The sequence below is a fragment of the Rhipicephalus microplus genome, chromosome 2, assembly GCF_043290135.1.
Source record: "Rhipicephalus microplus isolate Deutch F79 chromosome 2, USDA_Rmic, whole genome shotgun sequence".
NCBI lineage: Eukaryota > Metazoa > Arthropoda > Arachnida > Ixodida > Ixodidae > Rhipicephalus > Rhipicephalus microplus.
The window spans coordinates 159,920,852-159,992,940 of NC_134701.1; the positions used below are offsets into that span (position 1 = coordinate 159,920,852).

At 45.8% G+C, this 72,089-nt stretch overlaps 1 protein-coding gene and 1 non-coding gene across 2 annotated transcripts; one reads left to right on the forward strand and one right to left on the reverse strand.

Moving 5' to 3' along the window:
• Nucleotides 1–16,881: 16,881 nt before the first annotated feature.
• Nucleotides 16,882–46,574, reverse strand: LOC119170641 (exosome complex component MTR3). Its single transcript, XM_037421864.2, has 9 exons — nt 46,423–46,574; nt 46,212–46,269; nt 46,041–46,119; nt 44,816–44,990; nt 41,908–41,968; nt 41,584–41,669; nt 33,454–33,513; nt 25,916–26,029; nt 16,882–17,451 (listed from the first exon to the last, which is right to left on the reverse strand). The coding sequence occupies exons 1-9, from the start codon at nt 46,501–46,503 to the stop codon at nt 17,311–17,313; spliced, it is 855 nt and encodes a 284-aa protein (XP_037277761.1). The 5' UTR covers nt 46,504–46,574; the 3' UTR covers nt 16,882–17,310.
• A 1,326-nt stretch (nt 46,575–47,900) lies between these two features.
• On the forward strand, nt 47,901–47,972 carry TRNAP-CGG (transfer RNA proline (anticodon CGG)). The gene has a single exon. It is a non-coding gene; the product is annotated as a tRNA-Pro (tRNA).
• Nucleotides 47,973–72,089: the final 24,117 nt, after the last annotated feature.

The window sequence follows — 72,089 nt, forward strand, 5'->3', positions numbered from 1 at the left end:
ATAGAGGACTTGATACGTGAACGTGGCTTGTGCTGGTCGCAACCCAACCTCGTCAGATCGCACTCATCGGACTCGTCCAAGACCTTACAAAACAGTTCCGCACAGAGACCTTCCTTAACAAGAGAAAATTAAATAAATTCATCTAGAACGTATACATCAAGTGTAGCATCTTGATGCTGGGGAGCCTAAGGCTGCCTTCCTTGAAGCTCCGGTATGTAGCTAAGTATGCATGAGAGCCAATGACAAGAGCTTCTGAACTGACGTCCTGTAGACACAAGTCGCACTCTTTACGCTTGGTCATTTTGCGTACAACATATCTAGCTGAATAGTACACAACGCTGTAGTCTGGTGAACCTCTGTTGTAGCTGTGCTCATCACTCATTTGGTAAGGAGTAATACATATGACAATGACCTCATTTCCAGTAGCCTATGCTTCAATCTCAGTGCGCAAACTACCTCTTTTTTACTTCTGAGCTTCTTTGACGGTCTTCTATGTGTCTTCCACCGAAACGGGCCCAGAATTTGGTTCCCCGAAGGCAGAACCGAATCGTACTCGCTATTACATTCGGGCACGAAACAACGAGGCATGGTTCATACACTTGCCAGCACGTCCACAAACGGCTGTGGTTTTTCGCGCAAACGTTACCGAGCACAGAACAGCGGGCTGTTCACAACGGTCGTCCGGCCGGCCGTGTCTGTCGCGGCTTTCCGCAACTTGCCGGGCAAACTTAGAGTGCCTCGATGCGCGCGCCCCCGCTTAGAGTGGTGTCAGCTTTTGCAAGGGCAGATGCCGCCGCCTCGGCTTCGGCGCCAGCGCGACCGCCATTTTGGCGCCTCCGGCCGGTAGTTCGTGCTTGGCGTGTGAGGTGTTGTTGGGCAGTGTTCATTCCCTTACAGTTTTATGCACCCATCTCCGCATCACCATGCCCGGCTGCTGCGTGCCGCAGTGCTCGAATCACTCTAGAAACGGATGGAAGTTGTACCGGTTTCCAAGAGACCCAAAAAGAAGGCTTCTTTGGACCGTTAAAATCAAACGAAACAAGTGGCAACCGACTAATACGTCGCACGTATGCAGCGTAAGTAAACATTTTTTTTTTAGTGCGTCGTATTCTGACTGGTCAGCATTACTTAGGGCGCCGTTGTTTTTTATTTAGGTGCGCAATGTAAACGCAGGACAGCCAAACGTCGTGCAGGGTACTGTGCGGCGTGCTCGTGTTAAAAGATCACGCTTTAAGAAAATGCGTCAAGTACGGGGGCTTCGGAAGCCCCCGTGTCGATAACATTTCATGCTGGTTCAAGGGCCTCGAGTGTGCTACTACATTCATAGGAATTGCGACTAGTTTCAGTGCCCTTGCACGGGAAAGTGTTGCCTTGGCAGCAGCGTTGTGAAATCCTTCCCACCCCCTACCCGAGGCTGTTAATTTCGTGCACTGCGCTTCGCAGCTATTTTGCTCGCGAGACCGGCTGCCGCGGTCGTGACCGTCCGCCTCGCAGCCCGAAGACAGACTTCGTGAAATTGCCGTACTCGCTCGCCAACTCGCCCCGACAGCGTACGCGTCGACCGGGTGCTGGCGGAGTTGAGCTGAACGAAAAGTAGGCAAGAGATGGGGACGCAGGAGGTGTAGTTAAACAGATGAGAATTTAGAAAGTGGAGGAGGGAGAAAATTATATGCAAGGGCAGAAAACGGGGAGTGAGTTCAGGCCGCGTGCCGGCGAGCGAGTACGGAAATCTGACGGCGCCTGACTGCTGCCGAACTTTAAGAGTACGGCACGTAGAGTTCACGTAATTCACATAAGAGGAAATTGGACGTGAAATGCGCGCATATGGCCTCGCAGGGAATTAACATAGGCTCGGGTGCGTGGTAGGGGGATTTCACAACGCTTACGAGGCCTGCCCATGTTTATTCGTGCACGCGTTGGCACTGATCGGTCGAAATTTGAACGCCTCTTGTGAAATCAAGCCGTTTGAACATAAACATGCTGTTCCTGCGAAAAACTCGTAATATTACGAGGCCGGACTTCTGCCCGTCTTGTGTGTATCGTCGTATGTATACTTGGGAATCAGGAACACTTCAGTGACGAACAAAACAAGCGCTGTTACGGAGTGTTGTCATTTTTACCTGACAAATAAATTCGATTGCATTGGGAACTTGGAGGCTTGGGTACAAAGCTTTCGATAGAACGAAATCTGTAACGCTCGCTATAAAATCAGACCTGGTCCTTTGTCGGCACAATAGACTAATATTTTATTCACATGAATTCAGGAATCCTTACAGATTTTCAGTGCGAAAATTGAAAGGGTTATTATAACAGCAGGCTGGGTCTATGATCGCGCTCACTGAAGTGGCTTACGTGAAAGCGCGCGTGAGCTCAATTAGTTTCCTTCTTTTTGTGCTTCAAAGTTGCTGCTAGTTCCTGCTGCGAATCATACTGAATGCATACATGAAATCTTGTTTATTGACAGTGACAGACATTCGTTTTTCTTCTGCCAGTGTGTTAATTTCCAATTCTGGTTTTATTTGCAGGCTCACTTTGAAGAGAACAACTATGAGCAACATCGTGCGGATGGCTGGAAGAAGTTGAAACCAAATGCCGTCCCAACTTTGTTCACATTCAAACGTAAGATTGAACTTTTTTCTTGCATTACATAAAGCAGCACCAGTTGCAAGTACTCTATGTACCTGGGATTTCTACGAAGCTAACACCAAATAGGTCCTCATATGCTGCGTCCACATTAGTGCATAAATTCTGGAAATGCAGTCACGGACAAAGCTAGGAAATGCGAACACAAAAATGTGAACCAGACCACGCAAAATCGAAAAATACTGCTAATATTAGACGGTCAAATAATGGCACGCTATTAGTGCGTTTGGAAAGCTACATTTCCCAACTTTGTTTTTGTGATTACGTTGCATCACTTTGACTTGCATGTAAAAAAAATTGCGATACTTGAGTGTTGTGGTTTATATTTCTTGTTTGCATTTTTTGGTCTTGACTGTATATACGTCTGGATTTCAGTGTTTACAGACATGACCCACTGCACAACAGTTTTCCGCTACTTAGCACACGGTCGTGTACTGCTAGGATGTCAGGTGCAGTGGCTATGTTATTTACAAAGGGGGAAAACGGAAACCATTATGTATACGAGATCCACGATGCACGAGCCCCCACTACAGTGCGCCTCATTACCTGCGTTGCGTTGGCGTGTTAAGCCCTACAATCAAATAATCAATAAACTGCATAGGGAGCGAATGTCAGTTGAGCCCTCCACAATGGCGCACACGTGTAGCTCTGGCATATGAAGCTCCAATTTGAATCAGAGCCATTTATTGTGGGGAGAAATTTTGAGCACAATTTAATTATGGTATTTTAAGACCCTATCCCTTGTGGAAAGGGCGGGGGAAGGACAGGTGTCTTCCTCACGTCAATAACTAAGCCGGTATCTGCTGCATGTGTTACATTTGTAAAATTAACAAGCTAGACATGAACTGGCATTGCTTGAATATGTTCATGAATACATACATTTCTGCTTGCAGCACTGCCTAAGGAACGAAAGCCACCAAAAGAAAGAACTGTGCCTGCACCCTCCAGCAACGAGACCAACAAATCTCCTCCTGGTCTGCGTCAATATCCAGCTGCAGTTAAAACTACCCTAGAGACCCCACAAAACCACGCCGTTCCTGAATCTACATGGCAAGGAACATCGTGTTATGGGCACGACACCATGGAAGTTGACGACGCCGTTGTTGAACTGTCAGCGAACACTAGTGATGCAGATTCAAGAGAAGTTAATGCAGCGGCTGGTGAGACATCAAATTCTACTGCAGAATCAGCAGAACTGAAGAAGAAGCTTGCTGACCTTACAAGAAAGTACTCTGAACTTCAGCAACATCATGACACAGCCAAGAACACCATTAGTGGTCTCAAGAAAAAAGTGCAAAAACTCGAGACTGAGGCAACAAATATTTCGCAAAATATGAAATTTCTCAACGACGATCAAGTACGCGCTCTCTCAAGGAGCAGCAGCTTGGGGAACTCTTGGTCTCCGCACACTGTCAAGCAAGGCCTTCAAATTAAGTTTGCTTGTGGAACAACCGGATATGAAACTTTGAGAAAAATGGGATATCCTCTCCCATCCAAAAGAACGCTCGCACGGAGGATTCAAAATTTGAAGTTTCTCCCAGGCGTTCTTCACGAAGTGATAGACGTTATGAAATGCAAAGCCGAGACCATGGAGGATGTAGAAAAGGACTGCGTCCTTTTTTTTGGATGAAATGGAGATAGTGCCGGGGTTTGAGCTAGATCGGGCTGAAGACGCACTTCTCGGAGGAATAACTCTTCCTCCGAAGCCTGAAGAGCCTGCGGTTCATGCTCTTGTATTTATGTTGGGCGGACTTAACCAGCGATGGAAGCAGGTGATTGCATATGAATTTACCGGAAGAAACATCGATGGCGGCTTGCTGAAAAACTATGTGTTGGAACTAGTACAGCTGTGCAGTCAAATATATCTGAGAGTTCACGCAATCACATGTGACATGGGCTCGGCAAACCGCGCAATGTGGAGGGAATTCGCCTTTTCCAGTCACAGAGATTCTTCCACGGTGTGCTCCATACCTCATCCGTGCATGGACGGGAAGGAACTTTTTTTCATTGCTGATCCGGCTCACGTCTTGAAGAACCTCAGAGGCCAGCTCTTGAGCTCAGAAGTTTTCACGTTGAGTGAGGCCACAGTTGCCAAACATGGCCTGCCTTCTTCACAAGTCAACTTGGAATATGTTCAGGCTGTGCTCGAAGAAGATTCTAAAAGAGAACTGAAGGTAGCCCCAAACTTATCCGAAATGCACACCAGCGCAGGCCACTTCACCAAAATGAAGGTTGGTGTCGCTGTACAACTTTTTCGGGAAGCTCCCCCAGCTATCAGATTCCTTATAAAGGAAGGAGTTCTTAAACAGAAAGCAGAAACAACAGCTTGGTTTATGGAGCTGATTTCAAAATGGTATGCACTGATGTCTTCGCGGCATCCAACACTGGCCCTGAGTCGGAGAAGTAGGGCTAAGTACTCCGAAGCCCTAGATACATTACACACAGCAATAGAAACCATCAGAACTATGAAAATGGGTGCCACATCCCATTGGAAACCATCGCAAGCAGGTGTACTCATATCAACTACAGTTGTACTTCGCCTCCAAGACGTTCTTTTAGGAGACGAAGGCTATGAGTTTTTTCTTACGAGCAGGCTCCTGCAGGACTGCTTAGAGAACCTCTTTTCTGTGGTGCGGCTTATGAAGCCGGTTCCCAATGCCTACGATCTCAAGTGCGCTCTGAGACTGGTGAGCGTAAGCCAATTTTTGCATACACCGAGGACGACCAGCTACGAGCTTGATGACAGGGAGTACCTGGTGGACCTGCTATCCCAGGGGAAGGAAGCCTGCGTCGAGAAGGAAGCTCAAGAAATCGATGATTCAGAGATTTTGTTCATCGAAGGATTGTCGTTCACAGAATGCAGTATTCTCTTTTACCTAGGAGGATTTATTTTGAAGGGAATTTTGACATCTGTGAAGTGCGCAAAATGCAAAGATGCTCTCCTTGGAACTGCCAACGACGAGCATGCTTCGCTGACAGCACTGAAAGAGTACGTTTCAGATGGAGGCAACCTCATCTACCCCAGCAAGGGAGTTATGAAAGCCTTGATAGACTATGAGGAGCATTTTGCTGCTATAAACTCTTGGTGCACGGACAAAGTAGTCACGATGAAGTCGCCGCTTCGTTCACTCACCGCATACCTAAACAAGGTGCACCGCCGCAGCTTGTGTGTATGCGCGGAGCACGAGGACAGTATATACCGACTGCTCACAGAGAGGTACGCAAGAATAAGGCTGCGCATTCACCTTCGGCAGGTTCCAGTCGGGAGTTGCAATGGACATGCAAGCAAAACATGTGCCGGCGTCAACCTCTCATGAGAAATGGACACGCCAAGATAAGCTGTATGCTTAAAAGGTTTCGGCTCACGTGGGCACGCTTTTGACTCTTGGATTTTTTTATTTTTAAACATTTCATTTCGTACTGCATTTGGTTTGTCTTGTATCTGACTTTGATTTTCACTAGTGGGACAACGCAGCATTAAGGCGCACAAATAAATGGCCTGTTCACTGAAATCGTGGGTGTCGTTTCATAAAGGTACACTGGTAAAGCATGTTACTCTCGGGTATGCTGCCTGCACAGTGCATGAAATGGTGAGGCAGGGGAAGGTGGTACCGAATGTCAGATAATGTGTGTGTGTGTGCGTGTGCGTGTGTGTGTGTGTGTGTTATATATACACACACACGCAAGTATATAAAGTACAGCGATTCCTGCCTTTGCTATTCGGCTGATTCACAAAGACCCAAATATTGCATTCCTTTCAGCAAGCGTAGTAATAAAAGTTCATGCGCCCCTCCGTCTTAACGACAACGGTTTAACGCGAATCTTTCTGGTGTGGGAGTTCGTGGCTCATTTCATTCAGTCTATGTCAGCCCCTGGCGCATTGTACAAGCACAGGCCACCAGTTTGTATGACGTGCGTTGTTCCATTTAACAATTAGGCAACAACAGCACTAAGAGGTGTCCAAGTTGCACCAAAAAAAAAAGCTCGCCAACGAGTACTTCTTTCCTACCATACGCGAGCACCGCAAGCGGTAATGCGCTTCGCATGCTGCCCCACTACGGCAGGAGCCGTAATGGCGGCCGTCGTAGCAGACGACGCGGCTGTCCTCACCCTCAGCGGAGCGCGCGGGCATCAAGGCACCCTAGGCAAACTCCGTCACGCGCGCCCCCACGCGGAGCGCAGCGGAACAGCATCAGGCGGAGCTCTGCAGTTTGAGAACTGGCAGGATCTAGTAACGTTGGTGAGGACACCCCGCGTTGGAGACGCGAGAGTTGAAGATGCCGGGTGAAAAAAACGTGCGCCTTACAACTCAGCGGCCAAGAACTACAACTTTGTTTCGCAATTCGGTAAAGGAAAAAAAAATTACAGCTTATCTACGGAGTCAATGACGATGAGTGGGGCGAAGCTTCGGAGGGTTTTATCGGTCAACCGCGAATCCTCCGTCCATCCATCCTCCGTCGATCCATCCGCCCGTCCATCTATTCGTCCGTCCGTCCGTCCATCTGTCTGTCCATCTGCCTGCCTGCCTGCCTGCCTGCCTGCCTGCCTGCCTGCCTGTCTGTCTGTCTGTCTGTCTGTCTGTCTGTCTGTCTGTCTGTCTGTCTGTCTGTCTGTCTGTCTGTCTGTCTGTCCGCAACTGCTGAGTGAGTACCAAGAGCGACATGCATGTACTTACGGCTTAAGGTGCTTCGCCCCTGATAAACGCTTGGATTATATATGTGCCAAAACACCGGTATGATTACGAGGCTCGTTTAAGGGGGGAACACCGGATTAACTTTAAATACATGGATTTCTTCAAGATGCAGCTGAATCAAGGTACACAGGTACTCTTACTTATACATTTTGTTCCCGTTGAAACACCCACGCTGTGGCTAGTGATAACCGTCCGTATATTTGTATGGGCGCGCAATATATGCATATACAAAATGAATAAAAACTTCGTAATGACTTAGTTTGGCTATGCCAGACTATAGGTAGCGTGAGTTACGGGTGGATGGATAGACGGACGGGTGACTAGAGAGCGAGCTCCCGCAAGTTAAGCGCCAGCCCACTTGTGACACGTCACTCCACGAGCTTCCAGACCTTCTAGGGTGCGCCAGCTGTGCGCAGTGTGACGTCACTGCTCCTCGGGCATGCGCAGCATGGCTCTAGATAAGCCACGCGAAACTGCTTAATCTTGGCCACTGTAGCCTACATTACAAAGCATCGGAATGATGGCTGATACTCCCAAACCCGCACCATGGCCAAGCTAATGTTGCTGTCATCCGTTTAGCAGGGTTATTTCAATGTGCATATGACATAACATATAAATGACATGGTATGACATAGCTTGTAGAAACTTATCCAGATGTGAAGAAGGTTGAATGCACAAAAAGGCAACTCGCCGCCGGTATCTGCAACCACCGGATGACGTGCTCAGTGCTCTTAATTACCAGATGAGCTACGGCAGCGGTCGTCCATGGACATGAAAAACTGGGAATGGTAGTGGCGGTGGTAGTGGTTAGAAGATGAGAAAAGGTACCTAATTTCTGCAACCTGGTCGGGAGCACGGCGCAGTGCCTGAATGGTAGTCAGCGTCGCCCTCAGCCACGTCGTCGAGTGTAGAATGTCCTTTCTTTTTGCCAGATGGCGTCACTAAGCACACGAACAATGAATCACGTGCACCGGCTATCCAGATGTATAGCGCCACGTGTTGCGCAGTAGTAGTGCGCGTGGCCCACCTGCGCTCTTTGAAAAGGTCATCCTGCGTGCTACCCAGGAGAGATGTGACCTGGCTACCAGAAAGTACGGATGCTGTCACCCCAGCTGGCTGATTGCGGTTGCCCGAGAATCAAGGTCACGGCGTATACAGCTGTCTCGTGTCCCTGGGCCGACCCTGGCGTATGCCGTGTTTATTTTATTAAATTGGTGTTTACTTTGATTTGAAGCTTCGGTCGTCCTAGCTTTAACTACGGACGGGACGCAGTAAGGCTGATAGCCACAACCTTTAGCGAGCGTACAGTTTACCGACAAGCCCTCGGATAACCGAAGGCATCACGTACGCCATCACGGCGCACCTGGAGGCTTGAATACTCGTAACGTTTAGTTCCTTGTCGAACCGCGAGATATATATGGCCGGTTCCTTGTTGACTGTTTTACATGGAATCAATGCCAACAATGCATGATATCGGCCAAATTTTCGTTCAATCATTCCTTGACCCACATCATCGTTGTACACTATATACACAGTGCGGAAGCCACGATGCAGTACCTCTGTAACAACGGACTGAACACGTACCTCGTCAAGTGCGCTGCTGTGCTTCGGGGTTGTTATTAATCGTATTCCCATATCACGATCATAATTATCCCCCAATCATCTTTCGTTTCCCTTTTCTCTGCCAATTTCGTTAGCCAATCTTGCAATGAAAACAAAGCGATATCCGTTAGAAGAGCAGCCAAAAACAATAGGAATGCCGAAACACCTGACAAACAACGACGTGAGACGTTTTTCACGCAGCATGCAACCGAGACCCAAAAGGAATGCAAGAACGAAAGCAACCCTTGCCACTGCTCGAACGGATCAAGTGCATTCTACTTTCTGAATGCAACATTCTAAGCGAGACCTTCGCATAAAACCCTAGGTCACACTGCGAAGGGCAAGCAATCGTGTCGTTGCTCGCTGCTAAGCCCTTACAACTGAAATAGGATTACGGGAACTAAGCCAATGAGTCAGCATAATAATAACAGTGTAACCTTTTTCACTTAGAAAACAAAACCAGCCCTGTCGTGCGCGTCCCACTTTTTTTTGCGCAATTTCAAAATGAACGCTCACGAACTCGGCTAGAGCCATTATACGTCGCTATTTTAATTTGACGCACCGCCTAATGTTGCGTCCACGTACCCCGCCCCAAAAGCGTTTTCGCAGTGCCGGGGCTTCCAGAGGAGTTCGCTAATCCTCCGCCACAGCCATCGAACCGTGTCGGCGAGACCGTGTAGTATATACATCGTGTATAGCTATGCTGCCGACACGGGGTCGGCAAGCTCGCCTCGGCACCGTCTACTAATCAAGCGTATCGCGTTTCGCCCTTGTTGCCGGAATCGGGCAGCCCGGTGCCTCACTTGACGCCCATGTAAAACAAGCAGCCCGTGTCGAGCTCTTAGCACTGCGGATGCCAGCGCTCTTCTCCGTGCATCGCTACGCGGAGGCAAAGCGGCTGTGTCGAAGCGATACGAGCGCCGCGTATAGTCTTGGCGAAGAAAGTTACGTAAGCGAGAGAGGACGAGTTTTCGGACAAAAGTGATAGGTCGAAGGCACTGAAACTTCTCGCAACTAACCACCACTCCACTTCAGTGCGCTGTCACTTTTTACGCGCGATGGCTTTTCTTCAGTTAGCGAACGGAAGTCCACCTCGCACACCAGCGGTGCCATTCTGCAGAGGTGGCGTGACAGTGACGTCACGAAAACGTCATCGGTACAGGCATAGGCTTAGTGTACTGACGAGCTGGTATACGTATTTCGTACATTTATGAGCGCAGCATTCATAATCTCCTCTGTTGTTCGTTGGTTCACGGTAGAAAGACGCGGGACCATTCGCAAACAATACGATAGCAAAAAAACACGAATTAGATAATTTATTTATTTACTTATTTGTTTAATCACTTATTAACTTTAAGTGTACACATAAGGGCACCGAAGAAAACAGGTGGATAGCAGGGTACTGCCACCTAAAAGGGCACAATGCCTGCAAACTCTTTCTGAAGGAAGGAAGAGGTAGACTAAGTGAATACAGGAGGAAAGAAAGAGGAACGAAAATAAAAGTATACAAATAAGGAGGATAGAAATAAGCATTAACATGGCAAAAAGAATGTCTATAAACACGAAGAAAGAATGGCTTCGTTCATGGAATGTTTGCACAGAGCTCGATGGGCCTGGTCACAGATACAGTTTTTATAGCAGCTACCAACGTGAGTAAGTGTGTTTGCGCGCCTTAAGTCTGAACAGATAGCAGCGGAAATTACATCGACAAAGTAGGGGCACTATTTTATTAGGCGCTCGAAGAATTGGAGTTCGTTGCTATCACGTATACGCCAGCTGATCCACGTTGCACAAAAACAACAACGCAACAAAAAAGCAACTACTCCCTTCACGAATGTCATTGTCCCATATAAGACTAAGTGGCCTTTTACTGCTCATGTCGAAAGCCATGTACGCCTGCCTCTAAGAACTATAGCTTCAACAAAATTTCACCGATACACGGACGATGTGCTTAGTCACGCGCGCAGCTGTGGAAGTTCTGCAGCAGCGCGGAAACATCGGCATCGGGAAAGCACGGCACGCCGGCTTTCTTGCTGTTATGCCGAGCAGCATCTCCCGACGACGCACTAACGTTTGCCATTGAGTTCGTCACTCAGTACAGATATTTTCATATTGTTTAAGTACTGCACCGTATAATACGATTTTTGGATTATGCGTTTCACTTCCTGGCTCTTGTGGAGATTGCGCAAACGAAATTGTACTATGCATGTATAGTTAAGCTTCATTAACTCGAAACGAAACTTAGCTATACTTGCATTCGCCAGACTTAACGTCGTGCATTTGCCAGAGAAGGCAAATGCACGAAAGGGAGACAGAAAGTTAGGTGGGCCGATGAAATTAAAAAGTTCGCATGTATAACGTGGCGTCGGAAAGCACAAGACCGGCTTGACTGGCGGATCTTGGGAGAAGCCTTTGCCCGCCAGTGGACGTAATCAGGCTGATGATAGTGAAATCAAAATCTGGTATTTCGAACTGTCGGATAAATCGAAGTTTTGCTCTGACACGGTGTTGACCCCATGGGTTTTTCATATATGTCTTGAAACTAGTGGTTCAGAACTATCGATTGTACTATCGGTACTATTGCCACGAGTGTTACTTTGATGTGCTCACTTTAAATCCACAAAGGCTGCAAGCAATAACCGGCGCGGATGACGCCTCAGTGTTCGTGAACACTCAAGTTCATAGTAGATCATTTTGTTAAGATTGCGCACAAGACGCGAACACTCGAGATTATTCCAGAGCTTCCGCGACCATCGATGATAAGCCTGGAAAGTTCAACGCGTGATGTATAAAAGACGGCGCGTCCCAATCATGATCGACGGCCGACGCTCCGTTCGCTGCCATCAGCGCCATGGAGTGTGCATCGCTATAGCTTGAGCTCCCGTTTACCAGCCGCAAGTTCGGCGAAATAAACAGTTTCATAGTGTCTGCTCCCTTCGTGCACGTCACGATCGCGTGGCACTATCGATGGTCGAGTCACTTTCGAACTATCGATGGTGGAAGAAATAATCGATAGTTCATAGTACTATCGATAATATAAACATAATCACACGAGCTCACTGCAGCATAAACTGCACTGTGTGTCGTAGTATACGGTGCAGCGTAGAAGCAGGCAGGAGGGCACGAAAGTTCACATCCTTGCGTTCCTTCAGCTGAATGATTGGTTGACACATGAATATTGAGCTTAGGTGTTCAGCTTTAGGAAGGCGGTACGTGTGGCGACTTGAAACTTATATCGTATTTTGTAATTCCAGAATAAAAGTATAAAATGCTGAGTTTTTAATACTAAGGTGCGACAGGTTACTTTTGAATGTGAATTAATTTATGAGCATACTTTGGTCTTTCGATTGCGGCCGTAATTTATTTATTTCACCAGAAGATTGCTTATGAATTAAGTGAGTTTAGTCCTCCTGATAGTAGGCTATCGCAAATGATTCGGCAATATTGTCGCCCAAGAAGGGAATAATTATTCAGATGGCTATTCATAATGCCATCGGCAGCAGTACTCCTGTTGGTACTATTTACTGCGCTATCGATAATATCGATACTTCATTGATATCAACACTATCGATAGTTAAAAATAAATCTAGTGATACTATTGATGGTCTTTTTATTCCTTGTTCGGCATCCCTACTTGAAACACCACTGTGTCGAACTCCGAATACATTGAAACCTAGGCTGAAAAAATGATGAAAAAAGAGACAGTGCCGACTCGTCTCAGATGTATCCGTGACTGGGGAAATGATTCATGCCGATATTGCGGTAACTGCAGTGAGCAGCGATGTCCGACATGTTAGCCGAGACAGGGAATTTGTTGCGACTGTTGCGGCGACAAATTCCACTTACAATCGCAAGAAACGAAGAAAGGAGCCTCGAGAAACGATGGCGACTACTGAAGGACTCTCTGAAGCCTCGCTGAGTGATGTCAAGTCGTCCTCCTCAGCGAGGCTCCCGAAGATCAGGAGTGGGCCATCTAGCGGGCTATATATGGTCGTCGCTGAGGACCTCGGAAGATGTTGCTCGAGTGGTGGATCTCTAGCAGCCTAGCCGCATGCACAGCAACAACCGTTGGGGGCAAATAAAGTTTGTTCAACTCAGCAACAATTATAAACATCCTAGAATCACCATCATCAACAACAACCATTTCAATGTCACTTCCGGCCCTCCACTCCGCTCGAGGAAAGCCTGGATCCGCGCCTGAAAGCTTTAGCGACAGTGTACGGATCTCGCAGCTGTAAGAGAGGCACAAAACGCGGCGATCTCTGGCGCAGAAGGACGAAAAAAATACACACAAGAAAATATGCCTACCGCCCGTTGTGTGAGCCACGAAAAGAAAGAACTGGAGCAAGTTCGGCCACTCCGACGATAAACGTGTACGGCCTATAGGCCAGCCAGCGTATGGGTGCGTTCGGGCACGCTCGCTGCTGCTGCAAGTGCTGCCCAGAGCCCTGGGCTTGCTCAAGCGTGGCTAGGAGCGGTCACGCTTCATTCTTACACGGCCGTTTTCTTCCATCCTCCTCCCCTCCGCGTTCTCAAGGGAAATCACTACACTGCACGCCAGACGCTTTCGAAGAGAAGCGCGCATCCGCGCTTAAACCAAACCACTATTCGCAGCGAAGGGAGGAGGCTCGGGTGCCCGAACGTCCGGAAACACCATGAATACTAAAGCCGCTAAAAGTAATAATAAGAACTGAAGAACCGAATAATAGTAAGAATAGTAAAGCGAGCAATGCAGCGTCGGAGGAAATTGTGCGGGACTCCTATACCACTCTGGAAGGTCAGCGAAGCATCGCTTCCTAAAACATCTCAGTGCAGAGGAAAAAAAAAAAATCACTGCTTAACTTAATGAGGAAAGGGCGAAACAGGCTCGAAGCCGGCGTTCAGTTAACTGTACTGTATCTGGTGTAGTGAACGTCAAGGAGAGAGGGGAAAGGGGTAGGGAATGCGTTAACTATACTCTAAACCACGCTGCACAACAGCGCTGCTGAAAACACGGAAAAGGCAATTCATTCTTCATTTTTCTTTCACAGAATCTTCCAAGCGTTTACATTTTCTCCTTCTTCCCTCCTCCGCCACTACAGCTATCGCCACCCACGCTGCCACGGCGAAATTGTCGAATTTTCCGGTCCACAGCTCACGCGCAGAAAAAGGTCGTCTTCCTTGCTCTTGTGGAATGGCGACCATGACTTAGAAAAAGGAAGGAAAAAAAAAAAAGGAGAAGTGCTAAACAACGGAAAGCCAGCAACAGCAGAAATTATAATGATCGACAAGTTTTTACGCAGTTCTCGAGCGCTTAGGCCAGTACGCAGGCCAAATGCGCAGGCTCAATAGAGCCAATGTCGATGGAAGGCATATGTATGAGACGAGTGGGCTATACAGTAGAAAACCACGTGCGCGTCTATGTCAACATGTTTATTTAGGCCACACCGTACATCGTAGAGGGAACCGGGCTTCCGAGACGCGCGAATGTGTGACGAAGCGGCGGATATATGCAAAGAATCGGCAGCATGCTCAGCTGGTGCCAGGAAAGCTCAGGCAGCAGGAACGGCCATGGCACACATGGCGTGCGCGCCCCTCATGGCTTGTGCGTAGAAAATGACGCTACAGGTGCCACTACGAATTCCCCAAAACGTGGACGTTTGACTACCTCGGGAAACGCCATGTCTGCGAGCAACTCGCATGCCGATAACTTCGTCGATATGCAAGTCAGCCCGAGTCCTTAGAACTCGTGACGACTTGCATGACGCTACGCGCGAGCTGGCAATGAAATGGTCTTTAGACTCGTGCCTTCTAAAGTCACGCGTATAAAGTACTATTGTCATACAGTCACGGGTCTTTAGAAGCACTATAGGCCTATTAATAAATCGCCGCGAAGCGGACTCTTGAAAAGCGCGTCCATCGAGGGCTGAATTTCGAGCGGAGATGACGATGATGAGGTCTCTACCATTGCTCCTACTCATCCAGGGGGATCGGCCAAGAATTGGTCATATGAATTCCTTAGAGCTTTCAAGCATTAAATATTTATAGCAACAAGAAGAAGCACGGGCGCTCATTTCTCTTTCTAGGGCGACAGTGCTGCTCTTGCCCTCGACCCATTACACGTCCGTGGCAACAGCGTATAGAAGAATATCAGTGTGTCTGCACATGTACGTTGCATGCTGACCTTCATGTTTGCGCACGTACGAAAAATTACTAGACAAAACGAATACGAACTCTGACACACCCATTTGCCGGTTAGAGCAGGCTAAATCCAAACCTCGGCTCGTTACGATTCATTTAAACATTTGTTCTTTTGATAATGAAAACGCGAGGGCCACCACGGTATCGGCTGTAACGAAGGAATATTCGCACAGGGCCCGAAATTCGAAAGGGAGAATAAAAAGTAAAATAAATATTGAGAGATGCAACGATATATCAGAGGTGGTTGTGACACTACGAATGTTATTGAGCATCTTCTCAAAAGTTGCGGGCATTTCACTCCTCCGGCACACCACCTAAAACGTGTACAAACAGAACGGGAAAAACTTTGCAAGGCCACGTGACGAGAAAAGGTGGCGCCGCCTGTCCAGCATTGAAGGAAGGCAAGCAAAGCAACGCTCTAATTTCGCTAACCTTTCTGCTATCTGGCCGCCGATCTTTATCACTACTGATAAAACAAATATCGGATATAACAAACTAATTTGTGGTACCAATGCTGCTTCGTTGTACCGAGCTTCAGCTGCACGTGTACAGTCACGTTCAATATACGTAGCAACATGCTGGCTGTGGTTGAGGTGACCCCAGGACTGAACAATCACACCAACGAACAATAAATTGGTTGAGAAAGTACAACTAATTAAGAGACTTTAAATCACATTTTTTTTATGCAGGTGCCACTTTGTAGTGCTGGGGCCATTTTGAGGACACACAGCGTGCTTCAATTCATATTGAGCACGACTACCCATTCATCCTCCTCCACGTTTGCGGTTCGAGACAGCGAGCAAAGCAAGAATGCACAAGTTGCTGAGGAAGGTAGCCGCTGCCCCGACGAAGAAACGTCCATTTGTTACAACACTAGCTTCAGCGACATTCTCCGTCCATTGCAAGTCTCTCATCTAATGCACGAAGGGTCGTTCACCAAATAGCCAGCAACAAGCCTGAAATTTTTTCGAAGAGGGACAGTGTGACTTACCTTCATGTATGCTTGGGCGTGTGTTTGTATGTCTGGATCAATACATAAAAAAAAATGTAAAAATATCAAAGAGGTTGAAACCCTCACCCCGTCCCTGGTTATGCCAAATAAACTAGTGCATGCAGTGCACCAGCTCCCCTGAAATAAATTCGGCATGGTATTTTGCTTTCTTTGGCCGTTGATGTGTGATAATCATTCCTGGTCAATCACTCGTCTCTTTGGTGCGATTTCCCTGATAGAATGGGTGATCTTTCATCCACGTCAGCTATGGGTTTGATTGCCATACCGACCTAAGTTTATCCAATTTTCTTTTCAACTTAATTATCCAACTTGACTCACAAAGGCCGCCATAACCTACCCATGATTTCGAGCATTCTTTGACCCACTTCAGATTCTCTATGCTTACATTCATGGCGCTGACTTTTTGCTCAAAAAACGGCACTGACAATGCCAACTCCCAAATTTCTGCAACATGGGGCCCTCAACACTTGTATTATAATGGCACAGGATTCGAACTCGGCATATTTATTATTAGATTACTTAAAGTAACTATTCACATCTAGTAAAAACATGAATTTAGGTCTTCCAGTAATATTTATTTCAATATGACTACATTAAACTCATTTAGACCTGGGCTGTTTTCACGTGACCTAGAGAAACCGATCTAACCATCTCATGCTTAAGCAACCTCTTTTTTTTTTCATACTCGAACCAAAATCATGTTACTGCTAGAAACAATAAAAGCAATAATGAAAACAAAAACATATTACAATAAGTTTTAACATGCTTGCACTTTATTTGTTCATGACAGTACATCAAAAACCCATATAATGACCCCATTCAAGTACCAACCGCCGTCACAACATTTCTAGGTAAAAAAAATAATAGTTCAATTAGCTGGAAAATTGAAGTTCTCATTTGATTAAAATATCAGATAATTCAAAATTGCTCGTGAAAAACTGTACAAGAACTCCACAACCAGCGTTCCTCATAATATGTCCCTGCAAAATCTTTTCAAGAAGCTCTAATGAAAATCGTATGTTGACACCACTTCAACATCTAGAACAGGATCACATAACCATTGTCAATAGATGAAGCAGTGATGAGAGCACTTCTGAATTTACAGACTATTTACAGTAAAAATGAGGGTGGCTTCTGAAGTTCACGTGCCGAAGAGAAAAGTTTAAAATGTTCTGTTGTGTCACGCCACAATGCTGTCCTCTTTTTCTGACAATTCCATCTTCTTGATTTCTTCATTCAGTTTCTCCTCAATATCTTTCAGCAATACGTCTTGGACGAGAGGGTAAACCTGATGACATGCAGCGATCAATGCTTTCATGTCCTGCAAGAATGAGAGATAAGTTTATGTCGATTCATTGTTAATCCATGTACATTGAAGCAAAATTGAAGCTTCCAATAGTTAATCATGGCTAAATAATGACCAGAAAAAATGAGTTAATTGAGATCACCACCGTAAACAAAGTGAAGTAGTGCATTCGAAGAAACTTGCATTTAACAAACAAAAGGATGAGAAAATGACACAAATGTTTCTTTTTAAAAACTCGACAGAAAAAAAAAAGCTCATTCCCCCGACACCATCGCGTGAATGCTGAGAGAGTGTAAGTGGGAGAGGCCACAGCCACTTATGAGGGCCCACACGCGCCAGTGCATTCGGGCCTGCACTTTCTAAAGGAGAAAGAAGGGGGGAGCAAAGTAGAGGAGACAGAGTAAGAGGGGACGCAAGCGTGCTCTATGGGAGTGGACGCCACAGAATGGGAGAGAGGAGGGGACTGCAGGAGATGATAAATACAGAGAGGGGACGCGCATGCGCAGTAAGGGTGGCTAAGCCGCACACCAGATTGAACTCTGCCATAAGCTGGTTCGCATCTACAATGCGAAACTCGAAGTCCCGTTGACTTGGTTATTTGGCGACCATAGAATCAGATATCAATGCAGATTTCTGCAATAAAGGCCCCATGAAGGGGTCCTGCAACACTTTTTGAGCATGGTCAGAAAACACTACTGATCTGTAGTTGAGGCTCCCGTGAAGATGCGAGCCAAATATTATCTGTTGTTGAGGCTGCCGTGAACACACGAACCAAATATTATAGCGCAGCACATGGCCTGAAATTTGCAATAAATTCTCAAAGTCAGCCAAAAATCACTTTCTTTTCTCTTGACAAATGACGCCACAAGGTGAACAATCACAACATCCCAGGCCTAGCATCATCTATTGGTTGATTTGAGCTCATCCATTGGTTGATTTGAGCATGGCATGCTTGGTCGATACTGGGGCCCCGCGGAAGCTGAGACTTGTGCATGCGCATGGCGTAATTGCACTTACAAGCCGGGAATTCGAAGGAGAGAGAGAGAGAGAAAAAAAAGTGGTCAAATCACAAGGTACATGTGACATATTTTCTTCCCCGCAACATCCCTTCCTGCTTAGTTTACAGCGCTTTTATCGAGCATAGAGAAGAGGGAGAGCAATTTCAGCGTGCAACAAATCTTTATAGCTTTGCTCGTATTGGACGAATTCTGAAATTTTTGTGGCAGTGAATTCGTGCGGCAATGAGCTCTTTTAGTGCATCCATTCTATGGCTACTTAGAAAAGTGTTGCAGGGTCGCATCAAGAGTTTTGAATATAAATGGTTCGCATACAATAAAACTTGCCAGAAGAAGAGTGGAACCTGCACCATAGAAACATTCCCTCCACAATCAGTATTATGATCATGTCTACTGAGAAAGCTGGGAAAAATTATAACAAAGGGCTGCACACACTTTTAGGAGTGCATAAGAATAAATTGCTTGGGTCATGGTTTTGTGTCACACTAGCTAAACCTATAGAGCACAAGTATCTGCAATGCATTTGGGCCTACCACAGTGATCAACACAACCGTGATTCTGCCCGCAACCACGTCTGATGATGTGCCACACCGAAAGTATAAAAAATGGGTGATACAAGAAAGGAGCAAAGGGGTCTCAACGCAGGGGTCCTGACAAAGAATTAGGTGTTACATGTCAGGTATAAATACAGTGAACTCTCACTAAACGAAACCTGAAGAGACCATAAAAATATCTTCCATCTAACAGGAGTTCCGTCTACTGAGAGATGGACAAAGTTGCAGAATACAAGCACCAAACCAGTCTTGTCAGAAGCATTTGTTCCATTTAAGCAGCGGTTCCGTTTAACAGATTTCTGTTTACCGAGAGTTTGCTGTATTTGATTCTGGGCTTTTATGCACCAAAACCATGACACAATAATAAAGCACGCAAAGAGACAGGATAACAATAATGCAGTGAGGAAGAATAATCTAGTGAAGTGTTTACAGCTTTAGACGTCACCACAGCACCGTTCTCCCCCGCTCTCATCCCATCACTATCGCACCATTCTCCGCCTCTTGAACGTCCCAAAACCAACATATGATTATAAGAGACCCCATAGTGGAGGGTTCCGGAAATTTCGACTATATGGGGGTTCTTTAGTGTGCAACGTAATATAAGCACACAGGCCTCAAACATTTTCATCTCCACTGCAAATGCGGCCGCAGCAGGTGGGATTCGATGCCGCGACCTGCGGGTCAGCAGCTGACTGCCCTAGCCACTAGAACACTGTGCTGGGAAAAGACATGATAACAAATGCCGTTTGAGAGTTGACACAACAGGGAAATGCTTCTGCTGTAGGATATGTCTGGAATAGTCAAGCCCCTTTGCTCCTGACATTCCATTTATGGCTCTTTTATGTATTAGTAAACTTTTCAAGAATATTCTTTATATAGAACCCTCCCTCGACAATGGCTTACAATAATAAGTGGATAAGCGAATTCCATGATAAGTAAGTTCTACGACAAAGCCTGCTACGGGGGTATTTTAAAGCAAATAACAGTTTCAGTTATGCTGGTCAATTAATAGTTAAGGACATCTAAGCATCAATATTATTGACAGTGGTGCTTTAGCAGTTCAGATACAGTAGACTCTCATTGAAGGGAAACTGAAGAAACTGGTCAAAATAAGTTCCATTCAACAGAATTTCTGTTTACTGAGAGATGAACAGGGGTACCAAATACAAGTAGAAAACAATATCACATCAGAGGCAGTTCCATTTAAGGAGCAGCTGCATTTATTAGATTTCCGTTTACTGCAAGTCTACTGTACTAATGTAAATGTAGGACACAAAGTAATGACTCTAGCAGAAAATTCAATATTTACTTGCCAAATGACATCATTAAATGACCCTGTCCCTACTATTCAACAACTTACAATATAAAAATGTCATTGCACGGCGTTGTAAGATAAAAAAAAATGTTGGTTATGACGGTTTGACGAATTTGATTTGCTGGTCATGACATGAATAATGTCACAATCCCATTGTGTACATTGTCAAACACTTTCTGCCAAACAGTGGCACATACCCATGAGCTGGTATGTGCTGGCATGTGACTCTGGCCACAAGTGATTGACAGTTTATACCAACTTAGGAACCGCGAGTACAGACATGGGTAATTTTAACGCATGAGCGTTAAGAAAGAGCTGACATCGGCGGGCGTTGACCCGACGAATGCAAAAAAAAAAAATGTGAGGGTCTAAGCAGGAATTAAACCACAGCAATCTATGTGGCAACCAAGCATTCTACCGCAGAGCCACGCCAGGTCCCGCAACTGCTTTTCAAGTACACTGTAATATTAGTGAAGCGTTCATTGATGCAGAGATAGCTATCCAATTTTATAAACATTACATGTGTACTCCTACGACACAGCCATCACGTCAGGTTATGATCAACTGCAGTTAGGCACAATGCACTGAAGGTGATTGACAGTTTTTGTAAACAAAGAAACAACAGAGCAAACAGACACTAGTAATATTGATTCGAGAGCATTAAGAAAAAAATCCCGGCCATACCCACAAGACGAATGATGTTAGAGGAGCTTGCTCAGATAGGATCGGGTAACCTGCGAATCTTCTGTACACATCTGCTATTATCATATACAATTGGACAATGTTGTTATATATACATTACATACACAATGTTTATTAATTTACAATTGGATTAAGTATAGAAATTTTGATGAACTACATACATGTTATATGCTTAAAAGATATTCTTTTGCAAAGTACAACAAGGGTGTCACTCGATGAGCTCAGGGACTCAGCCTGAGCTCCAGCTCCGTTGCAAGCCTGCCACGCTGCTGCTTTAGCTTGTGGGCTGTACATGCGGCCGAGTGGTGAGCAAGTGTGCTGACCGGCAAAGAGAAAGAACGCAGACGAGCCGAGAGTGGTGCGCGCCGTCACGATCAACGACGCGCCATCTAGTGAGCATTCTTATAATCACCGAGAAACCGCCGCCTTGGAAAGTGGTGTGAATTCGGGTGCGGCCAGACCAAACGCCACTGACACCCTTCTTTTTTCGTCCCTCCTTCACATTCCTTTCTCTCCCCCACTACCCAACCACCATGTGGAGTGGTTGAGGTGACCTCCTCAGACAGAGAGTTACCACGGCACACTTTTCTCTTCACTTCCCTTTCTTTCAAATCCACTTCGAAGAGGCGAGCATGCGAGCTATCAAAAACCGATGCCTTGGGGTGCAGAGCGGCATCTAGTGAGCATTGTTGAAATCACCGGGAGAGATGACCTTGATTGCCACCACAGAAGCGTATAGGCAACACTAGTGTACACGCCGCCGACATAGGACAAGCCGAAAGCTCCTGAAATCAGTTCATCTCTACGAGGCACATGACCATGAGTGGGCATACCTATAGGTCCTAAGGTCGATAATGTCTGTGTTGTAGTCGCCAATTAATAAAAAGGATGTACAGATGGATTAAATCATTGCAGATGTAATCATGAGCATCGAGTACGTGCATCAATTATGCTTGTCACCTCAAAATGCTCAAACCTGGTGAGGGGCCCGTAAGGTGTTCAACACAAGAAAGATTCAGACGAACAGTCAGCTCTGCTAAAGAAACTGACCCTGTGCGATTAGACCCGGCCAATAGGAGGCATCCCCCACCTTTGGTATTTTAACTATTCGGCTATTTGATCATGTACACCCTTTTCAGCCATGCTGAAAAGATAGAGGCCCAGAAGTGTTTTCATTAACCAGGGAACACTTGACTCAACATACTGTGAAACAAAAGGAAAGACCGTGTTCTGAAAACCCAGTACGAAATGCATGGCTAAGTTCGACTGTTGGCGCCTTTCTGCCATCATAAATATTTGCATATTCTGGCTTGCTGTAGTGAATACAGGTCACGCACGTCTCTATTTGAAATTATTTCAATTGATGCTAAGTTCGACTGTTGGCGCCTTTCTGCTATCATAAGTATTTGCATATTCTGGCTTGCTGTAGTGAATACAGGTCACGCACGTCTCTATTTGAAATTATTTCAATTGATGCCGAAATTTCTTGTGTCTATATTTACAATTTTGGAGGCCTAAAATGATGTTTTACCTGCTCCCTTTTTACGCCTAAAACTTGTTTTCTAGGGCCTGAAAATCTGGCCTCTAGTCATGATGTGTGCTGACGAACGGACATAGCTTTATGCTCTATTGTCGTTTCCCCTGTGTAGCTTTCAACGTGGTCACCTAAACGAAAGGAGGGTAAAAGCCCTTAAGGGGGCAGGCTACTATGGAAAGGCAACTTTTGTGTTTGTTGAGATATCGTAATGAGATTTTCAGGGTAGGCTAATAATAAAGCTATTCGAATAACCACAAAATTTCATGCATTTAGATTAACTAGTTTCCAAGTTACAGCCATTTATCAGGATAGTCCACTTAGTCCGGCTCTGGTGAATTTAGTAAATGTGCTAGCACCGTGAAATTCACTGTGATGATTCCTGGATGGGTGCTTTACACTAGGACAAAGCCCCTTTTTTTAATGACCTTGCTGAAAATTTTAATTCAAGCACTGGATTTAGTGTTTGCCATCGAGCTGTCATCAATGAAATAATAATTATCACAGATTACAGGAACAATAAATTCAAAAAGCAGCTATGGCAGAAGGTGGGCTATTCATTAAAGTGCATAATAAAACAAATCTGATAGGAATCAGATGAACAGCTGCAGAGATATCACCAGACTAAACAGCCTCACTGGCCAAAGAAGTCATTCTGAAAAAACGGACTTCGAAAGTTTTGAACAGATATTTTGGTTTAAAATGAACCTGCACAGTCGCTAGATGTGTCCTTTGGGACTCTCTTCCTTTGCCGCTTTTCCCGCTTGTGTTGCATCCGTTTTCGAGCTTTTTTCAGGCGGAGAGTGTCTTTCTCTCAGGTTCAGGCATCATCTGAAACTTCCTCTTGGACGCCAGCATAGCGCTGAGCTTCTGTTGCACAGCAGCACGTTTGCTATCCTCCACGGCTAACTCCTCGCACGTCCCAAAACGTGTCTGCAAATGCACAGTCGACGACGCAGTTGCACTGTTCGGGGCCGTGATCATGGCAGTTAGCGAGCGTGACGCATCAGGCGCACTTGAGCGAGAAACCTCAACACCAACCTCAGTTGTGACGACGGGGTCTTGCGTCAATGGTGTAGCCATCTCGACATAGCGATAAGCGTCAATGCAGTCATTCTCTTTCAGAGACAAAGCAGAAGCGGAAGCATTGATGCAATTGTCATTGCGTGTTGCCGCATGTACGAGCTGCGCCATGCGTACGAGCTTCATCTGATGCTTTCTTGAACCGTTCGCGTGCAGAGTCCTAAACTTTGTTTTGCCCATCATGACCGACAGCCCAACAATCGGTCTCCCATGAACACTGGAAAGATTGTCTAGTAAAGACGGTGAAAGATTGAAGAGCACATGTGAGAACCGTGCGGGGTGATGGCAAATGGGACACAAAAAGCGCGCCGGCCTTCTAAATGCCAGAGAAGACGGCGAGCCGGAGGAACAGACGCGTCATTGCGCACAGCAGCCAATAGGAGCCGCGTGATTGCCCACTCCCTCGAGAGGCGCGCGCTTCCTCGAATTGCGGCTTCGCATTCGAGACGCGGGACACTTGAAAACTTTGAGAGACCCCCAATCATAAACGATTCCCGCCTCGGCCACGTCGCTGCTGCTGTCTCAGGTGGTGAAAAAAAAAAAGCAAGGTATCACGAACAAAATAAGACCAAAATGGCGGCGCTGGGCCGCGTGGTGGTCCAATTGCAAACACTTGAAGTTGGGGTATTTTCAGCGCTCGCTGGCCATTCACCTGCTGCCACAGCACGTTATATGATTCATTTGACGTATTTTCGTGATGAATTAGACATTGATATTTACAGAACAGATAGTTTATAAGACATACTACCCACATATGTGGTTTTCAAAAAATAGACTTTTTCGAGATTTTTTCGTTCTCAAATGGCGCATCCACCCTTAAAGCACACTTTAAATCTCTATTACCCAACTTGCAGTAGCTGTATTATACCACAAGTGAAGTCGATTTGTGAGGCAATAAACTCCATTACTGAAGTTATTCGATCGTTACTTTTAGACCCGTTGCAAGACCTCTTTAAAAAAGTTACCTCACAGTCATTTTGAAATACCTAAGAAAACTACCGTATTTACTCGATTCTATCGCGCCCTCGATTGTAACGCGCACCCGATTTCCATCGCGAAAACAAACAAACACGTAAGACATCGATTGCAACGCGCACCCATTTTTTCTCGCTGGCCCGCATGATCACACCACTCGAAAAAACGACTCCTTTCGGGAGCGTCTTCCATTTAAATATGAGGTACGGGCGAAGCTTGTGCCCATCTGACGTGTAACAGAGCATTGCCGTCACTGTAGTTTTACCGTGGACCGATGTCAGCACGCGAACTTGCTTCGCCCCCTTCTTCTCGACGGTTGTGGTGCCAGGCATGTCGAAGTAAAGAGGCGTCTGATTGGCATTCCCGATTTGCCCAAGCAGGTAGTCGTTGTTGCACCGCAAGTTTAGGACGAACCTCCGAAAACTGTGAAGCTTTTCATCGTACTCCTCCGCAAAACTTTTCGCATATGCATGTTCCCCTTCGGAGGGAAAAGCCTTTCCTCTTCATAAAGTTAGTTAGCCAGCACCTGCTCGCTTTAAACTTGCTCCGCATTAGACATTTTTCTAAGAGTAATTGCATAGCCCGCACTTGGAGCAGTTCTGCCGTCACAGGCCGCTGTGCTGTTTGCTGCTAAAGCACATACTCGCCGAGCAGCTCTTTAATTTGCGGAAACCGACCCTGCTGTGCTCCACTGAAGTCTTTGCGTAAAGCTTTGCTGTCGAAAATCTTCTGCTTTTGTTTCCGCCGGTCCCGCACGCACGTTTCGGGAACTCCGAACGACCGCGATGCGGCCCGATTTCCGTCCGTTTCTGCACACGCGATGACTTTTCTTTTAAAAGCGGCATCGTGGTGCACTCGAGTTTTTGGAGTCGGCCATTCCACGCCGTCGATGCTAATGCACTACTAGATGAACTCTTCAGCACACGTACGAAGTGCCGCACATGAGAAACACATAGGCAGAAATGGACGATGCGCCATGCCGACGCACGTTGGGGGCGGCCATTTTAGATTTGCCGATGGCAATAGATTGGCCGTAATTTTTTTGTTCGTACTCGATTCTAACGCGCATGCGATTTACAAACTCGCTTAACCGGAAAAAAGGTGCGCGTTAGATTCGAGTAATTACGGTACCTTTAGTCTTGTTTTTTTTTTAAATCTGACACAATTTTTTCCCTTTGCTATAAACCTTGCAGTAGCAAATTAATTAATGCACAAAGTGGGCAACAACACACACAACACCACACTGAAGCTGCTGATCTCAAGACAGAACAACACCAGTGATAGATGATGCTATACTTACTGATACTACGGAGGCAGCATCAAGTTCCCCGTCCTGTACTAATGCAGTGACCTGCTGGAGTGCAGGCATGAATCCCAGAGTCATGCGACCAAAACTGAGGTCATCCTTTGCTTCCTGTAAGATTAAAAAAAAGAAAGGACACACATTAGTGTTAGAGGCCACAGCTAACAGCCACTTGTACTAGAGTTGATAACAGGAATGTCAGCTAAACGTTGGGATGAGAAATACTGATGCAGTGTGCAATGCCTCACTCAGTGATCGATTGTAACTGAAAGCCCCCAACCCTACCAAGACACCAACAAAATGTCAAAATCTAGTAACTCTAGCCAGTAACACAAAAAGAAAATAACGATTAAGGCTACATTACTTTTTCAACGGGGAACTGATGCAAAAATTTTGGTTTGGATTTTTCTACTGCAATATGTTGCTGGGGGACTATTAGTCACAGCATGACACATTGCTTGCTGTAGCACACAAGAGATAATCAGGCTATGACAAATACAGACACCACAAATGTCATCTAACAACTGAAAAGGCACATAAGGATGAAAAGACAGTAGGCACAAAGAGTTATCTGTGCATGGCCAGGCAAGAGCATATATCTATCAATCTGGCATCAGAGTTGCCAACAGGGTAATTGCCTTACTTGTAGGGTATTTCCGAACCAATATAACATTTCCGGACCAATATAAAAACGAAAAAAGAAAGAAAGCATTTGTCACTAAGTAAGCTTTCACAACGGATGAATGGATGAATATCATGAACATCCCCTCGGCAGAGACCTTCACGCCTCCACGATCAATATTTCATAATTATTACATTTTGGCCCACTTGTAATCTTGAATCAATGTTCCCTTCTTACAAAAAAAAATCACGCCATATCCACAAAGTGAATTACGATGAGTGGGCGAAGAAGTGGGATCGCTTCGTGTTATCGTAAGTAACCCATGATATTGACCACTCATGCATGTTGAGTGGCAAAGCAATGTACAGTAATATACAAGGTTCATTGGTCATAAATGGTACTATGTGTAAAGCTGTGAATTTCGTTTTGCCCTGATTATTACTGCTTTGTGCTATCATATCTAGCCTGAAGTTGGCAAAGAGGAAGTCTGGGCCCTGGTGGATGTTGGCTGTTTTCAGTCATACGAAAATCCCCGGGGAGCATATCGAGACGTCCCATACTGCACAAGCCAGTCGTTCTCTCTGATCATCATTGTCATTGTCTTCATCATCATCAGTGTATTCATCATGGTGTATAGTGGGTACCTTGCATGTGCTGTGTCGCGACGGCCAGAAAGAGAATGGGTGTTCTGGAATGCGCTTGTTCATCGTCATTGGCGGTTACTCTAAAACCATATAAATTTACAGCTGTTATGCCTGCAGTGATGGAAGCGACATTTTGCTCTTTGGAGCAGATTGTGGAGCACAAAAAATGATGCTATGGAGCAGGCTCAATTGTCTTCGGAGCAGAAAACAATGCTATAGCTTAGGGTTGCTATTGGTGTTTTGGGAGCAGATGCATGTTCCTAACGACTCCTGAAGTCTAAAACATCGCTTGAGCATCTAATAAATATTTATATTTATTATTAAACATGCCGCATGCTAGTATGTAGCTAGTATACAATCAGTATAGTTGGCGTAAATCATGGGGTGGGGGGGGGGGGTCAGGAGAGTTCGGACTTATCTTCTGTTCAGGCTGGGGAGGACACCATTTGAAGTGTCCCACTTGAGATTGAGCATTAGCACGTGATATAATTGAGTTAACAATTAAATATAGAGCAATCAACTTTTTAAAAGAATTTTTATCTTTTACTGCGTACTTGTGTTAAACGCCCCTCAGCCGTGCGAATTATGGAAATCGAAATAAGCTGGAAAAAAAAAAAAGAGACTGAATAGAATATTGCTCGAGCTCGGACCCCATGCTCTTATCTTTTAATTTTATTTGAAAGCATGATTTATTTCCTATATAAATAAAAATGCAACCCACAATAAACATACAAATTGGACACCATGGCCTGCTATGTGTCACACCTCGAGATTTTTCTGGATTTACGCCACTGAGTAGCATACTGGGATGATAGTGTAAACAGCTTGCTTTTGGTATCACTTTTTGACGTTGCTGACATAAGGTTACCCGGGGCCTATAAAAAACCAAGCGGCGGGATGCCAAGCACCCGACCTATGCGTCAGAGACCAGTTTACAGCGTCAGAGCGTCCGAAGACATCTCGGCTCTTCTAGTTCCTAAGCTGTCAGCCCCAGTGCCGAATATGTAGCGCCTCTATTCTATGCTGTACATAAATGTTACCTTAACTCATCGTCGCCTTGTCCGCACGTCTATCAGCTCTGCACAAAAGCATCCGCGAGCTGAGAAACGCGCTACCGAACAACCTTGGCGGCCCGTCATCTCGGCGCACTATGCAACAGTGTCTGCAGCGGTGCACTTTGTAACAGTGGATGGCAGCTGTGGGATCGCCCGGCAACAGCTACGTCAAAGCAGTGAGTGCCTGATGTTTTCCTCTCAGTTCACCAGACTACTCTAGCACAGGTTATAGTAATTTAGAGAAGGGCTGTGTGAAGCATTAGAATGACCTTTGATCGTTTCAAGCCAAGTCGGAGCGCTTGAAATCCAAAGTTAATGCACAGGGTTTAAACACGGTCAAAATTTGTGAGGAACTTGGCCTTACTTTGGGCCTTGCGAAACGAAAGCAAGCGATCCTTGAGATCATGAAGGATGAAGGAGTGACGGCTGAGAAAGCGGATGAGGCCTGGGCGGATATCAAAGCACGTTGTGAGGAGGCTGAAAGACGAGAACTTCGCGAACATGAAGAAATAGAAAGGCGCAAACGTCGCGAGCGTGAGGAGGCCAAGAGACAGGAGTGCCTTGAGTCGAAAAGAATAGAATTGGCAATCCTACAGTGTTCGCAGGCACCTAGCGTAGCTTCTGCGACGGTGCAGGTCAGCGGTCAGAGAATTCGGGACCAACTGGCCCCGTTCATAGTAGGCAAGGACATGAGGAAGTATCTCGTCAAGTTCGAACACGTCTGTGAGCAAAATGCCTTGGAGCGATCTTTTGGGTGCAGAACCTGTTAGCTCTTTTTCCCGGCAAAGTGTCTAACGCGATAACGTGCTTGTCGATGGAAGCGTTTGAAAGCAATGACGAGGTTAAGGAAGTGCTCTTGAGACGTTATAAGTTGTCACCAGAGGCTTACCAGCAAAGGTTCCGCTATGCAAAAAGGGGCAATGAGTTGCGTTTCATCTTAAAGCCCATTTCAATGAATGGCTCAAGGACAAAGATGTTTATGACGATCGCGATAAGGTGCTAGAATGCATTGCATTGGAGCAATTCTATTGCTGCATCGAGGATGACGTCAAGCTTTGGCAGCAGGACAAGTTTGATGAAGTACAGCTAAAAAAGCCAGCAGAGTTAGCTGAGGAGTATTATACGCGCCGAAAGTTGCATAGCAGGGCGGTGGCCATTGAGATGGGTGAAAAAAAAAAACACAGCTTTTCTAAGAAACCATGCTGAATGGGAACCCCCTCCGCACTGGGATTTCAGAGAGAACCCATTTCTTACGAAGGACACTGTAGGGGAAGGGCAACCCGAAGTGCAGAGGTCGAGTGAGGTTCCTAAACAGCGCACTGATACCACACGGGCGTTTGAATCACGGAAGCCGCTAATCTGCGACAACTTTCAAAAAGGAAGAGCACATCGCAGTAAACTGTAAACAAAAGTTTGCTTCGGCAACAATCTCGGAAAAGAACATGCAGTTGTTAGAGCCGAATCTCCAGTTAATTAGAGTCAATGGGAAAACGTGTCGAGCACGTCGAGACTCAGCGGCAACCATGGACATTGTCCATCTTTCGCTTGTGTCTCCAGACGACATTACAGGAGAATGTGCGTGGATCAGGCAAGTCGTCGAGGAGCAGAATGCTTGCTTACCAATCGCTACACTTGTCATGGAAGGCCCGTTCGGTAAGCTTCACACCGAAGCGACTGTGTCTGCGGTGCTTCTCGATCGCTTTCCTTATCTTTTTTCGTATGACTCTGAGCAGCTTCTCATAGAGCAGAGTAAATCGTTCTTCTCCAACTTAGCGTACATGGTCCTCACGCGATCGCAAGCACGGAAGCTTTCGCAGAAACTTGATCTCGTTCGGTGTAGTGAAACACCACCTGCTAAAGAGGCTGATCTGCGCGACCTTGGCGGCGTGTCGATGGAACCTCCGACAGAAAATTCTCCGAGTGAGTCACTGGAGCAGTCACTCCAGCGGTCTGTCGCGGAAGCGACTGGCGCCTTCTCTGACGACAGAGGAGACAACATGGCGCCATTGAGTGAGAGCGAGAGGTGTGCTACGCTTTCGCCTGTAGCGAAAAGTTGGAGCGAGCTGTTGAGGGTCGATTGAGAAATGCTCATTCGAGAGCAGAGTGAGGACCTCTCGATTGATGCGCTAATGGAAAGTGTAAAATTGGGAACAAAGAAAAGGAATGGTTCCTTCTTTGAGAAGGTGAGAAGGCAGGGCTCCTGTATCGTGGTTACACAAATGTGCAACTTGGCAAGTATGAGCAGCTCTTGGTACCGTATAAGTATTGTCGCCTAAAGGTGGCCGGTTACTGAGGTGGAGCATGATACTCCAACAGCACAACTTGGAAAGGAAAGCTAAATGCTAAAGCAGGCCCATTGAGCCATGCGTTTTAGTACCTTCTCCACCTTTCGGTCTTTTGCTGGCGAGTCGGGGCAAAATTTTGTCCTCACCACGGCCTCAGCTGAGCGCTCTCATCCAGAGTGATCTCAAGAGGCCAACTTTAAGTTTTATTCTACTTCATCATGTGGTTGTACGCGTAAAAATTTGAGTTCTAATTTTAAAAGCCTTGTATCCCACATGTGCCTCGATGTAGAGGGAACAAAATTCGGGTAGACACGTAGCTAGGTATGTATTGGTACTACCGTAATTACTCGCATAATCCTTGCACTTTTTTTGGCAGAAAACGAATGCAAAGTTGGGGGGTGCGAGAACTACGCTGGGAAAACTTTCCACGAAAACGTACAGAGCGAAAAAGGAAACGAAGTGGCCGCAAATTGAGATTCTCACACCAGCAACTAACACCAAGCTTTGAGAAGTACTAATTAATATTTACCTAAACAATAAAAGCAGAGGTTCAACACAAGGCAAGATTGATTTGAGACACAAAAAGTGCAAATCAAATAGTCGAGAATCAAAATACCATACGCAAAGCTTGTGGGCATTGCGGGCGTAGCGGTAGCGCTCTTCGCTCAACAGCAGCCCTCGAAAGGTAAGCGTAGGATGTCAGTATTGGGCTGATGGCTGTTTAACAGAATCGTCCGCAGTTTCCTTCTGAAGAAATGAAGTTTACCATCCATCCCAGTCTTAAGGACACGGCAGGCCCAACACGTCTTGGTGGCTTTCAGCTGCCGTCACCAGTAGCGAACACAAAACTCGTCGACTCCGAAGGGCCTACCGGCGGCCCTGTTGCCGTTGTTTAGTGCATGATCTATCACTTTCAATTTGAAAGCAGCCGTGTAGCTTTAGTATCACTCCATAACGTCACAAGATTACTGACACAACATACAAAAAAAACGCCGAAACATGCACTTGCCGCTTTGGCTTGACTTGGACTGAATCTCCGTGCAATAATAGTACGATTGATGTTTAAGAGATGGCGCCAGATGGCGTGCACTATCATCATCAACGGCTGGAACGAGCACACGACAATATTACAGCGATTTTCGGGGGTGCGATAATCACTCGAGGGGAAAAAAAAAGTCATATTTTTGTTGGGCGATGTGGGGGGTGCGAGAATTATGAGAGTGCGAGCATTACGCAAGTGAGTACGAAGGATTACGCGAGTGAATTGTGTTTGGTGTTCTGTCGGGTAACCGAGGGCACTTGCTTGTGTCGTGTGTTGTCGAACCGTTCTTGACAAGTTGCAGAACCATTGACAAGTACTGAAGCCAAAAATCGTCAGAAGAGACGAGCGAAGCTAGTCGGCAAGTTCTGGCGACGAGCCAGTGGAGCTGGGATCTGTCCTCAAGAATGGGATCTGTTTAGGAACTGAACCTGAAACCGCATCCTCTCCATGGCCCGGAAGCGAACCTGGAGGGACCTGGTGAACGAGCGTGCCCGACATCCGAGCCACATGGAAGCAGCTCGTCTTTCCAGCGCATCGTCTGGCGGCAAGGGTGCTCTTATGCCTGGGAGTCCAGACGGAGTGTCATTGCTTCTGCAAAGGAAACCAGTACCAAGGGCAGTGAGCTATCCCACCTGAAGCCATCACCTGAACGACGTCATGTAGCCCGGCGGTGCCGGTGTGTGTTACACAACGCACGTCGATCTCTCTCAACCTACCGGCCCAATAGCAGCCCAATGATGCACTTGACACCATCCAGTCTGGCGAGTCTTATACAATACGTGGAAATATCGCTCGTCCATGGATGCAACTCAGCGGTGGTTGCATCCCTACAAAGAACCAAGCAGCGCGATGCCAAGCAGCCGACTTATGCAGCAGAGACCAGATGACAGCGTCAGAGCGTCCGAAGACATCTCAACTTTTCTAGTTCCTAAGCTGTCAGCCCCAGTGCCGAATACGTGACACCTTGTAACGCCACGCTAGATTTGGCCAGCTGGCCTTGCCGAAAAAGAAGCGAGTCGTGTGGGTTGCTTCTTTCAGACAGCTGAGCTCCTGGCCTGGCTGAATGCTGCATCTGTGAACTCTTCTATGCTCGCGTCCCAAAATAATGCTGCAACCACGGCACGATCTCAAACGCCGCCGTCTCGTCTCACGTTCCTCAACATATGGTGACCAGGGACCAACGGACAAGTGACTGGCGCTGTACCGCTGCCACTAAGCGAAGCTCAGTGGCAGCAATGCAGTAAGGAAAACATTGCAGAGATCAACTTCAGATGGAAACAAGTAAAACGATCTTCTTAAAAGCAGTTTTGAGGTATATTTCATAAACAAAGTAATTTTTTTTTAACCATAGAGCCTTGTGTTATGTTGCCCGTTTTATTCTGTTCTAGTGAAAGCAATTAAAAATCGTTGCTCGCATTACAATCAAGCAAAAAGCAGTTTTGATCACAATGTGTATTGCTAATTATTTTAGACATAACCCACATACATGAAATAGTAAGAATGAGAAATATGAAAGTGACACTACCTCATGAGATGTTCCTGCATGTCTTCATTTGTTCCTGCATGTCTTCGTTTGTTTATAAGAACATTTTTGCTTTACTACGTGCTAAGTGCTATAAACGGATGCACTGAACCCCCACCAAACCACAATATCAAAAGCCAAAGCATCCGGCATACATTAGACCAATGACCTTGGCATCGTGACTGGCAATGCACTTTGTGTGTGCAATTAACCCTGTATATATTCTTGAGTATTTATACTTTTAGTTTTCCTATTAAATGACACATAGATTAAAGAAAAGCATTGCGTGGTCTGCTCAGAATTGTATATAGGGGTTCCACTACATATATAAATGTGAAAAATGCGACTAAAATTCAAAAACTCACCACAGGAGCCACTTCTTCATTGTAAGATGGGTCAATCAGGCACGTGCTGCCATCTTGACGCTGCGGTCATGAAGAAAAGAATTTAAGTAAATCATTGCGCCCTGAACTAAATGCAAAGCTGAGTTCTTCAACATACAAATTGATCACGGAACCACATGGTACTGGTAAACACTCCATCATAGACTTCTGATATCGAGTCGAGAGAAAAGGACAACTGCTAAGAGAAAAAATTGAACAAAAGCCAGCTGCAAGGAGACTTTAAGGGACCATGGAACAGCATTGTGAACTTTGTAAAGATGCATTCAGGCAGTAAAACAAGCCCCCAGAATCAACTGCAGAGCAATTTAAGCTATTTAAGTAAACTGTGCAATTTATTACAAAACGTGAAAATTGCTAGGCATTGCAATGAATCAGCTGATTGAGTTTTCAAACCTTCGCAACCTTATTTCGTAGCATCACTCCTCCTTACAAGGCACAGGCAGCCAAAATAATTAGATAAGTAGAGTCAACATCTGGTGGAAAGCAAGCGTCGTCTGCATGTGTTATGTATGTATTAAGTTTTGTGGGGTCTGAAAGTGGTGAGTGTAACCACACTCTTGGAGTGAACGGACACAGCAGACGCGATCGGAACAAACCAAACAACACACATTTATTTAACTACTTTTTGATCGACGATATCGTCAGCCGAATTACTATTAACGTCAATCGTCATCAACATGCTAAGACATCCTTACACAATATTAAACAACACGACATGACATGGCATGATATGACAACATGACATGGCGGTGCCACCAACACCTGACTCGCCAGAAGGACCCCAAAAGACGGCCCGCGGTGCCGTGCACTGGGATCCCATTGACAGAGACAACCGTTCACGCCAAACTCCACCAGCCGAAGAGCCTTGCTCAATTCTCTAGTGCCCCACCAAGGCTTGCCGCCAGGGGTCACCACCAGCGCTACCAATCTAACCATGATGATGATAGTGGTAATCAACGCTCGCGAACACGCCATCCATCGCTCAACAGTTGTGATCCTGAAATACATCTTCTGCGCGGGACACGTGCGCCACACAGCGCAAGCAACTTTGTACAGCAACTTGGTACAACTTGGTACCCCACAGCATTGGTACCTGCCAGTGAAGGAAGAATCAAAATGTTTCAGTATTGCCAGGGACAATAAAGTATTAGTGAAAAATCACAGCAAGATGCGGTCTTTGCCCTTTCGCAGTCACTCTGCAGGAGGAGGTGGGTATTGATGATGCCTCTCCTTGTAGTAGGTCGTAATGTCTTTGAATGGGAGGAGATATCCGGCTTTGGGTTTAAGGTATTCAGTATCTAAGCAGGACGCCTAGTGAAAGTGTTTGGGTCGCCGTGTTCTTGGATTAATTCCCCATTCGACACTGATGAACTCGAGTGCAGACTAGGCAATGATGGGTAGGGTCAATTTCCCTGTAGCTATTGTTCTGCAATATTCTTTCCTCTAGCAGTGTAATCAAACCAGCTTCATAATTTTGGCATGCCCCATGTGAATCTCTTATGATACATGGAGATCAGGGATCAGAGGCATCCAGGGCAATAGCTGCTTCTTCCGCTTGTGTTGTGCCAGCGGCATTGAACGTGAGCCCATCTACTCGTTTTTTTTCCTCGTGAACTACTACTGCCGTATACCACCTCCTGCAGTCAGGACCAGCCGCATCCACGTAGAAGACTCCATGTTTATTGCCATAGTGACGTTGCAAGGCTTCTGTTCTTGTCTGGTGATGACCAATATGGTCATCCCTATCCATTTTTGTGGGTGAGGGTCGAACTGTGACGACGTGTCTCCAGAATTCAGGCACTGGGACTCGCCTCGTACGGAAGTCACATTTCAAGTGGAGCCAGTCGAGCAGATGCCATCTTGACTTTGTCTGTGTTAGACGTGAGTATTGGTTCATGAGGTGTGCTTGCTTAAGTTCCTTAAAGGTGTTTACCACTCCCAGCATAAGAAGTCTCGCATTAAAAGTTGCGACAGGGAGGTCAAGAGCCCTCTTGATTACTCTGCGGTTGACTACCTCTACTTTGTCTACATTATGCTTTCTCAGGTAGAGATAGGGGGCTGATTATAAAATCCAGTTCATTAAGCAGGCATGAGCAAAGCCGGGCCATGCCGTTGTTGCACTAGATGACAGCCAAGGTGTCGCTTGTAGAGCTGGCATGTGACAAATTTACTCAGGGACTCATGCGGCTTGAGCAACGTTTAACAACGGAACTGAATTACTGCACACAGAAGTTCGCAAATGGCACACATTGCTAAATGCGACACGTGCAGTTCGGCGACCGTACACATTACTTGCATAATAGCAAGGGGTTGTCTAACACATGTCAGACACAAATGCCATCGTTTACTCAACAATAAGCAGGCAAAATGACAAAAATAATGTTAACAAACATCGATATTGACGATTTAGGCCTTGTACTTTTACGCTGGCCAGCCGAAAAAAAAGTCACTCTTTCCAAAACACACTGTCACACGTCTGTGCTACATTACACTGAAACTGTGGTAAATTCCTCAAAATTGTGGGTTAATTCCAAAAAAGAATCATGAACTGTTAACTTTTGGGAAGCCTACGTAACTGTTTTATCAACCCTGTCACTTTTAAGCACATGCAGTTGCATACAATGTGGTTGCAGCGACAACGATTCATAACATGCCAGTTGAAACTGAAACGGCCGGAAGTCGCCATTGGCAGCGCAAAGGTGCTGTGCACTGCTTGCTCCCTGTAGGCGCTGCACGTTTCCCTTTACTGGTTGTCATGGTAAATGCGCTCCAGAGTATGCACAGAGCGAGAACACTTTTCAATGTACATTATGACTTTAACCTATATATAGGAAGGAGACGAACACTTTTGAACAGCACAACGAATCGTCACTTATTCCCTGTATGCACGCATTTACAGAAAATGATGATTGCAAGACACCGAAAGGTGTGTTTAAAGAAAAATTATTTACACCCCATTTATAAAGAGTACCTGCCTAAACAAGTGTCCGCGCGATGTCTTACAAACTACAGCCACGTTTCTATATAGCGAACCTCACGATGCACCATGCTTTCCTGTTTTATCTTCTTGTTTTTCATGCATTTCTTCTCCCACTGTAACCAGCTTTGTCACACAGTTTCGATACGAAGTTATTAACAGCAAGGAAGTAATATTAAAAACAGAATACTACAGTTTTACGTGCAGAAATCTCAGGACGATTACGAGGCACCACACTATAATAAAGAACTTTGAACTCATTTTGATCACCTGCAGTCTTTCCTGAGCACCTAAATTAAAGAGAGTGGGTCTATTCTTCTCCACTAAGATGCAACCACCATAGCTGAGAATGAAACCCCTATCTTCACACATAGCAGTGCGATAACGTAGCTGCTATACAACCATGGTGGCTCACTTAAAACAAAAGCAAATGCCCACGAATTCTATCGAGTTTAAGAAATCAGAAAAAGTTATCTACTTTACAGTGCCAGGCATGAACGAAATGCTACCCAACAGTTTAAGAGATCCTTTCACAGAAAAGAAAAAAAAAACGTGTTCACTGTGACACCTAATTAGCACTGTCTTCCTCAAATTTATTCCTTTCAGAATGTGCATGCAGACCGGTCCCAGCCTTCCTGCCACTACTGCATGCATTCTGCATGTGCCAGCGTGTTGAGGACCACACTAATTCTGACCAACTGCCATTCAGCTTCGAGTTGCACTCTGGAAACAAGAAAAAGCCACAAAGAGGTAGGATAGGTGATAGGGTGGGTGCTAAAGTACTGTGACTTGTTTGGAGGTCAAGAACTGTCGAAGCAAAAGTGATGTGTGAGCAGGCACGTATCCATCAAGGAGAAACTAGTTGTTCTTCCACTAGAACGAACATTCACAATGAATGCTCAGTCTTGATTGAGTGCCTCGAAATGTCACAGTAAAGCTTCCTATCAATGGTTCATCCAGGAGATATAAATCCCTTGAGTAAAAATTTCAAGTAGGCAAAAAAAAGAAAAATAGAAAAGTAGTGCAAAAACCGAGGTAGCAGTGAACCTGGTGGCATGCTCCATGTCCTCACCCTTGCCTCCTATATATGAATTCACGTCCCCTAAATTTGCTGGCTTATCTTCACATTTCTTCTGCTCAGCCTTTTTTCTCTATCTTCAACATCTTTCTTTTTATCTCTGTATATTTCTCTTCCTCTTTATATCTCTTTCTCTTGCACTCTATATTTCTCTCTGTCCTTCGTTGTCTTTTTTTATATAGATCTTCTCTATGCCTTTCCTTCACTTTTTTTTTCTATCGTATGCATTGCTCTTTCTCTACTTCTCCTGCCCTCCTCCTCACATCTGTATACTTTTTCACTTCCCTCTCCCAACCCCTAGCTTTGATGATACTATACGAGGCTATGCTGTGCTCCGGTAGCGTGCCTGGATAGCCAAATTGTTAAAGTAATCGCCTTCGTATGGCGTGTATGCAGATTTCAGTCTCACCTCGCGCAGAAATCTTTTCACCCCGAGAATTGCTTTCTGTTTCTTTCTCTCCCTGCACTCATCTTGCCCATCATGCAGCCACGCACTGGAGAAATCATTACTTGTGTTTCGGGAGCAAAGCAGATGAAGATGGCGACGAGAGGATGAAGAGGACAAAGAGAGCAGGTGCCTGTTCATCATCATGCTTTTCCGGTGACACTGCACTCGATATGGCGAGTTACAATAACTTCACTGTTAAAAAAACAATCAGCAAGGACTTCACATCGCCATGAAATTCGCATGCCTTTTTCCAACCTCAAAGAATTTGGGGATTTTCATTGTGACAAGTGCTGTTTGGTTTCAGGAATGTAGCCATAAACCTTGAACTTGTATAGCGCAATACAGGAAAAAATAACCGGCGGAGCAGACCAGCCCAAAAGGACAGAGGGCTAGTCCTTTCCCGTGATCTGCTAAGCCAGTTCAAGTACGACTAACTCACCCAATCTTCAAAATTTGTAGCTGTAAACTAAAGCTGGGTGAATAGCGAAATCTTGGGTGCAAAGTTAATTTAAGTATAGTGAAGTGCGAGTGTGAATTCAATCGAATATTTTTTCAATGATAGTCAAAATTTTCTAGAAAATTTTTCAAATACTTCAAAACATGATTGCACAAAAAAAGTAGACATAATTCCTAAGCCTATTCTAATGAGATAGCAACATGAAAGTGTTTCTTTTCACTAGGTTGATGAAGTGCCGGCAGTGTAGTGCTTCATAGTAATCTTATCAACAATGAGGCATTGCAGAGGCCAAATTGCATTTACACTTGTAATTTAGTGCAACTGAAGTGTTGCTGACAACACTTTACACGTGAAAGACAAAGATGCCACAGTAAAGTCTCAAAGATACGATTAGGGTAAATGCCAATTTCACAATAATACGAATTTTAGGGTTGTTTTAGATAGACCACATTATATAATAAAGCACGCAGTGATTTGAAGTTATGCGAACGATTTCCCCAGCCACCGCGGATGATACGAATGTGCCATTGACCGCTGCATGCCAGCGGCACAAAGCAGTTTGTCTGCAGGAGGAAGGCCCATCCGCTCATGGCCTCGAAGGCAGCGAATGCAGCATAACTTGCCAGAATTTTCCTCACTTTAGTGACCGGAAAAACATGCGTGAGGCCGATGGGAAAAAGTCAGTCTGAGACAAATTTTTCTGCCATGCAGTCGCATATCCCCTATTTGCTTCACAGCTTTGGCTACACCGGCTGCTCTGGTTTTCAAACCACGTGATATAAACAACCAGCTGCTAATTCAACATGGCATCAAAGGTGTCAGCAGTGGATCGTGTCAGCACTATCGTGAACTACCCGTGCTGCACGACAAAGCTTATGGCCTTGACATGGATTCCTTCATCGAGAGCTTGGCTAGCATTACGATCGCTGAAAACACCAGAAGTAGAAGAAGGTGCAGCAGCAGTGAGTCGGCATGCCCTAATGTGTCTCGCTTTTGCACTGCCGGCTAAACCTATCGCGGTTGCTGTGTCCTCTTCTATCGTTACTGCGGGCATATCTTCTGAAACAACGTTTGTAAACGCGCAAATTGTTTCTTTACAGTGCTTTGCATGCACAACTAGAACTCTGTATGAACTTCAATGCTCAAGAAATGGGCAAAATGGAATCAATTTTCATGCGGTGATGGAGGCGGTGGCATTACACGAGGGGCAGAACGAATGTGAACGTTTTCGACGGGTGTGGCCATGGTTTTGCTGCAACTCTGGTGTTTTGCTTGAATTTTCCAGGACTAATTTTTTGCATGTTGACTTTGCAGCCGTTTTCCGGCCACTTTTGTGGCGAAGCGATGAATTTCCAATGAGTTTGGCCGCTTTTGTTCCTTTTGATGTCAAGTGTCAATGCAATGTGCCAGCAGCATGAGTGAAGAAAAAGCAGCACTTTATAGAGAGACGGTGAAGGCAGGAAAGCTGAAAAGAATATCATGAACTTTTCTAGGGAAAAGTAGTTGCCAATAAAGTTCTTGTTCATCTATAATACTACCATTAACTTGTTTTTGATTGAAACGAATTTGGGATTATTCGAGTATTTTTCGTGCTCCCTTCGAATTCGATCATCGAGATTTTACTGCATCTCCTCAGCCTATCCTCCTTTTCCAACTTCTGGGCATATCAAGTTATGTGGTGGAGAAATGTGTGCTTCCTTCGAGTCCACAGAGTTTCAAATCTGCATTGTAGAAGTGAATACATAAAGACGTCTACAATTTCCGATGCTAAAAATTTTCAACATCCAATTTTTGTGCTTCCTGTCTAAATTTCATATCTAGACCAGCATTACCTGAGCCCCCACTTCTGCCACATCTATCATCTCAATATCAGAACCAGTGTTTTCAAGACTCAATACATTTGCGAGCGTAGCACAGCCTAAAGGCAGTTTGGCCACAACACAAGAGTGTGATGAAGTGAGGCATATTAAAAATCTGAAGGGGCGACCTCCAATCAGACGCTGACTGTATTTTTGTGATGGCTTGAAATACGAGCATAATACACAGACAGGGACAGCTAAGGCATGAACAACCACCAACTCGCCCAATCGACCACTTTGACAAATGTATTTCTGTATTTGGAGAACTTCAACTGTAAGGTTGAAGTTCCAAAGCTGATTGTATTTGTTTGTTACCCTACACTGCATTACGTGGGAGTGCACACTACACAACCTTGAACACCACAACATGAACACCGCGAGTCGGGAGGCCCTGCTGTCCAGCTCGGCCCTTGACGACTAGATCAGGCTCGTTCAGAGAGCTGAGCGCATGGCAAGAGCCACTGAAGCCCTTGTCTAAGAGTCCCGACCATCAGCAAAGCCCTTTATGGGCAACCCACAGAAGATTTCTTTGCCTATACATAGTAAATAAGGTTTGCCATCATCATCATGTATTTGTCTTTGGGAAGTTCAAATAGTTTGCATAGTGAAATACCAGTGTGAAATGTGTGAAGCAGTGTCAATAGCAAACACTATTAGAAAAATACTCAGAATTTTCAATACTTGCACACCTGTCTCATAAACCAATATCTCATCTGGTTATTACACTGTAGGGAAATGTGGTATTGTCTCGAACTTGTTACTTGAGTTCTGTACAGACAGTAATATGGCGCAACGTCAGCTCCTTATAGGCAGCCTTACTACGAATTTTTCAGAAATGCATGTCGTGTTCACAATATCTGAGAAAATTCACTGAATGGTGCTGTACCATTGTGTTACAATGTCGCACTCACCCTTTTTTGTTAGCCTTGAATTTCCAAGCATAGCCTTAAAAGTTTCCCCTATAGTTTCTGGGAGGGTGCTGTTGACTGGTGTACAAAACATTCCCCGTCATAAACACACATTTGATCTTTTTTGAAATGTTGATGCTATAAAAATTTCCTAGTGTGGCTCGCAGAGTCTCAGTTGTTAGTGTGCACTCTGTCCAAGTGTCTTTTATTTGTACCTAAATTTTTTGTGCAACTCAGTTAAGATGAATTACCAACTTGCCCAGCAGTCCGTGCTTATCATGTGCTTTAGTGTCTCCTTTGAGTATGAAGCCCAAACACAACCATAAAACTGCCAAGTAACATCAAAGCACGTAAAACCACTCACCAAGCTGCAGCCCACCACAACATCGAACATGTCAATACCAGCGTCTGCCAGGGCAAGTCCAGCTGTTGTTATTGCACAAGCCAGTGCTGGATGGAGAAGGAAAACGTATTGCAAGTTAGCATGCGGCCGCACTGCTTTCGAATAAAAAAGAAAAAATAATCGACTTCGCTATGCAACTTGAGGCATTTTTTCATACATGCTTGGTCTTTGATTTCAGCTAAACCACTTCGCCAGAAGCACACCGTCATCGTCTTGGGAGTGGAAAACAAACAATGACTGAACGTGCACGAGATTTGAGCCCTAGCCTCACTGCTGGGTCCTTACCTCCACCATCGTTTTCAATGACAAGAACAAACACGTCGACCGTTGATTTCGGGAACTTGTGCTGCAAGAACAATGAAAGAAAACGTCACTTAAGTGTGCACTTGCAATACCAAAGCCCTGTAAAATTAGAGAGCAGGCAAAGGTGCAGAATGACAGTAGAGATGCGTGACAACAACCGTTACCATCAATTTATGTGGTAAGAGAGAGCAAAATCATGCTAAATGTCTGATATTTCTAAGCAACAAGTGCACACCTTTTGACTGGAACAAAGAGCTCAACAGTGCTGCAGTCACATCTAAAATGTCTCTGAAGGACTGCCAGTGCCCTGATTAGGGGCTTTAGCTTGCACCCTGTGACAGGAGGCAATTTGTGCATGCATTTGTAATTAAGGCGCACACACCATGTCCCCTGACTGTAGCTTACTTGGTTCTAATCACGCTTCCTTGTAACTCTTGTGCTTGACCACATAACACGCTTAATTCGCGGTGAAGCCGAATTCAGGAAAACTCCAAACAGCCAAGAACGAATCGGTGCACGACAGTGTTGGCTCGAGGTCACAAATTGAGAAATATGGTGGCTGAGGAAGCTTCAATAATACCCACCGTAAGTCCTCAGCAGGCGACACCTTCCCCTTTTAGGAGAAATCAAACTATGTGCCGATGACCAAGAAGCATATGCCTCTTCTCTCTCGCCAATTAATTTTCAACCTGTTCTTTGCTAAAGAATCCCGCAACAGTGAATCCTGGGAACATTAGAGCTGACAGTCTTTAGAGATGCACATGAATTCTTGGTATAGTTCTGCAATGTCCTGCCTAGAAGTTACATTTTGAGTTGTGACAAATTGTCGGATCATTTGAAGAACGTTTTCCCCCCTTGTCATAGGACATGAAATTTCACATGAGGATCCCCAACAGTTCAGTAAAAACAGTAAATGCATTTCAATAAAAGCATTTCGTTAGAAACACTTCTTAGCAGCTCTTTCCCCACCATCTTGAAATTCGGTTGGTCCGCGGCCAAGTGAGAGCTGTCCCACCAAATCTAATTCGATTACCTTTCACTATATGGGGGGCACTTGCTCAGGATTTTATGGTACTTCGGACGCGTAATCATGACATGATGTTTGATGATGAAGACATATGCTTCCAGTGGTCAGTAGCCGGCCTAAGTGGTTTGAAATCCTGCCTATGGGAGCACGGATTTGGTTAGGACGAAAGAATACATGACAGAAAAGACACTTTGAGCATTCTCTCTGTCGTTTCTACTTTCTTCCTAACCAAATCCGCACTCCCCTATGCATGATAGTGAAGAGTTCCAAAGTAAGATGTTCTTACATGCTAACTTTGTGGGTATGCAGCAGTGCTGCGAGGATGTCCAACTTATCATGGTTCACAGAAAAATTGGTCACTGACTGCATTACTATTTGTGAGCTCAAAAGAAAGTGATAGTCTGATATCGCAAATGAAAAAGCAGTGTCACTCACTTCTCTGCTCAGATAAATAAAGTTATATCTTTAGCAACATTGTAGCGAGTCCTCAGTAAACCTAAGTGATATGGCACTGGTTACAATTCCCCACCTTCTTTGACTTGCAACATCACTCTTTCTTTGTTTAATAAGCAAGTATCATTTCTTATAATACACGTTAGCCGTGGACCTATCTGGCTTCAGGGAGGAGCAACAATGTAAAACCATTGTAGGTCATCTCTTGTTCAATTATATCGCTGACAACAGTGTTGTCAACAGTAAGGGGCCTTAATTTGGTGAACGTGCATGTTCTTTTTAAAACAGCTCTTTTTGGAAACACCTTGCCAAGCTACACGTGAGATTTTTTTCGTTGCACTTCAAGTCTTAAACTGCCACAACACTAGTGTTAAACTGCCAGAAGTTTTTAATGAAGTTGCATAATAAAAGGTGCAGAAAGTGCAATAACCGAAGCTTTATTAGCATCAAATACATTTTTCATGTCGAAGCATCAAGATGGCTGGGGCTTCCTGCATTCTGAGGATTCACCAATGAATTAAAATTATTCTAAGAATCCAAGATGGCCCTGCAGTGTATTTTTGTCAACTGGTGACTATGACTCCTGTGAACAACACATCATGTTTGTAATGTAGTAACAGCACAACAACGATAGGAAGAGACAAAATGGATCGGAAAGAGCGCTGTTCCTCACATCACGCTGCAGTGTTTGCCACGTCTCTTTGGCAATGATCTCACCGACATAGCAGCTAGAAAAGTACATGAGGAAAACAAGCTTTGTTTCGATACTTTTGTCACGAACTTGCACAGTCCAGTACCCAAGCAAGCTAGACAACTATATGTCATTGCAGAAATGGCTCGCAAGTGACCAAACTCGCCCCAAACTGTGTTCAACTGACCACTGTATGCAAATGTTCCTATTACCTGGTCTTTCCCCAAGTAAACAAACAATACTGTATCACTCAGTTGGCCATTGCATTCAATAAATAATGCGCACTCATTCTTGACTTCGAAATTTGATTTACTTATTTTCAATACTGTGAGCTCCATTAGGCTGTTACGGGGTAAGACAGTTTACAATACAGAGAGAGTATATGCAAACAGCATGGCACAAACAGCACAATACTGATAACATAGCACGCAGGGTCTACAGTACCAAGCAGGCAATCGCACATATGCTGCTTCCATAAACACTGGGCCATCTGCCTCTGTTCTGGCTAACCTCAGTGCTTTCACCGATCTTTATCTCTCACTTCATGTTATCTGCACCAACGAGATGTACTATGTTTTCAACGTAATTACAAAACTCTGTGACAGTTTGTCATAGAAACATAATGGCATTCTTTATTACGCATGCTCTTTTTTTATGTGAAGGTCAACAAGTACGCTAGCTGCTGGAAAAGTATACGTCTCGGAAAAGAATCCACTCACCAGGCATACAACTGGAGCCAGCGCTTTCTCCAAAAGTTGAGAGTAGTGGAGCGCTTCGCCATCGTTCAGGTGTTGACGGCGAATCGGGCACGAGTACTGCGCGAACCTGAACTCGCAGTTGATCTGACCCTTGAAGGTGAAGTCTTTTCGGCGAGCAATTTCTCTGGGCCCATATCTAGACAAGAATGGATGAGCAACATTAAATAAGCGTAACTATTCACTTCAAGCGTTGTCTGAGGCACAGCCATCATAAGCCACATTGATAGGGTATTAAAGCCTGCTAGGTATTTTCTATAGAAGATGTTAGGAATAATGAAGTGACTTTCTACTTCGTGGAACAGATTTTGGAATGGAAAAGATACCGCTTTGGAGCAGCCATGAGTGTTTTCAGGGCAGAAAAAATGCTAGTTTGTAGCAGCTAGTGGTGTTTTAGGAACAAATGCAGAAATACACCATACAACTCTAACAGTTGAAAGCATCACCGAAGTGCCTCATATTAGTGATGCTTATTATGAGATATTTCACAAAGTACAATTAATATGAATTGCAAAAAACAAACAATTAAGAAGAAGGCTATAGAATGCACTATTAAATGGGCTATATATTCAAAGTATTACAGAAATGAGATCAAATTGATCGGATGAGCACCACATTATAAAAGCAACACACATACAATCACAGTCACATACGACTGTTACCAAAATGTTGAAAATTGGTATGCGATCAAAGCATCACGGTCATTATCACAATTCACAACATGGCCTGCCCGGCAAGTTTAAAACAAAACAAAAAATGCTAAATGAGCTATATGCTTGATAGGACAGTTCGTATGACGTAAATGGGATCACAAATCATAAAGCTGCATACTAGTGGCATACGAGGATGATGAGTGCAGAGATTGTTTTCGCTTTCTCAATGGCTTGCGAGTTCATGATACAGCGAAAGTCTTTCGCCTTTCTTTTCTGAGTGTCGTTTCGGAGCAGTTACTAACAAAAATCACAGTTTGGACCAACACGTAGGCGGAGCAATCGGGGCACCATTTCCACCAATCAGCAGTACGCTTTGAGACGATCTTAGAACAACCATCAGCGACGACTGTAGGTTGATTGGCAGGGCGTGTTTGTCTGCAGGGAGCGGTTTCTCGCCTTTCACAATGCCCTGGTATCAGATGCACATCAGGATTTATCGGGGTTTTTACGAATAAGCAGAAGTAAGCTCGACTCACACTGAACAAAGAACTTTTGTATTGCCCATTTCGATGTAGGCAGATCCTTTGGCTTGGCTGACCACTCCCGTTTTCAAAACTGCGGGATACATCAAAACTAAAGTCAGCACCGAAGTCACCGGCACAGTAGATGAGCTGACGTATGTAACAACCGCAGAGCTCGCAACTTACAGATTGGTCGGACGTCGCCAAATTGTCTTCCATCATGACGCTTTCCCGACTTATTCAACTGCGAAGATAAAGAAAAAAAAATGACACTTCTTGAACGCATCAAGCGATCCTTTACCGATACCACTGACAACTCGTGATCGAACGCTACATAGTACACAAATGCCGAAAAATTCAAATTTCCGTTGATGATTAGGAGAATCAGCACTCTTACCAATGTTATTTCGCGCTTTTGATAGAGCACGTAACTTTTGGCAGTTTCAGGACCACAGTTTCTTTTTGAATCCTTCGGCATGCTGCTTGTTTACGTACGTAGACGCACACACGCCGCGCCGAACCACGAACACGCGAACAACCGGCCGCGTTACCGGCTTGACTTGGTTGCAAAACTATACTTTATGACAAAACAACATAGGAACTAAAATAATTTTTTTTAAATTTTATTTGACACTTTTTTACTATAAATTAACTTGACAATAAAACTACGCATAAGTTTTGTTTTTATTAAAAAACAAAATACATATGCAAATTAAGATTCTTTGGCATATTCATGAGTTTTGGCGCTAATGGTTTTGCGGCTTGCGACGACCGCGACTACTACAGCGACTACAGAGAAGTGACTGAAGAACTCAAGCGCGCTCACTTTAAAAGTAGCACAAAAAGCACATAGCAGTTGTATCAGATGGTCTCGTCAATGCACCTGCAAAATATGCCAAGACACGTCTAACGAATATATGGCGTCATATCAAGGAACTTCAAGGTAACATCTTGATAGTCAAACTTTTCATTTGGGCATATATCTGATGCATAAAATCCGTACGATGCGCATGCCCTCCTAAAAGGTTTTTGATTGTGACTTGGTTGCTTTTGGGTGGACAGTGTGCCACCAGGGACGTAAGCAGAATATTTTTCGGGTGGGAGGGTGTAAAGAGATTGTGGTTATAAAAGGGAAAAGAAGAGAAAAGTGAGCCCCGTAACTATCTGCATCAGAGTGCGACACCTCAACAGTAGCTCACAAGGGATAGGGGTATGGAGGGATTAAAGGATAGGATTGAAGGTAGAGAGAGAGAGAGAGAGAGATGCGCAAGGACAGCGAGCGAGGACAGAAGAGATAAGAAAGACGAAACACGGTCACAGGAGTCCGAGGACCGGGCTCCACTCGCGAGAGCTCTTGTCGGTGACAGGAGATGGCGTAGGGCTAATCCAGTCGGCCAGAGCTTCGCTGTCGTCGTCATAGGGGACCGGCGGCACGATGTGGCGCAGAACCAACCAGTCGGCCAGAGCTGCGCTGTCGTCGGGGATCACGAGGGCACAACCGGTCGGCACGGAATCCAACGAGCGAGACCCGTGTAAAGGGTTCATTATACTTTATGTATGTTCGTGCATGTGTTTGTATATGTGCGCGTACCGACGTTATCTTGTGCGTGCACAGTGCTCAACTCCAATGTCTATAATGACGGAGCGTCGTGTGCGAAACAGCACGGGCGACATCTGCCGTCGAAAATACGCCACATCTGAGCATGCGCGGCATCAGTGATGTGCCTGCCTTGCAATGCTGATCCCTTTTTACCACCGCGGATGCAACAACAGCTTTGGCCGTCGAAAGCGCTCTGAACGATTGTAACGTAAATGTAAACACTCCCACGCTTAAATTCACATATAAAACCCAATAAAGTGGCTGGGGGGATGGCCGCCGTGGTAGCTCAATGGTAGAGCATCGAACGCGGTATTCGAATGTCGCAGGTTCGGTTCCTGCTCACGGCAAGTTATCTTTTCACCCACTTTTCTTTCTTCACATTTACATTACAATTCGGTCTAATAACTTCCCCTATACATTCCTTGGCATTATTGTCTGTTAAATATATATATATAAATATATATATATATATATATATATATATATATATATATATATATATATATATATATATATATATATATATTCACTGTCACGGGGGGGGGGGGTCGTGATGTCGACGAAGAAGCAGACAGTACGTTGAAGATCAAACTGTTTATTAGGGCTAACCTGTGCTCGGTAAACGGAAAGTCAGATCACGGCCGCAAACTTGCACTGATAGCAACGATTGCAGCGTCGGTGAGACGTCCCCACTACGCCACCAATCGCCAAAGAAAGGGAAGACCCCTCAACCCCCGTTTTATCCGGTTCCCTCTTGGCTACGTGTCTCAATCACTTTCCACATACAGGGATTCTTGCTGGGGCCGGGAAGTAAGAGACGTCACGATCTTTTCTTAATCATGGACGCATTTAATTCAATAACAAGTGCAAATGGCGTACACACATACTGTCCGTGAACGACATCTCTGTTACACAAAATTGTAACACATCAGCAAATACTCGCGACACGCGAAACAGGATACATAGGCGAAGTAACGGTGACAATACAAGGGTGCCTCAATACAGAGTAAACACACGACGACACAAATGATAAAGTCATTAATTAATAAAACCGCGCAATGTCTCAATATGCCGCATCCCTTCCCGCAAAGCTCGTTTAAGTAAGGGAGGGGAAGTTCGTCTCACAGAATGTCCATGTAGTCGGGGCCTCGGAGTTGGCTGCTCGAATCGGCGCTGAAGGTTGGTTCTTGGCGTCGAGGTCTGATCTGTCCAATTCGTCAGCGTCTTCATCGTCATCGTCGCCTACGTCGTGTCTCTCAGTGATTTCCATCTTAGCCCTCTTTCGTAACGCTCCATTCACTCGCCTCCTATCCCTAACTTTCATTCCTCATCGCACCGTCCTTGCCCCAGTCATCATCTCATCGCCTCTCATCGCTATCTCTTTGCACCGTTATCTTCCTTTTCCATTCCGTCTCTCTACCATCTCGAGCTTGACCCCCCTCGTATCGTCTCGTAGTCCCTTTTTGTAAGACCCGACTCCGCCCTACCGGGGCACCAAACCAATCGTCACTATCGACGTGGCATATTTTCTTGTCAGTCGGAGTGTACCATCTTCGACGGCCGCCCCCGCGGCCCACACCAGTAGAAAACCCTCTCCCAAACTCCCGATGATCACAGAGCTACAGCCTAGGGTCACTAGTAATCGAACTAGCCGCACTAAATAAATAAACTAACGTGCATCAAGAAGTGTGGTGGTTTGGGCTAGTTGGTATGGCATGACGATAGTTATAGCACAAGAACAGAACGACAACAAACGTCCCTTTGTCCGTTTGTTCCTTTGTCGTCGTTCTGTTCTCGCGCTATAGCTGTCGTCATGAAGGAAGAGACGCAATAAAATTCTGCTTGTTCGTTTCTGCTTGATTCATGAAAAACAAAAACGCCGGACGTTTTTCAAGATTTTCTGCGTGAGCAAATCGGTGAGTTGTATTCTTAGTCCAGGATCCCATTAGCGCAAGCCGCTGTCCTCGCACGTGTCACAAGGCCCTCTTGGGTCTTCGGATCCGAGGTGGACAGAGAAACGCGTCCCAGAACTCACTGTTCCCCACAGACACATACACATAAAGAGCACGGAAGAACTTAACAACGCTACGCGCAATATGGCAGTGGAAACAGACTGGCGATAATGTGCACGTTGAGCCAGTCTGTTGCTGTTGTGTCGAGAGTACGGGCTGTTCCTGCATTCCAAACATGCAGAAATACTTCGTTGGATAATTTATAATGCCAGCACATGCTACCTTTAAAACATAATGGTGCATTTTTTTTATTCTTTTCGGGGGTTCGAGCACACTGGGAACGAGTGCACATTTGCGCTGTTTTCGCTTCCGTAGCTCAATAGCCATTTAAATTTCAACGAGCGTGTAGGTGCTCCGTTGACTCGATAGAATATTGGCCTCGAGGGCCTCCGCTAGAGAGGCCAGCGCTGCGATCGTTTTGACGTCACAGATAGGATGCGTAGTTGTGGAATTCGCAATGTTCATAGAGTGTCACGCCGCCTGTAGTGTAATTCAGGAGCATCCTCTCAAGGGTGATCAGTAGGCAGACGCTCCCAACGCGCCCTTGTTCGGCAGTGCTAGCCTCAATGCTAACGCGTTAGGAAGAAACAAACACAAACCACTTTGTATGATGCGTGCATGAGTCAATGCACCGGACCATCCGTGACACGATAAATCCGAATCGTTCTTGCGAGAGGCGTAGTTTTCGTGAAAATACGTGGCAACTCGCGCTTTCGATTATAGCCCGTAGAGTACACATATCAACTCTGCGAGATTTTCTGCAACCATGTTGGATAGTTAAATGTTATTGTCTAACCTTTGCAGTTCAAACACACCTTTTAGGGGCGAAGCTCCTTATGGCGTGGCTTGTGCGTCCCTCGTAGTACGTAACCACCAGTGTCACATACCCGAAATAGCGGTCCTTACAATGTCTGCTGGATGGGGGCACTTTTATATGATGAATACATGATGAAAAGATGTGAGATGGCTGTGCTTGAAGTTTTCTCTAGACATATGGACGGACGAACGGACTGACACACGCACGGACGGACAGACAGAGGGGCGCGCGGACAGATGGACAGACAGAGGGATGGCCGCAAAAAGAGATGGACGGTGTCACAAAACGAGCGCTCAAAAGGGCGTGCTGCCAAATTTTCGCGACGAAACACCGGAGTGACGCCGCGAGGTCAACGATAAAAAAAAAGAAAACAAACATCTAAGACTCCCCGGGCGCGCGACTCTCTCCCTCGGAAGCGTAGGTCCGCCGACGAAACCTCCTCGCGTCGGCGGCCGAGCAAGCCCTGGAATTTTCTCGATGGAAAGGGGCGTGGTGATGCCGGGTTGAGTCATCCGTCGCGGACGGCCCCCGTATCGTCTCGCCCTCCTCCCCAGCCTTCGCTGCGTATCGCGCCGACGAAATGATGAGAACTTTCTGGAATCTCGCGCGGAAGGTATTTAATCGAGCAGCCGAGATGGGAGATCAGCAGAAGAAGGAAGTTAACGCCAGAGTGCGTAGGGTATCCCGCCGCGTCAGTCGGTGAAGGTTTTGTCCTTAGTGACAAAGCAGAACAAGAAGAAAGTATGCGCCAGAGTGCGTAGGTTGTTCCGCCTTGTAGGCGAAGCCTTTTGTCTTCCGTGACAAAGGGGGAGAAGAAGAGGATTTCCACCTGAGGGGTGAAGGCTCGAGCTACAGGCAAGAGCGTGTGTCTACCGCTATCGAACGAAGACGCGTGGCAACAGCTGCGTGTGTGAAGCCGACGTGTTTCCGGCGAAGAAGTTTGGAGCTTGCATAGCGGCCAATTGAAGACGCGAGGTTTCCTGGAAGAGAAACTTCGGGGGCAGCGGAACGACAACAACGCTGGACTTTGAGTGAGTGACTCTCGGAAGAGTATCATCCAGACTTCTGTACCAAGGACTTTGGACTGAATAAGTTTCCTAACGCTTTAGTCTTTAAGTGTCTTGGTTGTTCAATGCATGCGACTGCATTGTAGTGCGTATTGTTGTCTGTGTCCGTTGTTTCGAGTGTGGCTGATTGTATTGTGTACTACGTTGTTTGGTTGGTGACATATTGTATTAAACTATTGAGGAGTGTGCATACTTGTGTATTGTTTTTGATCTGCCATAATAGAGAATATAATTTTGTTTTGTTTATCAACTCTTGGCTCTGACTTGTTCTTTGGGCCACAGCTGGCGTCTGCCGGTGTGCCAAATAGGACCACTTCTAAATTGTCCACGCTTTCGTGGTGCGGTTCGGGGGGCCGATACTTCGGCCCTTGGAATTAGCCCGGCGATTGCCTCCCTAATTAACGGGACCTGTGACAGACGGACAGACAGACGAATGAACAAACGGACGGATGCACCAAGGATCACACAGATAGGCGGACGCAAGAACGAATGGACAGACAGACTGACGAACGCTGCGCCCCACCAATCATCATTCACTCCGTGGATATGCTGTGATTTTTTTAAGGGTGAAGCTTCCGCCCATCCCCCGTTGTCGTACGTAGCCACCGGTGGCACATACCCGCTCTAGAGCGGGTATGTGCCACAGGGGATGCGAGATGGGAGATGGCGGTACTTGAAGTATTAACGAGATGGACGCACGAACGGACGCATAGACGGATAGACAGACAGACAGACTAGCAGACAGACGGATGGATGGATGGACGCACGGAGCGGGTATGTGTCATAGGGGATGCGAGATGCAAAATGGCGGTACTTGGAGTGTTCACTAGATGGACGTGCGGACGGACGGATAGACAGACTAGGATATGGACGGACAGATCGACGGACACGTGGACGTACGCATGGATGGACGCTAATCAGACGAATGGACGCCTGGATGGACGCACGGACGGACGGAATGAAGAACGAACGGACGGATGGAAGCATGGACGGGCTGACAAACGCCCACTCATCATCGTTCACTCCGTGGATTGGTTGGTTGGTAACAGCTTTATTGGAAGTCCTGCAGAACTTTCGCCGACCGGGCCTTAGGTCTCCCGCGTGGGGACATCAAGACCTTGCCTGACCGCCGCCTCGTGGGCCTGCTGGACGGCCCAGAGTTGGTCGCCGAAGCTGGGGATGCACAGCGCAGCGGACGTTGTTGGTGCTATTGAAGTCGTTCGGCGGAGAGAATTCCTCAGATTGCTTTCAGCAGTGATGTTCAAAGAAGCCGTCTTGACATCGAGGATTTTTCACTGGACGCAGATGGTTGTCAATGCGCTGAGAGTGACAGCGACGATGAATGATCAGCTGCTAACTCACGGGCAGCGAGTTGCACTTCCCGTGCCGTCATGCGTTGATGTTTTTTTTTTTCACGCTCATAAGTCACTTTCATTGTACATTTATTGTATAGTATCTTTCGACGATCTCAAAATAAAAAAGAACCATAGTTTTTCTTGTGCATTACAGTGAATATTACAAAACGCCGCATGCGCTCGTCCAGCGAAGCGAAATGGTTAGAGCAATGAAATATGCTGTTACGACTACAGCTCACGCTAACTTCTGCACTTCACCGGTGCTGTCCGAACGAGGTTGTTCGACAAATTTTCACAATTTTGGCGTTGCGAAAAGCGTACGCGTGTATTCGTTTCGGTATCCTTGTTAAGATTGTGCTGATGGAACCTGCAACATCCGAGTGCAGCGAATTGCGCACTGTTGGAGTCTCATCATGGCTGTGACACAAGCGCTACCTAATGGGAAGCGAAATGCTTGCGGTCCGTTGAAGAACAGTTTTATGATGCTTACAACACAAGTAATGATGATGGCGTAATATGTTTGCAAACCATCGCTGCGCTAAACATTCGGTCCTGTACAGCAGCGACGGCGCCTAGTTGCTAGTGGCCTACTACTGCGGCGAATTCGTCAGACAGGCACGGCACAAATTATCGCGGAGTGCCGTTCAGTTCATACAAGAGGTATTGCGATTCTACGATGCAAATTAGACACGAGAGTGCCAACGGGAAGCACTGATTCATAGTTCGCGTCGTTTTCTCTAGCACGCACAGGATTACGCGAAGCATCGTTGATACAAGGGCGATCAGCTGACACGACCACCCTTCGCACTGCGGCAAGGAATGAGGTAGCGAACATTCAGCAGTTCCTGTAGTTTGGGAAAATACTTTGGTCCGATATAGGCACCCGACAGTGAACCAGAGGGAGCGGAGTCGCTCGCTGGATTCCGTGCCTACCAGTTGTGCCCTCGCGATCTCGGACATCAGCGTAGCTCTGGCCGACTGAGCTCGCCCTGCGTCATCTACTGACGCCGACCTCCGACGACAGTGTTGCTATGACCGACTGGACTTGTTCTTCGCCACCTCCTGACGCCGACAAGAGCACTCGCAAGTGGTGCCCCGTCCTCGGACTCCTGTGACCGTGTTTCCCATCTCTCCTATCCCCTCGATATGTCGTCGCTCTCTCTGGCTTACCACCTCACGCCTCTTTCCTCTCTCTACACCTTTATTCCTACCCTTTCAATCCCTCCTCACTCCCATCCCTTGTGAGCTACTGTTGAGGTGTCGCTCGCTGAAGCAGACAGTTACGGAGCTCACTTTTCTCTTCCTTTCTCTCTTAGAACCACTTAGAGAGAGGGCGCGACGAAGCTCCTTTGGCCGCCTCAGCATTGTTGGTACCGACCGCCAGGGATACTAAGAAAATGAAACGCTCGCTGAACACTGTGACACGCTGAAGTGCCAGTGCCCTTTTTGGCACGTTTTCAAAGAACGCATCCTGGGCACTTACATAATCAGCCGTGACCCCCTTGCTCACAACTAAAAAAGAAAATGACATGCACGCGCAAGTTCGGTTTTTCTGCGTCTGCTCGCTAGGCTACGCATTAGGAGACTCGGTTTTGCTGCGCCTACTCGCTAGGCTGTGTGTTCAGGCTCTGCCATCAGATCTCGTAAACTGCATTGCCGGGTGCCTATACATTCATTTGATGATCAAGAGTTCATGTGAAAGCGGCACGGGGAGTACGTCTGTGCGTCCTATCTTTTCTTATGCGAGTTCACGGGTTGATCTTCCCTTCGCAGCCATCTTGGATTGCACAGCGTGCCACTTATAGGCCGTGGGCATTGCGAATACAGCAGCTTTGTTTTCGCGACACCACTTGCACCGTCCCACATGGCTACACCTTAGTTGCGATTCTACGATGCAAATTAGACACGAGAGTGCCAACGGGAGGCATGCACTGATTCTTAGTTTGCTTGCCCGTATTATCAGGTCTTACCGCTTCTTCACGCACTCAGCTCCAAAACAAAGGGAAGCACGCACGGTGTCCACAGCAAAAGCTCAGAAAATGCGGTGTTCTACACAACCCAGAATCCTATGAGTGACGTCATCACGTAGGTGGCGCCACAGTATGTCCTCGAGGCCAATTAGCATCATCTTCGAAATCGCCCGTGTGGCAGCTCGTCTTCGTCAGTTGAGTCATTGAACCATCGGCTCAATGGCCTTCGAAACACCCGCGTGATACCGGTATTATTTAAGTGTCCCTTTAAAAGATGCGAATTTAAAACATCGTATTTGGTAGCGTTAGCTTAAAGGATACTAAGCATGGCTAAATACATTCAAGGATAGAGAGATTAAGCTGCGATCAGTATTATTGCTAGCCTTACACGCTCACAAGAGCCTGAAGAGATGCTAGTGCAAGTGTGGAGTCTTTTCGAGAGAGCATTGCACGGATCGCCTCGTTGTTGTAACTCCAAGCTATACACATTCCAACAGCAGGTTAAAAAACTAACTGTTCTACCATAGTTGAGTACCAAGTACTAAAAATCGTTAAACATTATTTCTAAATAACAGCTTTCTGCTCTCTCATGGTAAAGGTTTCTTGGTACCTTGCCTAAGATGTGCTCGGAGTCTCGGATGGCTTTATGCTTTTCTAAAGTAGAGAACCACATATATATTGCAGTGTATGTAAAAAGGTAGCATACAGATATGCAATTGCACTCTGTATGGTACTACTTTTGTATATATTGCTTTCTAAAAGTGATAATAAACTCAGCTTTGAATTTGACCAAAATCACAGCGAAGTTTCGAAAATTAGAATACTTGTAGAGAAATTACCAATGCCGTCTATTATCATTTAAAATTTGAAAATTTCAATTGCATTTACCACTCGTTAAAATGGGCAATGAAAGGGGTCAAGCAAGCAAGAAGGGCGGTGTGTGACCGTAATATTTTGTAAAGTTCAATACCACTGAGTGATAAGGTACAACTATATGTACATGCTGATGATATTGCGTTTTTTTGCATGTGGCGGTGATATTCGTTTACTATATTCGACTTTACAGTTTTATTTAGCAACATCGGAAACCTGGTTTCAGAATTTAATATGAATATGAACGTAACTAAATGTGCTATAATAGTTGTTCCATTGGACGTACCAGTTACTATTTCTCTTCAGTACTATCAAGAAAGTATTCCCCAAGTTAACTGTAATAATTATCTGGGTGTATTGTATGATCAAAAACTGAGCTGGCGCGATCACATTGAACATATTAAAATTAAAGCTACACGTACTGTTGGGATGATAGGTAGGCTTGGCCGCCTCCGTTCCGGTCTTCGCAGAGATACGCTGATCATGATTTATCGCATGTGCGTTCGTCCGATTCTCGAATTCGGATGTGTATCATTCTTTGGTGGACCAGCATACAAAATAAACCCCTTGATTCTCTCAAAGCGGGAGGCTCTTCGAAGTTGTTTAGGTGTGCCGAAATTCACAGCTAACAATGTTTTGTATCAAGAAGCTCGGATACCCACTCTTGCTTGTAGATTCCGTATTTTAACAGTTAAAACCGATATAAAATTTTCTGAATGCACTTTAAGAAGGCGACAGTTTGTACTCTTTGCCGAGCGCGGTATTTTTTTCAATGAGCATTGGTACCGTGTGTATAAACCCCAAGTGCTACTTGTTCAAACAGTTCTAAATGCTTTAAATGATAATGTATTCGAAATCATACCATCTGACAAACCAATCGGCCAAGTGCAAATAAGAATTTGAAGATGTCTTCCCAATGAATGCTAAACACTTGCCCTCTAAATATTTGATTGGCTTATTAAAAGAAGACCTTTCTCAATTAGGTACTAATATAGTAATTGCAACGGATGCATAAGTGGCGAGAAGGTAGGTGTGGGTATTTTTTCTCTCTCATTATTCTGGTCATTTTCATTACGCCTCCCAGATTATACAGCAATACTTGAAGCGCAATTAACGGCCGTTATACTAGCTCTTCGTAAACTGCCTGCGATTCATTCAACAGCTGTGATAGTGACTGACTCGTATTCCGTGTGTTCATTTTTATCATCGTCATCGGCATCAGCAGTACTAGAAACTTTTAAATCATTAATCCCAGCAAACATTCGTCCAGTGCGAACGATATGGGTGCCAGGACATCGTAGTATATTTATATTTATAAATGAGATGGCTGACACACTTGCACGAGCATCCCTTGATCTACCGATTGTGCCAATCATGTCTCTTACAGCTTATGTAACAGCAGCGAGGTTCACAAAACTTTCCCTTCTTGAAGACCCATCAAAAATTACGACACTGAATCCAGATTTCTCGCACCTGCACTTCGCATGGAATAACAAATGGTGTCCCAAGCGTAAATTGGAAGTCTCTATAACAAAATTACGTTGCCGTGTACCACCTCTTAATTTCTACTTAAACAGATCTGGTCTGGTGCCATCCCCCCTGTGCTCAAGCTGTAATGAACCCTAACATATCGACCACTTTCTTCTCACATGTCACTGTTTCTAAAATCAAAGAAAAATTGTTTCGAAGTTTTATTTAAAAACTAGGAATACCTCGTACTAATCCTAATATTTTGTCTTTTGGGGCTGCTTCATTAGGACACAGCGACAGAAACATCTGCGGGGATCTCTGCAAAGTCCTACGTAACACAAGATTACCTTGCTGAGCCATTGATCAGCTCTCGATTTTTACTAGCCAATCTAACATTTATTATTTAGCTATTACACTGTAATGATTTAACCTTCAAAAGAATTTCATATAACGATTACACCTCAGATATTCAACAAATTCTATTATTTCTCTTCTTTCTCTTTTTTTTCACATTCTGCCAAATTAGTCCCACAGTCAAAACAGAGTAATCCTATTCCCCTAGCTTGGATAACCAAAAGGTGTTGACTTGCATTAACCACCGGCTTCTTGGTTAATCCCATTCAGTGGGTGAGAGCCACAAAAGTAAGGATCAAGCAAGCAAGGAAGCAAGCAAGCAAGCAAAGTGATCACGCGTGAGCATGATCTTCGAATGAAGAAGAAGTGGCGGCCGTCGTGTTCGGGGGTCGTGTACGGTGCCTCAAAAACCTACCCTGACCTCCGAGCTCCGGTTCATAACTATGGATATTAGCAGCAGGGACAGCGTGATTATTGTCGCCACCTTCTGCTGCGTAAGTTTTACTAGAATTGAAAGACTATTTTATGCGGTAGAGACACACGAAACGTTTCGGTAGGCTTAATTCTATTTCGGACACTCCTTTTCACTTTGGCAACCGTAGTGCGTGGGTTTCGTTTTATTACTTATGGGATAGTCACACTGTGTCTGTAATACTAGTACACATGCGTCCATTCACAGGATGCAGTGTTTTTTTTTTGCGGTATCAGAGTTACGCGCAGCGGCGATTTGCAGCTGAACATGCCATCACTTGTGTAACGCAATGGTCGCTAAGACAAGTGTTACAAACACGAGAGAGAGATAGAGAGAAATAGAGAGGCAAGGCAGGGAGGTTAACCAAGCATGGCACGCTTGGCTACTTTACACTTGGTGTGGGTGAAAGGGGGAATAGCAAGAATGAAAGAGGTAGAACGGAAGAGGAGTTAGACGGAGAGGGATAAATGGTCAGCTCAAGACTACACAGCATTGTCTCACGCTGCGCTTTCACAAGCGCTCGTGAAGTCCGGTGGTCCTTAAGATGCACAAGAGGGCCTTGAGAGAAAGCCATTGTGACCACAAAGACGCTGCAGCCATCTGATTTATTTAGGTTAAGGACGGGAAAATGTATACACGTGTGGGTGAATGCGCGAAGGCGTCAATTCGCATATAACGGAAACACGACCATTTCAATGTCCAAATCTGTAGTTCTAGCCATATCAAGTTGCACACACGAATTCACTTACCTCCACGGGATAAATCGGGTAATATTAGAAAGTGGAAATTGTGTGGGTGCCTGCCTCTTCTTTCAACTGTCAGGATTCCTTTAGGTCACAAAACAACTGATCCTTTGCAGTCATTATATACTCATTGTAAATTAATGAGGCATACCTTCCTTACGCGACGCTATAATGCATGATGCAATGCTTCATGTGGCGTCATTGTTCAAATTTGACTTTATATAACGTATAATTTGTAACGTTGTTATAAATTGTAATCTTATTGTATCGCACGGAATGAAACGGAACAACAAAACATTTAGTATTACAACTGTAAACCGGGATAGCTTGATCTGGATCAACGCTGTGTGTCCCTACGAACTGGGCCATTAAAGGTTGTCACAGATCTGATGTTAGTGATCAAATAAAAAATCACAGCTTATCTACTGACTTAATGATGATGAGTCGGGCGAAGCGTCCGTCCGTCCGTTCGTGCATCCGTCCGTCCGTCCAACCGTGGGTTGATCTGTACGTCCATGCGTCTGTCTATCTGTATGTCCGTCCGTCTAGCGAACACTCAAAGTACCACCGTCTCGCACCTTTTCATCATACATTGCATACATTGATTATATACAAGTACCGCCATCTAGCAGACATTCTAAGAACTAAACGTGATGTGGCTACCTACTACATACATCGAGGACTCACGACCCACAGCTTAAGGAGCTTCGACATTCCAAGAACTAAACGAGATGTGGCTACCTACTACATACACTGAGGACGCAGGACCCACAGCTTAAGGAGCTTCGACATTCCATGAACTAAACGAGAGGTGACTGACTACCTATATACTACATACATCGAGGATGCACGACCCACGGCTTAAGGAGCTTCGACATTCCAAGAAATAAACGAGATGTGGCTACCTACTACATACACTGAGGACGCAGGACCCACAGCTTAAGGAGCTTCGACATTCCATGAACTAAACGAGAGGTGACTGACTACCTATATACTACATACATCGAGGATGCACGACCCACAGCTTAAGGAGCTTCGACATTCCATGAACTAAACGAGAGGTGACTGACTACCTATATACCACATACATCGAGAATGCACGACCCACAGCTTAAGGAGCTTCGACATTCCAAGAACTAAACGAGATGTGGCTACCTACTACATACACTGAGGACGCAGGACCCACAGCTTAAGGAGCCTCGACATTCCATGAACTAAACGAGAGGTGACTGACTACCTGTATACTACATACATCGAGGATGCACGACCCACAGCTTAAGGAGCTTCGACATTCTAAGAACTAAGCGAGATGTGGCTACCTACTACATACACTGAGGACGCAGGACCCACAGCTTAAGGAGCTTCGACATTCCATGAACTAAACGAGAGGTGACTGACTACCTATATACCACATACATCGAGAATGCACGACCCACAGCTTAAGGAGCTTCGACATTCCAAGAACTAAACGAGATGTGGCTACCTACTACATACACTGAGGACGCAGGACCCACAGCTTAAGGAGCCTCGACATTCCATGAACTAAACGAGAGGTGACTGACTACCTGTATACTACATACATCGAGGATGCACGACCCACAGCTTAAGGAGCTTCGACATTCTAAGAACTAAGCGAGATGTGGCTACCTACTACATACACTGAGGACGCAGGACCCACAGCTTAAGGAGCTTCGACATTCCATGAACTAAACGAGAGGTGACTGACTACCTATATACTACATACATCGAGGATGCACGACCCACAGCTTAAGGAGCTTCGACATTCCAAGAAATAAACGAGATGTGGCTACCTACTACATACACTGAGGACGCAGGACCCACAGCTTAAGGAGCTTCGACATTCCATGAACTAAACGAGAGGTGACTGACTACCTATATACTACATACATCGAGGATGCACGACCCACAGCTTAAGGAGCTTCGACATTCCAAGAACTAAACGAGATGTGGCTACCTACTACATACACTGAGGACGCAGGACCCACAGCTTAAGGAGCTTCGACATTCCATGAACTAAACGAGAGGTGACTGACTACCTATATACTACATACATCGAGGATGGACGACCCACAGCTTAAGGAGCTTCGACATTCCAAGAACTAAACGAGATGTGGCTACCTACTACATGCACTGAGGACGCAGGACCCACAGCTTAAGGAGCTTCGACATTCCATGAACTAAACGAGAGGTGACTGACTACCTATATACTACATACATCGAGGATGCACGACCCACAGCTTAAGGAGCTTCGACTTTCCAAGAACTAAACGAGATGTGGCTACCTACTACATACACTGAGGACGCAGGACCCACAGCTTAAGGAGCTTCGACATTACATGAACTAAACGAGAGGTGACTGACTACCTGTATACTACATACATCGAGGATGCACGACCCACAGCTTAAGGAGCTTTGACATTCCAAGAACTAAACGAGATGTGGCTACCTACTACATACACTGAGGACGCAGGACCCACAGCTTAAGGAGCTTCGACATTCCATGAACTAAACGAGAGGTTACTCACTACCTATATACTACATACATCGAGGATGCACGACCCACAGCCTAAGGAGCTTCGACATTCCAAGAACTAAGCGAGATGTGGCTACCTACTACATACACTGAGGACGCAGGACCCACAGCTTAAGGAGCTTCGACATTCCATGAACTAAACGAGAGGTGACTGACTACCTATATACTACATACATCGAGGATGCACGACCCACAGCTTAAGGAGCTTCGACGTTCCAAGAACTAAGCGAGATGTGGCTACCTACTACATACTCTAAGGACGCAGGACCCACAGCTTAAGGAGCTTCGACATTCCATGAACTAAACGAGAGGTGACTGACTACCTATATACTACATACATCGAGGATGCACGACCCACAGCTTAAGGAGCTTCGACATTCCAAGAACTAAGCGAGATGTGGCTACCTACTACATACACTGAGGACGCAGGACCCACAGCTTAAGGAGCTTCGACATTCCATGAACTAAACGAGAGGTGACTGACTACCTATATACTACATACATCGAGGATGCACGACCCACAGCTTAAGGAGCTTCGACATTCCAAGAACTAAGCGAGATGTGGCTACCTACTACATACACTGAGGACGCAGGACCCACAGCTTAAGGAGCTTCGACATTCCATGAACTAAACGAGAGGTGACTGACTACCTATATACTACATACATCTAGGATGCACGACCCACAGCTTAAGGAGCTTCGACATTCCAAGAAATAAACGAGATGTGGCTACCTACTACATACACTGAGGACGCAGGACCCACAGCTTAAGGAGCTTCGACATTCTATGAACTAAACGAGAGGTGACTGACTACCTATATACTACATACATCGAGGATGCACGACCCACAGCTTAAGGAGCTTCGACATTCCAAGAACTAAACGAGATGTGGCTACCTACTACATACACTGAGGACGCAGGACCCACAGCTTAAGGAGCTTCGACATTCCATGAACTAAACGAGAGGTTACTCACTACCTATATACTACATACATCGAGGATGCACGACCCACAGCCTAAGGAGCTTCGACATTCCAAGAACTAAGCGAGATGTGGCTACCTACTACATACACTGAGGACGCAGGACCCACAGCTTAAGGAGCTTCGACATTCCATGAACTAAACGAGAGGTGACTGACTACCTATATACTACATACATCGAGGATGCACGACCCACAGCTTAAGGAGCTTCGACGTTCCAAGAACTAAGCGAGATGTGGCTACCTACTACATACTCTAAGGACGCAGGACCCACAGCTTAAGGAGCTTCGACATTCCATGAACTAAACGAGAGGTGACTGACTACCTATATACTACATACATCGAGGATGCACGACCCACAGCTTAAGGAGCTTCGACATTCCAAGAACTAAGCGAGATGTGGCTACCTACTACATACACTGAGGACGCAGGACCCACAGCTTAAGGAGCTTCGACATTCCATGAACTAAACGAGAGGTGACTGACTACCTATATACTACATACATCGAGGATGCACGACCCACAGCTTAAGGAGCTTCGACATTCCAAGAACTAAGCGAGATGTGGCTACCTACTACATACACTGAGGACGCAGGACCCACAGCTTAAGGAGCTTCGACATTCCATGAACTAAACGAGAGGTGACTGACTACCTATATACTACATACATCTAGGATGCACGACCCACAGCTTAAGGAGCTTCGACATTCCAAGAAATAAACGAGATGTGGCTACCTACTACATACACTGAGGACGCAGGACCCACAGCTTAAGGAGCTTCGACATTCTATGAACTAAACGAGAGGTGACTGACTACCTATATACTACATACATCGAGGATGCACGACCCACAGCTTAAGGAGCTTCGACATTCCAAGAACTAAACGAGATGTGGCTACCTACTACATACACTGAGGACGCAGGACCCACAGCTTAAGGAGCTTCGACATTCCATGAACTAAACGAGAGGTGACTGAATACCTATATACTACATACATCGAGGATGCACGACCCACGGCTTAAGGAGCTTCGACATTCCAAGAAATAAACGAGATGTGGCTACCTACTACATACACTGAGGACGCAGGACCCACAGCTTAAGGAGCTTCGACATTCCATGAACTAAACGAGAGGTGACTGACTACCTATATACTACATACATCGAGGATGCACGACCCACAGCTTAAGGAGCTTCGACATTCCAAGAACTAAACGAGATGTGGCTACCTACTACATACACTGAGGACGCAGGACCCACAGCTTAAGGAGCTTCGACATTCCATGAACTGAACGAGAGGTGACTTACTACCTATATACTACATACATCGAGGATGCACGACCCACAGCCTAAGGAGCTTCAACATTCCAAGAACTAAGCGAGATGTGGCTACCTACTACATACACTGAGGACGCAGGACCCACAGCTTAAGGAGCTTCGACATTCCATGAACTAAACGAGAGGTGACTGACTACCTATATACTACATACATCGAGGATGCACGACCCACAGCTTAAGGAGCTTCGACATTCCAAGAACTAAACGAGATGTGGCTACCTACTACATACACTGAGGACGCAGGACCCACAGCTTAAGGAGCTTCGACATTCCATGAACTAAACGAGAGGTGACTGACTACCTATATACTACATACATCGAGGATGCACGACCCACAGCTTAAGGAGCGTCGACATTCCAAGAACTAAGCGAGATGTGGCTACCTACTACATACACTGAGGACGCAGGACCCACAGCTTAAGGAGCTTTGACATTCAATGAACTAAACGAGAGGTGACAGACTAGCTATATACTACATACATCGAGGATGCACGACCCACAGCTTAAGGAGCTTCGACATTCCAAGAACTAAGCGAGATGTGGCTACCTACTACATACACTGAGGACGCAGGACCCACAGCTTAAGGAGCTTCGACATTCCATGAACTAAACGAGAGGTGACTGACTACCTATATACTACATACATCGAGGATGCACGACCCACAGCTTAAGGAGCTTCGACATTCCAAGAAACAAACGAGATGTGGCTACCTACTACATACACTGGGGACGCAGGACCCACAGCTTAAGGAGCTTCGACATTCCATGAACTAAACGAGAGGTGACTGACTACCTATATACTACATACATCGAGGATGCACGACCCACAGCTTAAGGAGCTTCGACATTCCAAGAACTAAACGAGATGTGGCTACCTACTACATACACTGAGGACGCAGGACCCACAGCTTAAGGAGCTTCGACATTCCATGAACTAAACGAGAGGTGACTGACTACCTATATACTACATACATCGAGGATGCACGACCCACAGCTTAAGGAGCTTCGACATTCCAAGAAACAAACGAGATGTGGCTACCTACTACATACACTGGGGACGCAGGACCCACAGCTTAAGGAGCTTCGACATTCCATGAACTAAACGAGAGGTGACTGACTACCTATATACTACATACATCGAGGATGCACGACCCACAGCTTAAGGAGCTTCGACATTCCAAGAACTAAACGAGATGTGGCTACCTACTACATACACTGAGGACGCAGGACCCACAGCTTAAGGAGCTTCGACATTCCATGAACTAAACGAGAGGTGACTGACTACCTGTATACTACATACATCGAGGATGCACGACCCACAGCTTAAGGAGCTTCGACATTCTAAGAACTAAGCGAGATGTGGCTACCTACTACATACACTGAGGACGCAGGACCCACAGCTTAAGGAGCTTCGACATTCCATGAACTAAACGAGAGGTGACTGACTACCTATATACTACATACATCGAGGATGCACGACCCACAGCTTAAGGAGCTTCGACATTCCAAGAAACAAACGAGATGTGGCTACCTACTACATACACTGGGGACGCAGGACCCACAGCTTAAGGAGCTTCGACATTCCATGAACTAAACGAGAGGTGACTGACTACCTATATACTACATACATCGAGGATGCACGACCCACAGCTTAAGGAGCTTCGACATTCCAAGAACTAAACGAGATGTGGCTACCTACTACATACACTGAGGACGCAGGACCCACAGCTTAAGGAGCTTCGACATTCCATGAACTAAACGAGAGGTGACTGACTACCTATATACTACATACATCGAGGATGCACGACCCACAGCTTAAGGAGCTTCGACATTCCAAGAAACAAACGAGATGTGGCTACCTACTACATACACTGGGGACGCAGGACCCACAGCTTAAGGAGCTTCGACATTCCATGAACTAAACGAGAGGTGACTGACTACCAATATACTACATACATCGAGGATGCACGACCCACAGCTTAAGGAGCTTCGACATTCCATGAACTAAACGAGAGGTGACTGACTACCTATATACTACATACATCTAGGATGCACGACCCACAGCTTAAGGAGCTTCGACATTCCAAGAAATAAACGAGATGTGGCTACCTACTACATACACTGAGGACGCAGGACCCACAGCTTAAGGAGCTTCGACATTCCATGAACTAAACGAGAGGTGACTGACTACCTATATACTACATACATCGAGGATGCACGACCCACAGCTTAAGGAGCTTCGACATTCCAAGAACTAAACAAGATGTGGCTACCTACTACATACACTGAGGACGCAGGACCCACAGCTTAAGGAGCTTCGACATTCCATGAACTAAACGAGAGGTGACTGACTACCTATATACTACATACATCGAGGATGCACGACCCACAGCTTAAGGAGCTTCGACATTCCAAGAACTAAACGAGATGTGGCTACCTACTACATACACTGAGGACGCAGGACCCACAGCTTAAGGAGCTTCGACATTCCATGAACTAAACGAGAGGTGACTGACTACCTATATACTACATACATCGAGGATGCACGACCCACAGCTTAAGGAGCGTCGACATTCCAAGAACTAAGCGAGATGTGGCTACCTACTACATACACTGAGGACGCAGGACCCACAGCTTAAGGAGCTTCGACATTCAATGAACTAAACGAGAGGTGACAGACTAGCTATATACTACATACATCGAGGATGCACGACCCACAGCTTAAGGAGCTTCGACATTCCAAGAACTAAGCGAGATGTGGCTACCTACTACATACACTGAGGACGCAGGACCCACAGCTTAAGGAGCTTCGACATTCCATGAACTAAACGATAGGTGACTGACTACCTATATACTACATACATCGAGGATGCACGACCCACAGCTTAAGGAGCTTCGACATTCCAAGAACTAAACGAGATGTGGCTACCTACTACATACACTGAGGACACAGGACCCACAGCTTAAGGAGCTTCGACATTCCATGAACTGAACGAGAGGTGACTTACTACCTATATACTACATACATCGAGGATGCACGACCCACAGCCTAAGGAGCTTCAACATTCCAAGAACTAAGCGAGATGTGGCTACCTACTACATACACTGAGGACGCAGGACCCACAGCTTAAGGAGCTTCGACATTCCATGAACTAAACGAGAGGTGACTGACTACCTATATACTACATACATCGAGGATGCACGACCCACAGCTTAAGGAGCGTCGACATTCCAAGAACTAAGCGAGATGTGGCTACCTACTACATACACTGAGGACGCAGGACCCACAGCTTAAGGAGCTTCGACATTCAATGAACTAAACGAGAGGTGACAGACCAGCTATATACTACATACATCGAGGATGCACGACCCACAGCTTAAGGAGCTTCGACATTCCAAGAACTAAGCGAGATGTGGCTACCTACTACATACACTGAGGACGCAGGACCCACAGCTTAAGGAGCTTCGACATTCAATGAACTAAACGAGAGGTGACAGACTAGCTATATACTACATACATCGAGGATGCACGACCCACAGCTTAAGGAGCTTCGACATTCCAAGAACTAAGCGAGATGTGGCTACCTACTACATACACTGAGGACGCAGGACCCACAGCTTAAGGAGCTTCGACATTCCATGAACTAAACGAGAGGTGACTGACTACCTATATACTACATACATCGAGGATGCACGACCCACAGCTTAAGGAGCTTCGACATTCCAAGAAACAAACGAGATGTGGCTACCTACTACATACACTGGGGACGCAGGACCCACAGCTTAAGGAGCTTCGACATTCCATGAACTAAACGAGAGGTGACTGACTACCTATATACTACATACATCGAGGATGCACGACCCACAGCTTAAGGAGCTTCGACATTCCAAGAACTAAACGAGATGTGGCTACCTACTACATACACTGAGGACGCAGGACCCACAGCTTAAGGAGCTTCGACATTCCATGAACTAAACGAGAGGTGACTGACTACCTATATACTACATACATCGAGGATGCACGACCCACAGCTTAAGGAGCTTCGACATTCCAAGAAACAAACGAGATGTGGCTACCTACTACATACACTGGGGACGCAGGACCCACAGCTTAAGGAGCTTCGACATTCCATGAACTAAACGAGAGGTGACTGACTACCTATATACTACATACATCGAGGATGCACGACCCACAGCTTAAGAAGCTTCGACATTCCAAGAACTAAACGAGATGTGGCTACCTACTACATACACTGAGGACGCAGGACCCACAGCTTAAGGAGCTTCGACATTCCATGAACTAAACGAGAGGTGACTGACTACCTGTATACTACATACATCGAGGATGCACGACCCACAGCTTAAGGAGCTTCGACATTCTAAGAACTAAGCGAGATGTGGCTACCTACTACATACACTGAGGACGCAGAACCCACAGCTTAAGGAGCTTCGACATTCCATGAACTAAACGAGAGATGACTGACTACCTATATACTACATACATCGAGGATGCACGACCCACAGCTTAAGTAGCTTCGACATTCCAAGAAACAAACGAGATGTGGCTACCTACTACATACACTGGGGACGCAGGACCCACAGCTTAAGGAGCTTCGACATTCCATGAACTAAACGAGAGGTGACTGACTACCTATATACTACATACATCGAGGATGCACGACCCACAGCTTAAGGAGCTTCGACATTCCAAGAACTAAACGAGATGTGGCTACCTACTACATACACTGAGGACGCAGGACCCACAGATTAAGGAGCTTCGACATTCCATGAACTAAACGAGAGGTGACTGACTACCTGTATACTACATACATCGAGGATGCACGACCCACAGCTTAAGGAGCTTCGACATTCTAAGAACTAAGCGAGATGTGGCTACCTACTACATACACTGAGGACGCAGGACCCACAGCTTAAGGAGCTTCGACATTCCATGAACTAAACGAGAGGTGACTGACTACCTATATACTACATACATCGAGGATGCACGACCCACAGCTTAAGGAGCTTCGACATTCCAAGAAATAAACGAGATGTGGCTACCTACTACATACACTGAGGACGCAGGACCCACAGCTTAAGGAGCTTCGACATTCCATGAACTAAACGAGAGGTGACTGACTACCTATATACTACATACATCGAGGATGCACGACCCACAGCTTAAGGAGCTTCGACATTCCAAGAACTAAACGAGATGTGGCTACCTACTACATACACTGAGGACGCAGGACCCACAGCTTAAGGAGCTTCGACATTCCATGAACTAAACGAGAGGTGACTGACTACCTGTATACTACATACATCGAGGATGCACGACCCACAGCTTAAGGAGCTTCGACATTCTAAGAACTAAGCGAGATGTGGCTACCTACTACATACACTGAGGACGCAGGACCCACAGCTTAAGGAGCTTCGACATTCCATGAACTAAACGAGAGGTGACTGACTACCTATATACTACATACATCGAGGATGCACGACCCACAGCTTAAGGAGCTTCGACATTCCAAGAAACAAACGAGATGTGGCTACCTACTACATACACTGGGGACGCAGGACCCACAGCTTAAGGAGCTTCGACATTCCATGAACTAAACGAGAGGTGACTGACTACCTATATACTACATACATCGAGGATGCACGACCCACAGCTTAAGGAGCTTCGACATTCCAAGAACTAAACGAGATGTGGCTACCTACTACATACACTGAGGACGCAGGACCCCCAGCTTAAGGAGCTTCGACATTCCATGAACTAAACGAGAGGTGACTGACTACCTATATACTACATACATCGAGGATGCACGACCCACAGCTTAAGGAGCTTCGACATTCCAAGAAACAAACGAGATGTGGCTACCTACTACATACACTGGGGACGCAGGACCCACAGCTTAAGGAGCTTCGACATTCCATGAACTAAACGAGAGGTGACTGACTACCTATATACTACATACATCGAGGATGCACGACCCACAGCTTAAGGAGCTTCGACATTCCATGAACTAAACGAGAGGTGACTGACTACCTATATACTACATACATCTAGGATGCACGACCCACAGCTTAAGGAGCTTCGACATTCCAAGAAATAAACGAGATGTGGCTACCTACTACATACACTGAGGACGCAGGACCCACAGCTTAAGGAGCTTCGACATTCCATGAACTAAACGAGAGGTGACTGACTACCTATATACTACATACATCGAAGATGCACGACCCACAGCTTAAGGAGCTTCGACATTCCAAGAACTAAACGAGATGTGGCTACCTACTACATACACTGAGGACGCAGGACCCACAGCTTAAGGAGCTTCGACATTCCATGAACTAAACGAGAGGTGACTGACTACCTATATACTACATACATCGAGGATGCACGACCCACGGCTTAAGGAGCTTCGACATTCCAAGAAATAAACGAGATGTGGCTACCTACTACATACACTGAGGACGCAGGACCCACAGCTTAAGGAGCTTCGACATTCCATGAACTAAACGAGAGGTGACTGACTACCTATATACTACATACATCGAGGATGCACGACCCACAGCTTAAGGAGCTTCGACATTCCAAGAAATAAACGAGATGTGGCTACCTACTACATACACTGAGGACGCAGGACCCACAGCTTAAGGAGCTTCGACATTCCATGAACTAAACGAGAGGTGACTGACTACCTATATACTACATACATCGAGGATGCACGACCCACAGCTTAAGGAGCGTCGACATTCCAAGAACTAAGCGAGATGTGGCTACCTACTACATACACTGAGGACGCAGGACCCACAGCTTAAGGAGCTTCGACATTCAATGAACTAAACGAGAGGTGACAGACTAGCTATATACTACATACATCGAGGATGCACGACCCACAGCTTAAGGAGCTTCGACATTCCAAGAACTAAGCGAGATGTGGCTACCTACTACATACACTGAGGACGCAGGACCCACAGCTTAAGGAGCTTCGACATTCCATGAACTAAACGAGAGGTGACTGACTACCTATATACTACATACATCGAGGATGCACGACCCACAGCTTAAGGAGCTTCGACATTCCAAGAAACAAACGAGATGTGGCTACCTACTACATACACTGGGGACGCAGGACCCACAGCTTAAGGAGCTTCGACATTCCATGAACTAAACGAGAGGTGACTGACTACCTATATACTACATACATCGAGGATGCACGACCCACAGCTTAAGGAGCTTCGACATTCCAAGAACTAAACGAGATGTGGCTACCTACTACATACACTGAGGACGCAGGACCCACAGCTTAAGGAGCTTCGACATTCCATGAACTAAACGAGAGGTGACTGACTACCTATATACTACATACATCGAGGATGCACGACCCACAGCTTAAGGAGCTTCGACATTCCAAGAAACAAACGAGATGTGGCTACCTACTACATACACTGGGGACGCAGGACCCACAGCTTAAGGAGCTTCGACATTCCATGAACTAAACGAGAGGTGACTGACTACCTATATACTACATACATCGAGGATGCACGACCCACAGCTTAAGGAGCTTCGACATTCCAAGAACTAAACGAGATGTGGCTACCTACTACATACACTGAGGACGCAGGACCCACAGCTTAAGGAGCTTCGACATTCCATGAACTAAACGAGAGGTGACTGACTACCCGTATACTACATACATCGAGGATGCACGACCCACAGCTTAAGGAGCTTCGACATTCTAAGAACTAAGCGAGATGTGGCTACCTACTACATACACTGAGGACGCAGGACCCACAGCTTAAGGAGCTTCGACATTCCATGAACTAAACGAGAGGTGACTGACTACCTATATACTACATACATCGAGGATGCACGACCCACAGCTTAAGGAGCTTCGACATTCCAAGAAACAAACGAGATGTGGCTACCTACTACATACACTGGGGACGCAGGACCCACAGCTTAAGGAGCTTCGACATTCCATGAACTAAACGAGAGGTGACTGACTACCTATATACTACATACATCGAGGATGCACGACCCACAGCTTAAGGAGCTTCGACATTCCAAGAACTAAACGAGATGTGGCTACCTACTACATACACTGAGGACGCAGGACCCACAGCTTAAGGAGCTTCGACATTCCATGAACTAAACGAGAGGTGACTGACTACCTGTATACTACATACATCGAGGATGCACGACCCACAGCTTAAGGAGCTTCGACATTCTAAGAACTAAGCGAGATGTGGCTACCTACTACATACACTGAGGACGCAGGACCCACAGCTTAAGGAGCTTCGACATTCCATGAACTAAACGAGAGGTGACTGACTACCTATATACTACATACATCGAGGATGCACGACCCACAGCTTAAGGAGCTTCGACATTCCAAGAAATAAACCAGATGTGGCTACCTACTACATACACTGAGGACGCAGGACCCACA

Excerpts from the sequence above, each read along its gene's own strand:
- LOC119170641 (XM_037421864.2), bottom strand. The coding sequence starts at position 46,503 with ATGCCGAAGGATTCAAAAAGAAACTGTGGTCCTGAAACTGCCAAAAGT. Across the intron at positions 44,991-46,040 it reads ACAAAAGTTCTTTGTTCAGT|ATATGGGCCCAGAGAAATTG; the intron begins GTGAGTCGAGCT and ends ATTCTTGTCTAG. Across the intron at positions 17,452-25,915 it reads ATGCTGCCTCCGTAGTATCA|GACATGAAAGCATTGATCGC; the intron begins GTAAGTATAGCA and ends TCATTCTTGCAG.